General features: G+C 34.8%; 1 protein-coding gene and 2 long non-coding RNA genes across 5 annotated transcripts; 1 reads left to right on the forward strand and 2 right to left on the reverse strand.

Moving 5' to 3' along the window:
• Positions 1-2,305: 2,305 nt before the first annotated feature.
• On the forward strand, positions 2,306-15,590 carry CSN2 (casein beta). 3 transcript variants are annotated; one of them, XM_082390294.1, is made up of 8 exons: positions 2,306-7,073; positions 7,811-7,837; positions 7,945-7,971; positions 9,007-9,030; positions 9,124-9,168; positions 10,848-11,345; positions 11,935-11,976; positions 12,700-15,590. In XM_082390294.1, the coding sequence occupies exons 1-7, from the start codon at positions 7,023-7,025 to the stop codon at positions 11,938-11,940; spliced, it is 678 nt and encodes a 225-aa protein (XP_082246420.1). In that variant the 5' UTR covers positions 2,306-7,022; the 3' UTR covers positions 11,941-11,976; positions 12,700-15,590. The 3 variants fall into 3 exon arrangements, with proteins under 3 accessions (XP_082246420.1, XP_082246419.1, XP_082246418.1); XM_082390293.1 differs by lacking the exon at positions 11,935-11,976; XM_082390292.1 differs by having other exon boundaries at positions 10,848-15,590.
• Positions 15,591-15,742: 152 nt separating this feature from the next.
• LOC309627982 lies at positions 15,743-23,334 on the reverse strand. The gene is made up of 2 exons (XR_014244085.1): positions 22,693-23,334; positions 15,743-21,845 (listed from the first exon to the last, which is right to left on the reverse strand). It is a non-coding gene; the product is annotated as an uncharacterized lncRNA (long non-coding RNA).
• A 73-nt stretch (positions 23,335-23,407) lies between these two features.
• Positions 23,408-30,835, reverse strand: LOC309627959. Its single transcript, XR_014244061.1, has 3 exons — positions 26,612-30,835; positions 26,243-26,284; positions 23,408-25,335 (listed from the first exon to the last, which is right to left on the reverse strand). It is a non-coding gene; the product is annotated as an uncharacterized lncRNA (long non-coding RNA).
• Between the last annotated feature and the right edge of the window lie 41,254 nt (positions 30,836-72,089).

Genomic DNA, 72,089 nt, shown 5'->3' on the forward strand with positions numbered 1-72,089 from the left:
GTCTCATATATAACTTTTCCATTCCATAATTCCATGTCTTCACGTCTTTCCTATGTATAATACCTTCTGAAAGAGAATGCTCTCTCTTCACATTCTCTGACTAACAAACTCCTATGTATTTTCCAAGACAAAGTTGAAATTTGAACATTTCTGTGACAATATCCTCCAAACCTCAGGTAGGTCTAGTGCTTGCTTATTTGGTGTTTTCTTTAAGAGAGTGTTTACACTGATGCTGTATTTTAGTCAGTCACATCTTAATTAATTCATTTACTCAGTCAACAGTCATTTAAACTATGTAAATAAATGAATTTAATTTTATTACATAAACTACTTAAACTTATTTAAAAGTAACTAGATGTATTATTCTAGGCTCCTGGGATATAGCCCTCATGAAACTTACATTCTTTTAAGGGAAACAGATTTATAAGTGTACAGGGCTACAGAAACACAAACAATTGGAGACAAGTACCAAAAAAAAAAAAATCACGATAAAAAGTAAAATGTATAGTATTTACATTATATTATATGAAAAGAAGAAAAATAGGTAAAGGAAGTGGGGTAGGAAATGTCAGGAGGAGTACTGGGGAAGATGGCCAGGAAAAGCCTCACAGAACAATTAAGTAGAGACATAAGAGAAGAGTAGGGAGTGGTGCATGCATTTATCTGGGGAAAGAATTCTGGACTGAGGAAACGACCGATGGAAAGCTATCAGGTGGCAGCTCACCTACTGTGCTCAAGGAATAGCAAAGAGGCCAGCAGGACAGAGCAGGAACTAGACGGAGAATACACAGAACATGAGGTCAAAGAGGCAACAGGGGGCCTGATGATGTAAGGTATTTTAGGTCATTGTAATGACTTTTGGATTTTAATCTGGGAGTGACAGGAAACCAATGAAAGGCAGTATGTAGACGTGTTGTTGCTTTGAATGTTAAATAGTCTAAGAAAGTCAGGGAGAATATGTGACTGCTGCACTTCATTTTATAGTGAGAACAATTGTCATGGTTGAGTATTTTTTGTCAGCTACATTCACAGGGACAGAAGGTAGAATTCGGATTAACCTGGGATATGATTTAGGTAAGACAGTATAGTAAAATTGGAGACAAGTAGGGGTTTTGAATATCTGTATACAAGTGTGATAATAGCAATTTCCTTGAAATTCAAATTGGGAAAAGAGGGGCATATAGACATAAGGAATTCAAAGACACTGAAGCACTGACAGGATGGTTGAAAGGTCCTAGATTCTGATGAAACCAAATAATGTTTGGCTTCAGATATAAAAAGGGGTTTATTCAGTAGGTAGGAAATGGTATAGGAAAGTAGGCAGGATGAAATTATGGAGTGGTGAAATTACTTTCATGACAAAATGTAGTCATATGTCCTTCCACATTTATGATCTGATAATGAGCAGGAACCACACCATCTTTGTCTTTTTTCTTTGTGTGACTTTTCAAGTCACCCAGTACAGTGCTTCTAAATGTGAGATGATTTTTCACCGCCCTGCCCCAGGAGACATTTGGAAATTTCTTGAGACATTTTGGGTTCTAATAGCTGTGTGGTTGGTGCTACTGGTATCTTATGGGTAGAGGCCAGGGAAGCTGCTAAACATCCTACAACACACAGGATAACCCCCACAACAAAGAATTCTCCTGCCCAAAATATCAATAGCATGAAGGTTGAAAAATACTGGTCTGGCATGTAGTATGTGCTCAATAAATGTATCTTGAACTTGAGTGCAGTTTTATGATCATATGTAAAGGGAGAGTAATTAGGATTAAGAGTGTGTCCTCTGAATCAGGGTTCTGGGTTTTATGCTTTCATTGTGTCTGCTTGCTCACAGAACATATTTCTTATTCCCTGATTCTTGATTAACTTTATAAATTAATCTTAATAGCTATATTTCACATAAATAAGATGTTATTTTATTGTATTTGGATAATCTCATGGAAAGAATTAAAATACTCCATCTATATAAATAATGCTAGGCTAAACTATCTATCCCTACCTAATAATTTGTCAGAATTAATTAATTCTGTGTTCTGTTGTTCCTAAGTCTGAATTATTATATAAATCCTATTTATTTTCCTTCTCCCCACCTTCATGTTTTGGAAGTTATTAAACAGTACCTCAAATATTTTTTAAGAAACTGAAGTTTTTAGTTAACAGCTCTATCTCTAAATAGCTATAGTATCCTGAAAAAAATAATACAAATTCCCAGGTCCTCAGTTTCCTCTTCTCTAAAATATATTTAAGACATCATATGGATGATATCTCTTAACTTTTTTTTTTTTTTTTTTGGCTATGCCACACAGCTTGCGGGATCTTAGTTTCCTGACCAGGGATCGAACCTATGCCCGCCACAATGGGAGTGCAGAGTCCTAACCACTGGACCACTAGGGAATTCCCGATATCTCTTCTAGTTCTTATTTGCTGAACATTTTTTGGTCCCTTTATTGTACTCTTTATCCAGCTTTTCTATTGCTCTCTTTCTTGAGGGTATTACTTACATGATTTCAGCTAGAATATATCCAAAACGCATGACTGCATATTTCAGATCCATCATTCAATATGGGAAAAAGCTTTGGCTGAACAAATTCTGCTTATAGCAAATAGTACTAGAACATCTTGCTTAGATTATATCTTGCTCCTCACCCAGGATTATCTTATAAAATTTCCCTGTATGAAATTCTCATTTTGCTTATAAAAATGGCAACTCTTAAGTTATACATTGCAAAAGCTTGAGTTGCCCACATGGCGCTTTGCTTCTTATTGGTCCTGTGTTCTGAAGCTTACATGGCCAGTGGCACCTGATGTTATCTTAAATCTCAGGCTTTTTAATTTTCCCTTGGACAAGCTCCTTTCTCTAGTGTATTGTTAGTGCTTTCCTTGATCAAGGTTTTACCTACTCTTCTGGCCCAATTGAGTCCATAACTATATCAATTAATATAATTCAAACTTGGTGAGAGACAGTCATAAGGCAATGCTGTGTTTATTGCACAATATGTAAAATATCTTGCTGAGAAAATAAAAAGGAAGTGTTGAATGGGTAGGGCATGCTTGCTTTTGTATTCCTTTTCTCAGAAATCACACTTTTTTGGCTGTGGCCTTGGCAACCAAGAGCTAACACATAAAGGCACGTGGAACAGCCAAGGCCTTTTCTAGTTATACCTATGACACTGGAGTCATTTTATCATTTCTTTTCATGGCTTCCTCCTGGCTCCCTATGAACAGTCTTAGAATGAAGATTACCTGAATAATTCAAATACATAGCAGACATTGACTTGGGTTTTCTAAGCAATACAAAACTTGTATGACAGTCAGATATGTTCCTCTCCCACACACATCTAGCATGATATGAATGCAAAGTATATTGTGAAGAAAAAATATTAATTATGTTAAAGTGCTTACTTTAGAAGGGCATCTATCTGTCCTGAAGCCCTGAATATATCTATTACAGGCAATGAATAGAAGAAACAAACCTTCTAAAAATGAGTAGTGTCAAATACAACTACATTTATGAACATCAATTGCTAAAGAGGCAAAGAAACTTGAAGACTGCTTTTGTAAATGGGCACCTAAAAAGTACTTTTGAGGTCTGGCTCAGACTCTATTGTAGTACTTTGAGTAAGACCCCCCTCCTGTCTGGGTTTTCATTTTCTTTCTTCCTTCCCTCATTTGTCCTTCCATGTATACTAGCTGATAAACATTGACTCACTGTAAAAGATATGAGGCCAAACCTGAGCTGCCCCGTTTTAATGAATTTGTACCACTATCATTCATTTTGTAGAAGTATTCTTTAAATGTTACTTTCTGTCTTAAAACCCTTCAACAAATCCCCACTATCTAGAGAATAAAATTCACGTTCCTTAGGATCATTTCATGCTTTGCCCATCATTATCTGACCCCTTTCTCTTTCTCTCTTCTCATCTCAATCTGCTTGCAATCATCTCAATCCTTGCAATTCATGACCCAGATTCACTACTTGATTTAATTGTAGTGACTTCTTTCTCTTATTCAAGACCCTATTCTTCCTTTCCTTTTAGCCTATAACTCTCTTCCCTCTTCGGGTCTAAGCTACCATCATGGACTTGTTAGCTTGTCATTTTCTCCATTACAGCATAAAACACTAACAGCTATTCAGGTTAGCACGAAATTATGTCTTTTGTGTGGCTTGTGTCTCTCTGGTGTCTATTAGAATTTCCCCACAATTAAGATCTTGAAGACCCACCAAGTACTAAAGAGACTTTATTGTGGTTACAATAACTTGGGGACTGGGCCAGAACATCACTGTCCCCCAGCCAATGTCTGTAGTTACTGGACAGTGTCATTTCCTTTATCAGATTGTGAATTATTCCCTTGTTAAAATGCTCCCCAGAATTTCTGGGGAGAGATAATAGGAAGAATTCATTTTCTAATCATGCAGACTTCTTGGAATTCAAACTCACTATTGATTTTATTTCAACCACAAAATTAGCATGGCATTAAATACTGTATATAAAGGGCCACAAAAGCAGACCATTATCCACTCAGCTCCTCCTTCACTTCTTTTCCTCTACTTCAGAAAAAAGGTAAGAATTTCAGATGTAAATTCAATGTATCCTCTCCTCATCTTTATTTCAAACTAAGTTGAGATATAGAAAGAATATAATTGCTTAAAATATATCTTTAAACGTTAGAGTATTTAAGGTAGTGCTAACAATATGTTTAGCACTTAGGTTGAAAAAAAATAGAAGTACCTATAAAGATTTGATAAAAATTATAATGACAGCATATGTTTTCTGATTCTAACAAAATGTAGTAACAGTGATTGCTATTTTCTTTAGTACACGACTAGTTAACAGGCTATATTAAAAGATCTATTTCTTGAAGTAAATATTTTTCAGTTTGATTAAACATACCACAACCATAAAGGCAAACACATTTAATTTATAGTATGGGGATTTGAATAATTATTATTGAGAAAGCATTAGCCAACAAATAGTTTATAGAAGTAGCATACTGAGTCAAGAAATGGACAATATTTTTAGAAGAAGAGTGTATTTATCAAAATTGTTTAGAACATCCAAATTCCCAGTTTATCATTTAGTTTATACTATTTAAAAAGTATTAAAATAGATACATGAAACACAGAATTAAGTTAAAGAGAAACAAAGTGTTTTACTTTGTACAAAAATTCTAGATCTGACAGAGATGACCAGGAAACAAAAATTAAGGAAAAATATGATCTGAAAGAAAGAATAGCTCAAAGTATATTAGTCAATAATAAAATTCTTGCTTGAAAATCTGTATATAAAATGCTAATTATAAAATAAAGAAAATATAATAATATTCTCCCTACTTGTAATGAATTCTAATATAGTACCATACTCTTTTTTTGGGTCATGACAATAAAAAATTATTTAGAAATTTATAGAAGTATTAGGTAAAGTAAAATTAATATAGAATTATCACCCATGAGAAAAATCTAGAAAAAAATTTCTTAATTTAGTTTGAAAATCTGGGATTGATGATTGTGTGTCAAGGGATATTAGTGACACAAACATTATTTTTTACAAGAACTTATAGAAATTCAACAAGACCAACCATTTAGTACATTTTGGTCAAAAGTGATAACATATTTTATGTTATGCTCCAAGGAGAAGTAGCCTAGAGTGGGGACTGGACAAAAGAACCTGACACCTTGGTAAATCATCAAGGGATAAGTACACATTTTCACGGAGAGAAAATAAACGGAGTGTATGATCTCTAAAATTATGTGCGACAAAGGAGAAGAGATGGCATTAGGCGTGTGGGGATGAAGACTGAGAGGTGGATATACATGGAGAAGAGACAATCCAATCAGTCCTAGAAAATGCCTGGATAAGTGGAGCAAATAAAAGAAATGCTAAAATGAAAATGGTGGTCTTATTGGAAATAAAGAGATATGAATAAGCCAAATACCCATGGAAATCATTTAGTTCAGTAGAGAAAAGATAAAAATAAAATATGATCTTCTTCTTTGTATACATTTTCTTTGATCAGTTGACTCTCAATAGAACTGAGGCTCCAACAGGACTGAAACCTTAATATTTTGTTCACTGCTAAAATCCCAGCACCTAAACAATGTCTGACAATAAAAGGTGCTAAATAAATATATATTTTTTTAAATTTTATTTTTATTTATTTTTGGCTGCAACGGGTCTTCGTTGCTGTGAGCAGGCTTTCTCTAGTTGCAGTGAGCGGGGGCTACTCTTCATTGTAGTGCGCAGGCTTCTCGTTGTGGTGGCCTCTCTTGTTGTGGAGCATAGGCCCTAAGAGCACGGGCTTCAGTAGTTGTGGCACGTGGGCTCAGTAGTTGTGGCTCGCAGCTCTAGAGCGCAGGGTCAGTAGTTGTGGTGCACGGGCTTAGTTGCTCCTTGGCATGTGGGATCTTCCTGGACCAGGGCTCGAACCTGTCTCCCCTGCATTGGCAGGCGAATTCTTAACCCCTGCACCACCAGGGAAGCCCCTAAATAAATATTTTTGAATAAATGAATCAACTAATTAATCTTTCTGTAAATATTTGTAACTTTTTTTTCTGTCTTTCAAAAAAGCCCTCATAAGTACTGTGAATGAGATGAAAACGAGTAAAGTAGGATAGGGCTGTTAGCTGAAAATATCTGAATGGCTGGCAATGAAATATAAACTTGGTATGTAAGATTAAGGAGCCATAGTAGATTTTGACCTTGGTCATATGATAAAACTTCTATTAGTATTTTTTCTAAAATACAGTCATTTTCTTCTTCTTCTTTTTTTTTTTTTCTTTTTTTGGCCGCACCATGTGGCATGCGGCATCCTAATTCACCAACCAGGGATTGAACCGCCCCCCTGCAGTGGAAGCATGGAGTCTTAACCATGGGACCACCAGGGAAGTCCCCAGACATTTTTATTTTACATTATCTTTGGTTTCTTTTAAAGGAAAGTAATCCTACCTAAATAAGAAAATATATTAGATTGACAAGTAATATACCGTTTCCTCATTTCCCCATTCACAGGACTTGATAGCCATGAAGGTCCTCATCCTTGCCTGCTTGGTGGCTCTTGCCCTTGCAGGAGAGGTAAGTACAGAAAATATCTTGAAATAACTAAGAAATAGTACTATCTGCCTATTTGCAGAATGTAGTATTACCAACATTTTAAATGTATAAATAATGCAGAATCTCAGATTTTTTTTTGACTTCTAAGAAAAGCATTTACATTCACCCACTATCTCAACAGAATCCTATTGGACCACAAATCTGGGTCAAATGCTTCTACAGTATTGTGCCACCAGTCCCTAAAGGAAAAGCAAACAGACCAATAAGCAGCAGACAAACAAGAAGAAACACACATAAGAACAAAAAATTGAGTAATGTTGCACAAATACAATTGCATGCATGTGCAATCTTGATAAATATATCTTATTCCAGTGATGAAATATACATATCTCTTACTCTAGGGAACTGGGCTGATTCCTACCTGTACATATTCAGCAGAGGATGCTACTCCGGAAGATGAATAGTCATAAACATACTCATAATCATAATAAAAAGTGTTCAATACAAATTAAAATAACTCCTTTTCTGTTACCCATAAAAAAGACTCTTCATTAAGGTAAAATTAAAATATACCAATAAAAAGGTACTAAATTTGAAAGCTGTAAAAGCAATTACAAGTCTCTCAAAAGACATATAACATTTTTTATTCCTCAGATTTGTGAAATAGCTCTCCATAAGGAAGGTAAAAATTAGGTAGGAAAAATGTTTAATAATGGGTTAGCTATGGGAACTAAAATGGTGTATTTTTTTCTCTATAGAAAGAAGAACCCAAAGTATCCGGTGAGGTAAGATATTTTTATTCAGAGAAAAATTTCCAACCATAAAGTAATAACACTTCCTGATGATCTAGTAGAAGACTCAGCTGATTGTTGATTTCTTTTTTCCTTTACAGACTGTGCAAAGCCTTTCAAGCAGCGAGGTAAGACAACGATCATTCGGAGGCAATTTCCCAAATTTAGAACAAAAAACTACTGTACTTTCTTTTTGTGTTAAATTAGGGCAGTTAAGCCAATGTAGCTATGTTCTGACAGGTAACTAATGTAAATTTCCACTGTATAGGTTTAAAGACAGAATAAATGTCTAGAAGATTTAGTATTCTAGCAGTTTCTAAGTTTGCCTGCTACTTGAATTGTGTCACTGTGCCCTGCTTTTTTTTTTTTTTTTTGATGAACTATACAGTCCTCTTTTCTATCTTGAACTCTCTCTATGTTAACCTCTTTCACTGTTTTGACATTTATTGAGCACTTTCTGTATCAGACTTTGACTGGAAGCTGTGGTACAAACTGGAAAGAGGGATGCGCTTAGTAAAGAGTGGGCAGACATGCAAATGGACATATTTTGTTATTATAATAGCAATCTAGTAAATAAGAGGCAGTGAGAATTAGTGTAGTCCTAAATCTGCCTGGGGGAGTCATGTAGATATTAATGCTTGCACCACTCTTTTTGGGTCTGTTATCACCTGTTAGTTAAATGGTACATCAATATACTTTGTCTTTTTGCAAAGGTTATAAGATCCTTAGGGGAGGGTATGTATTTCTTACAATTCATTTGAAGCATAAACATAACAAGGGAACTAAGAATGATTAACAAATGCATCAATGGTTATTATCATATATTTTCAATGGCTATTCTTCTAGATCTAGATGAGGGCATTAGAGATCATTTGTTGTCATAAGAAGGGAACAGGGTGATAGAGAGAAATTAGCTTCTGTTAAATGCCTCTTTTGGTATTATGCTCACTAATTTTCTTTTGTTTCTTGACTGCGTCATCTGTTCTTTTATACAACAGATTTATTCAGAAGAGTGTAACATAAAGTTTCAGCAATTAAAATAATGATATTATCAAACAATATGTCTGCATTAGCCTATTAAATGTCTTCATTTTCTGATGTATGTTGACAACTAAGAATTGTTCATTAAAACTAAACCTGATTTTATTTTTTTTTCCCCGAAGGAATCTGTTACGCACATCAACAAGGTAAAACCGTTATATTTAAATGTACATATTTTCAAAATTTCCTGTTTGATTTTTACAAATAATAACATTTCTTTATGTGTAATTGTTTTTTAGCAGAAAGTTGAGAAGTTTAAACATGAGGAACAGCAGCAAACAGAGGTAATTTTTTCATGATTCATATATTTTGAAAATTATAATGAAACATAATACATGCAAACATACTTATAATAATTATGTTCAGTCTAAAGAATGGTAATAATATAAACATCAGTGTAAGAAATTAAACTTTGAGAAGGTGAAAATATTTTTAAAGACTTAAACATGTTTTTTTTTAATTTTTTATTTTATTTTTAATTTATGGCTGTGTTGGGTCTTCGTTTCTGTGCGAGGGCTTTCTCTAGTTGTGGCAAGCGGTGGCCACTCTTCATCGCGGTGCGCGGGCCTCTCAGTATCGTGGCCTCTCTTGTTGCGGAGCACAGGCTCCAGACGCGCAGGCTCAGTAGTTGTGGCTCATGGGCCTAGTCGCTCCGCGGCATGTGGGATCTTCCCAGACAAGGACTCGAACCCGTGTCCCCTGCATTGGCAGGCAGATTCTCAACCACTGCGCCACCAGGGAAGCCCGACTTAAGCACATTTTTAAACACATAATCAGCTTCCAGAATTTAGTATAAATACCTAAGAATAACTATTGATTTATTCATTTTACTAATAGTATACCTGTTTTCAATAAGTGCACATCGGTAGGAACATTTCTGGATAGGGGTCTGTGATCCCCTTATTCTCAAGATGGATATGGTGAGGAAAGAGAGGAGGGAAGCAGTGTGGCAAAAATCCTAATTTGATCATTTATCAGCTGTATAACCTTGGCTCCAAGTTTATCTGTACCTCAATTTCTTCACCTGTAAATTGAGAATATTCATAAAACCCCAGGATGGATGAGCTGGCACATAGTGAATATTCAATGATTTTACATTAGCATTCTGTAGCTTTTATGTTCCCATTTATGAATGCGTGGAGTTCCTAAAAGTATTTCCATTACGCAGATGAGAGAAGTGACATACAGAACAATTGAGTACACAGTTGTGTGGCAACATCACATAGTTATTAAATAGCACAGCTTGCTTAAAAATAAGGATTGGGAACAACATAAAATTCTGTAATTATATTACTTTTGTGGTAACATATTTATCTAATCGCTATATTTAAGCTTTCCTGTTTTACCAATGAAGTTAGATTGTCTGGAACTTACACCAAATATTTGCTAAATCGAAATGAATTTACAAATTGATGCCTCTTTAAAGACTCAAGATTACCACCTTCTACCAAGGGAAGTAGTGCTAGAAGTTTGCTGTTGTTAAGTAACTCCTTGAATTAAAAAAACAAATTAAGACTTACTTTTCATTAAAACAAACAAAAATAAACCTTGAAGTTATCCCTTTAAGTCTTTTAAAAATAGATCTTCATTCATTATATGAAAACAATTTTGACTATTATCAACATTGTTGATAAGTCTGTACCCTCTGAAGACCAAAGTATATAGCTACAGCTCTGCAGGCAACTCAGGAAAAGGTGAAACAAGTCTTGAAATCTCCAAACATTGATTTCTTTTGGCTCTGTGGATTCATCTATGAAGGAAGTGGGTTAATGAGAAATCCCTTAGTGAGCATTTTACTCATTAATCTTCACAGGACCCCAAATAATTTCTTAACCAAAGTAAGTGAAAGATTTTGTTTCTCTCTTTTCACTGAATTATTGTTCAAAAAAGAGGAGGCTAATTCATCATGAATGACAATTATAACTGAATTACGGACGCAAAGATTATTTTTCCTTCTTTCCAGGATGAACGCCAGGATAAAATCCACCACTTTTCCCAGCCACAGCCTCTAGTCTATTCCTACACTGGGCCAATCCCTTCCCCTATCCTTCCACAAAACGTCCTGACTCTTGCTCAGCCCCCTGTGGTGGTGCCTTTCCCTCAGCCTGAAATAATGGAAATCCCCAAAGCTAAGGAGACTATCCTTCCTAAGCATAAAGAAATGCCCTTCCCTATATCTCCAGTAGAGCCCTTTATTGAAAGCCAGAGCCTGCCTCTCACTGATCTTGAAAATCTGCACCTTCCTCTGTCTCTGCTCCAGTCTTTGATGCACCAGCCTCCCCAGCCTCTTCCTCCTACCCCCATGTTTCCTCCTCAGACCCTGCCATCCCTTTCTCAGCCCAAAGTCCTGCCTATTCCCCAGCAAGTGGTGCCCCACATCCAGAGACATATGCCCATCCAGGCCCTTCTGCTGTACCAGGAGCCTGTACATGGTCCTATCCGGGGGCTCTACCCTGTTATTGTAAGTCCAAATTTACTAATTGTGCTGTTTCACTTATGACGTTAGAGTAATTGAAAGCTCTAGAATAAAAGAAAAAATGAATAATGAATGGTTCCAAAATGCATATAGTTTAGATCAGTGGTTCTCAACACTAGCTACGAATAGAATAACCTGGAGAACTTCCCCCCCCCCCACCCCCCACCAAATCTCAATGTCTAGGCTTACCCATGGAGATTCTGATATAATTGTTCTTTCTATGTAGAAGAAACTGAATATTGGGAAGAAATAATTTCAGGGACTATGATTTAATTGGTCTGTTGATAATTTAGATAAAGAGGATTAAGGTGTACTAAAGCCAGAATTAAATTTGATAATCTCATTTGGTTGGGAATAACAAACCTAAGAAAGTTTGTTATTTTCTACAATTTTGAAGTTTTCCTTATGCACAATTATTTCCCCACATGCCTCATTTCACATCTTGTTTTTGATGTATGAGCATATGACGGCAAAATACTGAGGTTTTTATTTCAATACTCATGAAATTCTTAGGGAAAGTGTTCTTGCCAAAAGGTGAATTGTATATTTATTCATTTATTTTTTAATTTTTAAGGTCTAAGAGGATTTCAAAATTAATGCCCCCTCCTCACTTTTGGTAAGCTTTAGGAGTTTGGAGATAGAATGATCATTTTTATAGTTAATATCTTTTTACATTTCATTTTCCTGGATAAGCCCCAAATAGTGGCAACTTCCATCAATATACCAACTTAATTATTAATTATCAATTTATTCTCAATGACTGACTATTATTTATGCACCTGAAATTTTGTATCTTTTATATTTCAAATAATTCACAATTGTATGTATGTGCTGTTGACAGATTTGATTGTTTTTCTTTCAATTGCCTATATCCTTATGTTTGATTATCATCATTTTTAGGGAAAACTGAAAATAATTTCTTCTACTTTTATGTAAACATGTTAGAGCTTATTTTAAAGATCAACTGCATTCACATTTCCAACTTAGGCTTTATGAACTTCAATTAGTTATTAGTTAAAATTTATATATTGTCTTTTAATTCATGAGTAAAAATACAGTTTCTTAGTCCAGACATAAGGCTTAAAAAGGGAATAGAATATAGTTTTGAGATTCTTAAGATGCGAATCCTTTTGTGGTCATGACCCAGTAGACATAAAACAATTCCAAATGAGCTGATATTTGGTCCTAGAGGAACTTTTATATGCCTCCAAGATAGGGCACAACATGGTGCATTTGTAATAAAATTTCTCTTATGAATTAGTCCCACCAAAATTACAAATGGGGAGAGATGAAGAGTTATACCATATAACCAATTCTATATTTGTTCTCTATTCCACAGAATTGACTGCAACTGGAAATGTGGCAACTTTTCAATCCTTGCATCATGCTACCAAAATAATTTTTAAATGAGTTGACATGGAAAAAATGAAACTTTATTCCTTTATTTATTTTATGCTTTATATGACATTCATCTTAATTTGAATTTGACTCATAAACTCTATATTTTGAAAGGTTTAATTCAACAAAATTTCAACTTTAAGTGGGAAATACCATAAACATATCAAAAATATGTATAAAAATAGTTTCTGGAATTGTGTTTATTATTATTTCTTTAAGAATCTCTTTCCTAACCAGTCATTTCAATAAATTAATCCTTAGGCATATTTAAGCTTTCCTGTCTTTATTATAATTTTTCAGATGTAATTGGCCTCTTTATTTTTAACTTAAAGTTATCATTGGCATTAAAAATAGCCATGGAAAAATTGAAATTGAATAGAATGCTTTGAATTGAATACCAGAGGATATTAAAAGGTGGAGGAAAAGATAGGGTGATCATATGCTGCATATACTCTAGAAAGTCTTGGTTTATACCTATTATCTCAGTTGAACTATTACACTTGTGACTTTCACTCTCAGAAGTATCCAGCATTAGATAAATTTTATGGTCATAAATCAGGAATTTATGACCTAATTTATTTATGACCTAATAAATAGGAAAAAAAAGCTTCAAATGTGATATCTGAATCACAGCTCTATAACGTGGTAGCTAAGTGGTGCTGCATAAGTTAGCCTCTAAGAGGTTCCATTTCTACATCTATAAAATAGTCAATTTAAGGGGTTTTATTGAAGTTTTAATGTGAATAGTGCACTGCACGGTACATGATAGGTGTTCCTGGTTGCCCCATGTTCCTGACTTCACTTACACCAGAGCAGCAAGAGCCAGTATCACAATCAGAATGAGCTGAGTTATGTGATTTTAGCCATTAATGCAGAAGAGAGCAGACTTATGTGAAGCTCTGATATCCATTGTCTCTGTCTGTGGGGTAATTGTTTCATCATGATGAATTATCTGTCTACCAAATCCTACATTTTTATACACAATTCCATCCCCTTGAGTTTACACAGTGACTTGTCTAATTTCATCTTTCCTGCATCCTCAATGTTTTCCTCACCACAGGATCAAGTCCAAGCTGTACTTAAGCATAATATCTCCTATCTTTAAAGAAAAATTCCATCCTTGACAGTTCTTTAGGTTACTCTATGACAACTGTCATAAAAGAAGTATCCAAACTGCTGTGTCCATTTTTTCACTTGTTATTCTCTCATTAGCTTGCTCCAATCAAGATTTTATTCCTATGGAAACGACTTTCTTGAAGATTACCAATAACTTTTGTCTTACTAATCTGTGTTCATTTTACCCAACCTCTCAGTGCTATTTCGTAGAGTTGATCATTCCTTCTTTTTTGAAATATCACACTTCTTTTCGTTTGAAATCCTAAACCTGTTAAGCCCTTGGTTTCTCTCTTAACTCACTAGCCACTTGTTTGCAGTCTCCCTTTTGGCATTTTCTCCTTTTTCAAAACTTTAAGGGTTGGAGTACCCTAGAGGTTAGCCTTACTTTGGTTGATGTTGTTCAGTTCCAAGGCTTTAAGTTCATTCATGAGCTCAGAGCTTCCACACGTATGTCTCCAAACTTACTTCTTTTCTGAACCCCAAACTCACTTACTCAACTGCATTCTTTGCCTCCACATCTGAGTACCTAATTAATATCCCAAATGTGATATGGCCAAGCATAAATTTTTGTGTGAATCCAGTCCCCAACTTGCTCAAAATTTAATTGGGCATATTTCAATAACAAAGGCAACTGATGTAATAGTATGTAGGCAATAGACCTGAATAGGCACTTCACCAAAAGAGGTTATCTTAATGGTCAATAAATATATGAAAAAGTGCTCAACATCATTAGTCCTCGGAAAAAAATGCAAATTAAAGATACTGAATAATATAATGACACGACCACCAGAATGACTGAAATGAAAAGAATTGGTAATACCAAGTGTTTGCAAAAAAAGAGCAAACAAAAGGAATGAAAAGCAAAGCTAAAATAAATGTTAACTGGTACAAGCAACTTGGAAACCTGCATTAGTCTTTGTTGAAGATAAACATCTGCTTATCTTATGACTAGCAGTTTCACTCTTAGGTATATAACCAAAAGAAATATATATATATATATATATAAAATATATATTTATATATGTTTGCTCTAAAGACATTTATACATATATATATATACACACATATATGCTCTAAAACATTTAACCAATATTTTTAGCAATGTTATTATTAATATCCCAAACTAAAATCAGCATAAGTGTGAATTAACAGTATTTTGTATAAATAAATTGTGGTATACAATGCAAAGGGATATTATACTGTAATTAACATGAATGAGTTACTGTCACACAGAACAACGTGGATGAATTTTATATAAATAGCACTGAATGACAGTAACTAGACACAAAATATAGTGGAATGTACAACCCCATAAGTAGAATCTATTAGAATCTATGAGCAATTAATATCTGATGAGATAAACTAGACTATTGGTTATCTGAGGGAAGGTAGAACTTGATAGGGAATGTGAGAAAGTGCTCTCAGGTATTAGTGATATTCTTTCCCTTAGCCTGGAAGATGAGTACTCTGTGGTAATTCATTTAGATGTGGGCACTCAGTGCATACCCTACCTTCTTCCTTTTCCTTATGGTTGGGGCCTCACCAATGCAGAATCACTTCTTTGCTTTCGGACTTGAATGTAATTACATACTAGGGCATAAAACCCGGTTTCCTCAGAAGCTGTGGAATAGTTGGCTAATGCTACTGTGAAATGCATAGTTTTAGTCCCCACTGGGCTGAAATTTTTAAAATGAGAGGCAGGAGGTAAGAGAGAACTTGCAGATTAATTCTCCCTTCTTTATTCTCTGTATATTATTCAGAGGTGGTCATTACACAATAATCACCTTCCATTTTTTTTTTTTTTAAGGATTTTATGAGATAATCTATGTTTTGTGTTTTTTTTAATTTTTATTTATTTATTTATTTACTTATGGCTGTGTTGGGTCTTCGTTTCTGTGCGAGGGCTTTCTCTAGTTGCGGCAAGTGGGGGCCACTCTTCATCGCGGTGCGCGGGCCTCTCACTATCGCAGCCTCTCTTGTTGCGGAGCACAGGCTCCAGACGCGCAGGCTCAGCAATTGTGGCTCACGGGCCCAGTCGCTCCACGGCATGTGGGATCCTCCCAGACCAGGGCTCGAACCCGTGTCCCCTGCATTGGCAGGCAGATTCTCAACCACTGCGCCACCAGGGAAGCCCTCACCTTCCATTTTTGATAGCTAAAACAATTCAGAGGACCCAAACAGTTAATATTAACAGAACAGCTTTATTACAGGCGGAAGATAGAGTACAACAGGAGAAGGGTATGCACTGAAATCTAATGAGCAAACTTTATTTATCCTTCCACTGCTTGGTACCAAAAGATATGTTTCATATTCACATGTTAAACCATAATCGAGGGTGTGCAAAACACCTCAATACCAGGAAGCTCAAAAATATTTGTTGTGAGGATCTCTTACAATAAGCTAGTCATGCAGGCATATTCTAGCTACATGACTAGTCTTAACCATTGAAAGCCAAACCCCAATTTGCTCCTCCACTCCTAGATTCCACTGAAATCTGGTGCAAACCATATTCAACTATTACTAAACAATGTTGACAGGCTGATATATCCTGCTGGAAGCAACTCACAGACATATGGTTACAGAATATCATTTACTTTCAGTTATTAAATATCATAGTGTTGGTCAAGGGTCAGTAACTCTGGAGACAAGCATACAGTCAATCCAGACCACTTGAGATTAACCCATGGTATGCACAGCCTTTCTGGAAAAATCTTATGTGCTGATAAAGCACACCTGCTGATTATCCTTCAACTTGTAGTGAAGTTGTTCTTGCATTGCTTTCATCTTTCCTTACCTCCATTTACATAAGGTACAGGCATATACATAATTTATAATTGCTTCCAAACAAATTTCAGTAAAGAGTCAATCTAAATAGAAGCTGAAGTTGTAGACATTTATAAATATTTATTATATAAACACAAAATGAATAAACATAAAATATTGTAACAAAGTTGATATTGAATTTAAAGAAATACTTTAACATGACAGAATGTATTTTCTATTTAATAACTACCAGTTAGATTGAAGAAATGCCTGAGTCTTTGAGAGAACCAATATGAAAACTGATCTAACTATACTACAAAAATATTGAATTTTCTGTATCAGTGACTATAGTGCGTGGAACTTTTCCCCCTCAAGAGTTATGTTCAAGTCCTAAGCCCTGGTACCTGTGAATGTGACCTTATTTGGAAATAGGGTGTTTGTAGGTGTAATCAAGTTAAGATAAGGTCATACTGGATTAGAGTGGGAACTAAATCCAATGACTGTGGTTCTTATAAGAAAAGGGAAACTTGGACAGAGACATACACAGACATACACAGAGGAAAGTTAGCCATGTGAAGGCAGAAGCAGAAAATGGAGTGATATAATTATAAGATACAACCGCAAATTATGGATGCCAAGAATTCTTGGCAACCACCAGAAGCTCCGAAGAGACAAGGAAGGATCTCTAGAGCCTTCAGAGGAAAGATGGCCCTAACCAATACATTGATTTCAGTCTTCTAGCCTCCAGACTTTGAGAAAATAAATTTCTGTTGTTTTAAGCTACCCAGTTTATGTTTTTGAGTTATAGCAATCTTAGAAAACAAATACAATGAAATGTACAAAATTTGGTTACATTTTGTTCAAAAATCAGTTGAAAATCTTTGATCAAATTAGTTAACAAGTAGAGAAACAAAAAAGTTCTGCCTTACTAAAATTATTAAGAGCAAAGCTTGCAAATGGGAAGACATTGAAATTTATTCCCCATGGAAGAAATTTTTTAAAAATAATGAAAACTCAAATAACGTACAAAATTTAATTTTGAACTTCTACAATTGCAATTTGGTATATCTTAAAATGTAGCTAGAATATTTTAATTGCTTTTGGATGGAGAAGTGACTATATGTTCCAAGCCAAGAGTATCATGATACCACAATCCCTCGTCTCCAATGGGAGAGGTCCTTGAACCTAACAGAGGAAATGAACATTCCTCTACTGATGCATGGACACTCAGAGAAACTGCAGTATAATCACTTCCTCTAGGATTATAGGACCTGACTGATCATAAACCTCTGAGATGTGAGCTATCCACATCTACAAAATAAGTCAGTCCATGGAAGAATCATGGCGAAGTTTGAACAAAAGTGTTAATGACTACCTTCAAGTTCCTAAATCCCAGTGTACTCTACTCTTGCAATTTTTATTTGCATGAATTAATAAATTCCTTTCTTCTTTGCATTATTTTGAGATAAGATTTATTTATGTCACTTGGAACCATAGGATTCCTGACAGAAGAGAACCAAGTTTCTGTACCTCATGGTTCTATGTTAGTGGATCTTTCACCACTTATGACCATAAAGCTTATATTTTTGAAAAAAAAAATCCAAGATGGAGTTTTTGAATTATAAATTTAATGTTTTAGTTCAGGATTTCATAACAAAACACCACAGACTGAATGGCTTAAACAAAAAATATTTATTTTTCACAGTTCCAAATGTTGGAGTCCAAAATCAAGGTGCCAGCAGATCTTGTCTGATGAAGTTTCCCTTCCTGGCTTGCAGACGGCTGTATCCTCATACGAGAGAGTGAAAGATCGTCTCTCTCATATCTTTTCTTATAAGGGCACTAATCCCACTCATAGACATTCCACTTTCATGACCTAATTGCCTCCAAAGATGCCGCTTCCAAATGCCATCACATTGGGGATTAGGGCTTCAATATATGAATTTGGGGGAGCACAAACATTTAATCTATAGTGATTAAAATGACCTGAATTTTCAAACTGAGTAGGTCTTGTGAAATTTAGGACAGTAGGATCCCAACTACTGAAAGTGAAATATATTGGAAGATATGGAAAATTTAGAGAACCTCCAGATCCCAAATGCTCCTGAAAGTCTCACTGTGCCTCTTTTTCATGATGAAATCATGATTTCTTTGTTTACTGTAGCTAATCGTTACCTTAATTTCCCACTTCTCACTTTTGCTTCACTATAACAAGGATTCAACCTTGATATAAACTGGAAGTTCCCAATATTCGGTCACACTTGACCTGTGTACTCCTGCATGGCAACAATGTATTGGAAGGAGTAGCAGAAGAGGAATGCATACATTCTTCAGTTCACTGTCAGCACCATTTTTTCACAACCATTTCTTTTACTCGTGTTATTTGTCAAGCTCTAGAAGGCAGTTTGGTAACCATAATCAAAATGGAAACATTTAAACATCTGTAAATAGATATGCTTAGTTCAAATGGCCCATCACTTCCCTGTGTCTATAGACAAAGCATAAATGACTCTCCTTTAAATTTTCCATGAAGAATAAACTTTTATAAAAATATTTTCTGCCTAACGACAGTTGACTGAAAACTCGAGAGGGAGGTGCAAAGTAATTGAAATTGTATTTCCAACCTCAGGGGAAATGGAAGGAGACTAGTGTCACCAAATCAAGTGATAACTGGTAAACTCCGAAGCAAAGTGATAATTTAAAATTTCAGAGATATAGTGAATGGGGTAATGATTCCATGAGAAATGGTCAAACCAGAAGTGATCTCTGTGTGAGGCTCATTATTATATCCTTAGGAAAATTAATGGCTGTCTTATCACATTGGTTTTTGATATATAAATACAAAAATATTCTGGTGAACAGAATTTGTCTGCTGAACAGAACTCTGGCTCAAGCTACTATTAGAGAGAGTGATGACCACCTGCTATTTACAAATAAGAATCAGTTTACGGATCTATATCCCTGGAATGAAGGGAACGTCAAAATTCTACAGGAAAGATCATACTATAACATCATATTTCCAACCCTGGTACTTACCTTCAGACTATGAATTTTGGGCATTTACCTGGATAACAGGTACTATCTGATCTTCTTACGGACTCTGGGATCCATGCTCTGTCTTACCACTCATTACTTGGAATGGAGACTGTCCTGATAATCTTTGTTTCGTGTTGAGATTTCTTTGAGTCAAGCAATAATTTGTGTTGCCACTCAAGTTTTTCTCCTTTCAAGCCTAGTGATAGTCTAAACCATTTATGATAAGTCCTCAGTTCAGAGTGTGCAATTTGACTGGATATACTTAGCAACTGGTCTAATCCCCATATTACCTCCCTGATATATGGAGTAAGGAGGTCAAAAAATACCAATAGAAACCATTGTTTTGTCTCTTTCTATAAGAAAATAATAATTTTGCATCTCTGTGAGAATTACAACTGTTAATCACTAAAAGATGCAAAGACTAAAAGATAGTGAATTACATCATTATTCTACTTCCTCACTTGGCCTTTGAAATAGCTTCTTGGAGAATAACAACAGATTATTTCAAATTTAATGAGGTTATGACACCTAATACAGGTGGTATTTCAATGTGGTACACATCAGATAAATTCCTGATACTTATTTTACAGCTAGTAAATGCATTTTTCTCCATTCTGACTTAAAAACTAAAGAAAAAGAAGAAAATACAAGTAACAGTTTGCTTTCATCTTAAAAACAGAACTTTCTTTTGCATAGGACAGTTTTTAAGGACAAGTCTACTCTAGTCTTGCGTCACAGTTTAGACTACAGAAAACGTGACTGTTTTATTGCACTACAGTTCTTCGTGCATTCATTAAATAGATGGCTTTATTCCTGCAGGATTCACAACACATGAAGCTGTGTTTTGTTGATTCCTTGGGAACTGACATGATGATAGAAGCTGGGAGATACATTTTATGAAGACATAGGGATCTGTATGTTCCATTAATTTCCTGCAGGTCCAGTAGTCTGAGTATGTTGACAAACCTTCTCTAGATTGAATAACAAGTTGTTTCACCTTGTACTTCTTAACACAGAGAAGGCAAGAGACCCAATGTTAAATGGCTTTTTAAAAAATTTTCAAGGCAAGAAATACATGTTTGGATGTTGTGTCTATGTATATAATTAATTAGTAAGAAACAGAACCACTGAGAGCTATCTAGATTGTCTAAGCTGTGGTACAAGAGACCTTGTTACCTGTGTTTTGTGATCTGGGGGATACAAGGTTCTTAAAGAGTCATGACAGATGGGGTTGGTTGGGAAGCCTGGAATAAACGCTGGAAAGTAAATTTCACCTGGGTATTTGAAGATATCAGAGTAAGCAACCATTGTCATTTTGAGAAATAACTCCTCATTGGAGTTTTGGAGGACACTAAACAGCCCACCATGAATACTCTGTTACTGTGTGTCCTGTGCTAACTTTTTAAATCGTTGTTATCTAATCTACCTAGTTATAAACCCAAGTATAATCAAATGAATTGGGCCCAAACAAGTTCTGATGGCATAAGTAAACAGCATAACTAGGTTGTTCAAATTCCTAATGCACCCACAACTGCCACACTGCTGTTCTTCTCTGTAGCCACACCTGTGTTCTCATAGAAAATATTCTATAAACAGCTGAGTTCAAATGAAAGATCTTAGACCCAGTTTATAATCTACCAGCGTCAGCTAGAAGTGAACACTTAAATTTTTTTCATTAAAATGTGATTGAAAGTGTCATAAAAATGTAGTGGAAACAAAATGTTATATACATAAAGACACAGGATTGTGTAAATTCTGATGAATGGATTAATGACAAAAAATAGGAATGGTGCCTTAAAATGTAATTTATTGAAAAGAAGAAAGAAAAAATCTCAGTCACTGCACACAATTATTTGAAATGATGGCACTTACAGGAGAAGTGATTCAAAGGCTTTTTAAACAAATTTTCCATACAGAAATTTAGTAAAGACTTTAATTCCCTCTGACTCAGTGGCTTTCATACTGGCATGATACCGCTGGAATTTAGACAATAAACTGTTAGGACAATTTCACTTAAGGATGATATGCTATCTAATATACAGTAGAGAACTCAAGAAGAGAATGCCTTCAATTTGGGACTGTCCTATTCTAAAATAGCAGTCAAAGCCTTTGGATAGAATGGTTTTACATGATAGATGAAAGAAATTTAGAGCATGGAATTTTCAGTCCCATCTGTAAATAGAAAAAGAAATATGTGGTTAGTTATGTTACATGTTTTGAAGGGAAGAGGCACTGTTATGATATGATACATTTTAATAGTTGTTTTTTCTTCATCTTAAGGTGAAGCTCACAAAGTTATCTGTGCTTTCCTGTTACTGACGTACATACCCATTGCTCCTGATTTTTAAGTTTTACAGACAATTTATTACTAGGTAGCATTTTCCTTTGCAGTAACAGAAAATATGGCAAGGTAATTCAAAGAAAAAGCTTCCACATATGTCAGACTTTTATCATTTTCCTTATTTTGATCTGTTGTAAGGGAAGTTTCCACCACTGGAAAGGGAAAACACACACACACACACACGCACATGCACACACACACATACACACAATTAGAAACTCCAATATACTGGATTAAAGTAATTAAAACAAATTTGGAGACATTTAAGTCTGTTTTCTTTGACAGACAAACACTTGGTTTTACTATGGGACTTGCTAAGGATTTCTACTGCAGTGATCATAAAGAATAAGATTCCACTGTTGGGTTCACCAGAGTCTCAAAGTCACATCTTGATGGAAAATTAGTAACATCAACACTCCTATACTTGTATAGGAGTTTCAATGTAATAAATTATATTAATTAACTTAGCTAATTTTTATTGTTATTTAAATTTATTATTCTTATGAAACAAAAATTTGCAAATGTCCAAGACAATTTAATTATTTTCTAAGTGCTAATGTGTCTGCATGCAGCTAGACTACAGGAAAAAAAACAACTTTGCAGAATACAGTCATATCTTTGTACTGAGTTCTCATATGAAAAGAGGATTAATGGTTAGACAAGTAATTTCCAACTTACCAAAGACCATAATTGTGGAGCTCCTGAGAATTCACTTGATTCTTCTGAAGGAACAAAAATTGTTAAAATCATGTGATGCAGGTAGTTGGCAATAAAATTTTTCTAAATCAAAAAATGACCACTACTTATTTTCCCAGCAGTATGCTTAACAGATTATTATATTTAATCACCTTCAGAGTTATAAAAACAAGCATCATTATATTATTTCAAGTAACCAGAAAAGATTACAATTTGAATTTAGGACTTCTGGATGCCAAAATCTGTGCTTTATTCCCCACACTGCTTTCTAATGTATATCATGGGTATAATCAAAAGAAAGGCATTTAAAGATTAGTAAAAGTGCAAGGAGGATAAAGTTGAATTATTGTATTTTTATTTTGGAGAGAAGTTTTTTCCCATCTTCATCAGAATGAATTTCACTTATAGAATAGATAGCACTGTTCCACATATTCCTGAGTAATGGATTAACATTAGCCATATACCTAAAAGTATCGCCAATTTTCCATTTCAGAAATTTCTAGTATGGGGCACTAAGCATGATGTGTCATGTTTATTCTAAATCTGTTTTTATGGTATGCTCTGTAAGCAATTTTCTTTTATTTCCTTTGATAGAACATCAGCATGCAGTAATTTAAATGAACTTACCACTACTGTGGCATAATTGTTCTTCCACCGTTCTCAGAGACAATGGGTTTAGGGATGTCGGAGGATGATGGAGAAGCAATATATTGTGTGACTTGTGGAGGATAATAATACCAGGCAGCATAGGGATGGGCATCAAGCTGATAGAATTGTTGGAAAGGCTAGAGAGAAAGACCATAGAAAAAGCAACAGTGTATGAGAAATTGCTGTTTTGAATCTCTGAAAATGAATCATTGTATTCATCTCAGACATGGCTATTAGCATCACAGGAGATGTTTACACTGTGAGAAAAGAGGAGAAATCACACTGCTCCCTATGGGGGACCATGGTAAAAGAACTTTTGGAAAGGGCTTTTTTAGGGTACCTGAGGGGCAATGAATAAATCACTTCTTCAAGGTCAATATTCAGTGTTGAACTCTAAGAACCTGCATTACTAACACAGGTCCATTTACCAGAGTCCAGAGGAAAGTAGTAGTACGAATTTAATTATTATATAATTTATAAACTTATGGGCATTTGGACTGGAAAGGATAATTTTTACCATTTAATTCTATAGTTTAATTTTCCATGAAGGACTGAGCTCAAAGAAAGGGAAGAGCCTCCCACCCAGGGTCAATACAGGTCTTTCAGAAATGCCAGGAATAAAGAGGAAAGAATTCTCCAATTCCTAGCTCAGTGCTCCTTCATAACCATAAGGTTTTGGTGCCAAAACATTATTTTCCTTTCTGAAATTTTGGAATAGGTGCGTCTGTTAATCTATCATGAGATTTTACTTTCTTCTATGTATTAATGTAATTCTCTATAGATTCAGGTGGAAAATATGTGTTTTTCAATGGAATTAGAAAAACCAAAGAAAGCATTTCAAATTTTGCTGTGGTTACCTATGTAAAGATTATAATAAATAATAATATCTGATACTTTCTATTTATTAAATCATTTATATATAAAAAAATATATATTTACCTCAAGGTAGAAGTAGGCCGGTTCCTTAACAGAGAGAGAGGTAAAAATAATTTTGTGATTTAAATCCAGTTAAATACCATAATGGACTAAAATATTACTACCAAATACTTTCATAAAGATTATAATTATCACCCTCTTTTTTTTTTTTTAATTACATGGAAAGGTGAAGATAGTGTACTCCTTAGAGCTCAAATGAAGTGAGTAGTTGCCTTTTCTTTCCTCTTACTTTGGCCCATGAGTGATGAGAGAATTTCGGAAGAAATTTGAGAGTAAAATCTGACACACAGTGGGGAATCATTATCATAAAATTGATTGATGACTACTATGTTTTGAATCTTGAGGAAAGTTTTTAATCCATAATCACATTCATACGGAGAAAACTCCGTGGTTTTCTTTGCATGCTTTATTTTTTCACTTAGCATGCCATATATATGTTGAACCATCAATGGACCAAAGCAACTGAACTGAATGCACAGTTACTACCTGTAAAAGTGAAGACACAAAAGAACACTGCAAAAATCAGGATATGGGAGTTTGGGGAGGAAATAAATTGATAGATCCATACTAATTTCACAAATAAAAAAGCAATGCTCCAAGAGAATAGCACAATTTACTCAAGGTCATATGATTAGAAGGTATCAGATCTAAGATTGAAAACTCAAGTTATTTTCACTACACAGTACTATAGATTAATAAAAAGTCAAATTTTAACAACACGAAGAGTTGGTTGAGGTTGTTCTGACTTAAAAGTTGACCTGAAGCTATCTTCACTCAGGGATGGCCATAGAATCATTTTTTCATTTTCCATTGGCAACTTAGATCCGGTCTTCCATAGCAATGTTAGAACCAGCACTGGAGTGTCCAACACTCATCAACAACTAAGCAATACTAGCATAGCACTAGTTCATGATGCAACTAGTACAATAATTTCCAAAAAACAGACTGTCAATAGACAGTTTGGGGCAGTATTATAAAACACAGACACGCACACACACACACACACACACTTACCTGATTCACTACTCTCATAGGCTCTCTCTGGAAAGAAAAAGAGAATCAGGGTTAACTTTTAAGGCTGAATAAAACCAAAGATGTAAGAAGCAAACTTTTTGAAATGCTTTTCGTATTAGAGATCTGGGAACTCACCCTAATAATTTTGCCAATTGCATTACCTAGATACAATTTTTTCTAAGACATATAAAACATCCTCAACAATCCTCTTAAGATTCATTGAATGACAAGTAGTGATTGAAGGGCTCCATGATTGGAATTGGCATAGCTGTTGATAGGAATCAGAATTGTAATAACAGCGCATATTTCACAGAAACTGGCTGTGGCCTTAAAAACAAAATCAGAAGCCCCAGGAGCACTATGGAATCAATGGAATGTAGGGCAGGGGAAGAAATGGTTTCTGTTATGTTTTATGGATAAACTCATGCCACAGATGAGAGAGAAAACAGAGGACTGGAAAGTTTTTTTGACGGAGACATTTAATATCTCTCCAGATGGTTTCTTCAAAAGGTGTCAACTAGTAAATCTCCAATATGGCTTGCTTAAAAGAGCATAATTGTAAGTGAGTGTGAGTTTCCTAAATGTAAATTGAATTCGGGAATCAAAGCGTGGACATAAAGATATAAAATTAAGGACTATCTTGAGAGAAATTAATGTAACCATGGAAATTAACACTTCATAGTGTTTAGAATTATAAATGTGCTGCCCATATCAGGTGAGACAGACAGAACAGACAGCTCCCATTCCAAAGAAGAGTGACAAGTAGTTCTTCTCTCTCAGATTGATTAATATAAATTATTTCAGAAAGTTGGGAGTGAGAAATAACTGCCTGAGAAGAAAAAATTATCTTCAAAAGTGTGAGGCTATTTAAAAACAAACATATTTAAGCTTCACAATATATTATCATTGTGTAATTTATTAAGCAAAATATTACCAGTTGGGCATGGTCTTCCTCATTTGCTCTGTGAAGTTGTTCCTATGTAGAAGGAAATATGTTCCAAATTACTTAGACATCTTCTGGTACAACACATTCATTTTACAATATACAATGAAATTTAGGGTAAGCTGTATTCTATGTCAAAACTATGAAAAATAGCAATACACTTTTTATTTTCTAACTTTAGAAAAATTATTCAACTAAAGGCCAGACTTACTATAGTTTGGAAGAATAAAGAATCTATAAGGTTCATACCCGGGGGGAAAATAATAACTCACCAATTCCCTAGGACTACATATTTTCTGTTCATGACTATTAATCACTTGTTTAAATTTTACCTTTGGTAAATTATAAATAAAATATTACCAGATATGGGTGGTAGAAAATTTTCTCTCTTAGAATATATTTCTGTTAAAAAAAAGAAAGAGGATCACATATTATAAAAGCATAACATGTGAAGAAAATACTAAAATATTCTAGATTTAATAAATAATCTTACATGATCATGAATAGCTTCCTAAGAGAGAGAGAACATTTTGTTTTAGTATATTGATTTTATTCATGTATGAATAGCAGACATATACTAGGTACCTTCATTCACTTAGGGTCTATGCTAAATACTGGGGGCCAACTATGAAATGCGATGAACACTATGAGCAAGACCCATGTAGTTCTAATACTTGTGGAGGTTACAGCTTAGTCATATCATAACTAAGGTACTAAAATATATTATTCAGGTAATTTCTTAGATCAGTAATGATGCATTCCAGTGGGGTATTGATATATTTAAATTTATTTGGACTATAAACACAAGCAACTTGGAAACTGAAACAAGAGTAACAATTGAGGTCCAAATTAAATTCATTACTGACTTCCTTCTCCTTACATTTGTAACAGAAGAAAATGTGAAAATGTAATTTTGCTACATTAAGATAAGCCCTTTTCCCTAAAGTCCTAATTAAGTCAAGTTTATTTGCTATATAAGTAAAAGAAAAAATGTTGGCCTCCCAAGTGAAAGACTATGATACTCAAAAAGATCGAAACTAAATAGTGAGGGAGGGTTGTGCTAATTGATATGCTTTTTGATCTATCCATATTAACAGCAGATAGTTTATGACGTCATAGTTCAAATGCACATCCTGATGAAAGACCTTCGTAATGTTGTCAGAAGTCTCATGAGCACAGCAAATTTTATAGAAACTGGGGAGTGGGCGCAGGAGAAGGGGAAATGAACATTTTATTGCACTTGCTACAAGCTAGACTCAGGGATAGCTGAGTAGTAGATTGCTCATTCAATATTCAAAATAACACCAGGAAGTGAGAATAACTGCATTTCCATTTCACACATAAGGAACCAGGTCCAGAGACAATTAGATCAATCAACTCGCCAGCTCTTCCTTAGAGAATTTTGACAAAAGCAATTTGAATGTTTAGGATTCCTGATTCCTTCTCCAGAGACTACACTGTTTCCTTAAATGGAAAGTTTATTTGGCATATCTGTGCTTTCACAAGGAGGCATATCTATGGAATGACCATCCAGAGCTGAATTTGGGAAAATAAACAGAATAAATTCCTGAATATAATGCATCATCTGGGAGGCTCTAAGAGGATTTGATGTAGAATTTAGTCAAAGTAAATTTCTCCCTGGTTAACAATTATGGATATGATATACAACATTAGTTTTGGCATAAATAGAAAGAAATAGCTGTGACAGTAAATACATAGGCAATCATATGGATCATTTGTCAATTATTATTAATGTCAAGGCTAGAATAAATAATTTCTTGAAAAAAACTATATATTTAGAAGTGGACCCAATTTAAAATTTAATTATTTTAATTCTGCAGAATATTATTTTGTATTATTATAATAAAATATCACTAGCTGATGTAGGTTGTTTTTGTTCAGTCTGAGAAGCTGTTCCTATTCAAAAAGAAAAAATATTGTCGATTTTGTGGATACCATTCAGTCCACTTCCATCATTTTCAAGTAATAAAGGTAGAATCCTAAAGTGCCCTTTCCCAGGAGTGAAGAATGAGGAACTAGTAATCCTACTTTAGTGTTATTTCTACCACAGAGAATTTGGACTAATCCAATTATTCTTTCTTTAAACCATTAGAAAAATTATTTTCTTAACTTATTTTTAACTTAAAATAAATTATAATGCAGTCAGATATAAATGAGTATTTAGGCAATTTCACTTACAGTGTGTCATGTCAGAATTGCTAAAAAAATTGAAAGTGGCTTTTGCTTTCTGGTTTTTGCAAAGTAAGTCAGAATATTAGATGAAGTGGGAAAAAATGATGATGTTTCTGATACGAGCCACATTTACTGAGTGCTTACTTTGTGCTATGTCTTGCTTGTATTAATTGCTTTACATGATTAAATATTTATTATTGTGTTGTCATTTTAGAATTTAGATTATAGACTTATAGCAGACAAACTGTCTAACATCACATGCTGGTAAAAGGTAGAGCTTAGAGTCAAACTCAAGTCTGGCCAAATCTATACAGTGCCATTCCAATACTATGCTATTCAGATCCGAAAGTAGACTATAACACACAAATATTCAAATGAAAGCATGAATTAAACACCTAGGGTAAAAAAGTTGTTACTTTTATTTTCAGAAGGGATCAGTAAACATCTAGAGTCTGTTAGACTACTTACTGTGTATTAAAGTTTAGCAGATATTAAAAAGGAGGAATAATTTATCAATATAAGATTCTTACTCATTCCTTGGTACATTTGCCTTTGATAAACTTTTAATAAAATTTTACCAGATCACGTTCGGAGGGCACATCTTCCCCTTGAACGTGCTTCTGCTAAAAAAAAAAAAAAAAAAGTTTAAGTAAATTTTAACATATCCCAGAAAATGTTAATATATTTTAAATTTAATAAATATATCTCACCTCATTGCTACTGGGAACAACTTCCTTAAAAAATAAACACATGCATTGTTAGTTTTATGACTAATTTACATTCAAGGTAAGAATACCAATTAATCAGACACTCCATTGCTTAACTGTGGTAAACTGATTTTAGCCACAAATTCCTGGGTAACTTAGACAAGATAAATAATTCAAGGTACATGTTGTCTTCAAGGTTCTCTTTTCTCTTCTCACCGCTTTCACCAGGGAAGTTATTCAGAATGTTGGAGGTGGACGTGAAATATTCACTTTTATCGAACTCACAGAAACTCCACATAATGGGGTTGGGTTTATTTTGTAACTTGGACTAAGGTCTTCTTACAAAGTGAAAGGAAGGACCTCATCACCCTGTATGCCTGCTCTTTTTCTCCTCTAGGTTAACAAAGAGCAAAGGACTCCAGTGTCTGATTAACCTAGAATTGATTGATTTCTACAAAGGATATATCATGTTTATATCATTGATTTAGAAGCATAGCTATTATTGTAATTTTTAACAAGATTTAGGTCTACCAAAATCTGCAAAGGTCAAAACATATTAGAAAAAAAAAAGTTTGGGCACCAAAGATACGCAGATAGTATTGTTTGCTCAGAAAGAATTCTGTAATTTTGTCTCTGAAAAATATTTGCTTTCTTACATTTGTTGGGTTGATAGCCTTGCATGTTAAAATTAAGATAGAGCTGTATACATAGTATACGTTGCACAAGTGTACTCTCTTGTACAATGAGACCTTAGGGGACAGGTAACCTTCATGGTACAACAAGCTTTCATAAACATTTTCTAATTGGGATACTGAATTAACATCAAAATGATTTACCTCACTTGATGAACTGCTGCCAGATTCCCTTTGCTAAAAGAAAGAAAATCATGACTGTGACTTTTAGAATTGGAAGGAAACTAGTTCCACACTTTCATGCTGGGTTGCTAACTCCTTGTTTAGAATTACAACAATTGGTATGAAAAGATTTAAGGCCAATATAATGTACATTCTTGGATTGTCAATTTTATTTAAAATATGTTGGACAGGGGAGTATAATAACTTACCTGATAACTTAAAAACAATTTTTTATTAAAACAAACTCAGATACATGCTTGAGTAGAATGCAAATGCATATATTTCTGTGATAAAAATGAAACCTGGAAGGAAGAGCCCTGCTGAGTTGGACTACCTGAAACCCTGGGTTCAGTTTTTATTCTCTTATACTCTTGGGGCAGTTTTGATGTGAATAAATTGGAAATATTAAAATAGAACAACCCATTTCAGTATGGAATAAAATTACACTAGCTTTTAAACCATCTACTCTTTGAAATATTTAGTTTTTTTCCTAAGTCATGGATGTTTATCTTTACATATGGATACAATTTTTGTTCCCAAATACATACTAAAATATTAATTTTAATATGCAACAGACTATTTGTCTTTTGGGAGAGTTTTTTTCCATATTTTTAGATTAGGTAGCATAGCCCATTGATCCTAGGTAACTGCTGAAATAGATTCTTTCTGCCGAGGACCGCCCTCAACATACGAGAGAGTGAGCTCATACCCTGGGATGGCAGAAGCAGGGTTTTATTTTTTTGAGTCTCATGTTTAATTTTGAACACTCATGCACATTTTGCTTTTTACTCTTTTTTTTTTTTAATGTAGGGTTCGTTATTTATTTATTTATTTAAATTTATTTATTTATTTATTTATTTTTGTCTGTGTTGGGTCTTCGTTTCTGTGCGAGGGCTTTCTCTAGCTGCGGCAAGCGGGGACCACTCTTCATCGCGGCGCACGGGCCTCTCACTGTCGTGGCCCCTCCCGCTGCGGAGCACAGGCTCCAGACGCGCAGGCTCAGTAGTTGTGGCTCACGGGCCCAGCCGCTCCGCGGCATGTGGGATCTTCCCAGACCAGGGCTCGAACCTGTGTCTCCTGCATTGGCAGGCAGATTCTCAACCACTGCGCCACCAGGGAAGCCCCTACTCTTTTTTTTAATAAATAAGCAACGTTCTTCCTGATTATCATTTAAATGACAAATTTCCTCTTCTAATTTTAACTTTATCTAGCTCAACATTGTACATTCTTGGGTATAAAAGCCCGTTTGAGAAGTTCAGTCTTGCTCAATTTGAGAAGATAGCTTTCTTAAAGCATAGAGTGTATACTATCTATGATGTATAAGTGTAGAGTTTATTAAAATAAAGGTCTTACCTCAGCGTCTTCCATGCCATGATCCTTAGAAAAGAAAAGAGAATTAACTTTATTTTTCATGACAAACATTCAAATGTAAAATGATAATTACCAAATAAAATAGACGCCAAAGGAAATAGAAATGTGTGGCAATAGTGAAGTGATAAGGAAAACAAAAAAGCCTACCTAACAGACTAACCAAAGAATTTACCCCTTTAATCTGCATTTCAGAGTTTAATAAAAACTATTGTAGGTTCTTATATGTAGTGGTAAATCTGTGTAAATAATCCTACATTTTCCTTTAACTAGCCTAATCTTTTTTTCTTTAACTTGACTTTTGGATGACAAAACAGAGCATTGGATTAAAGATCATGTGATAAATAAAAGTGCACAAAGCATTGGTTCAATGATGTATAAATATTTAAGCAAAATGGATTTTCTCCATCTAGTATGTTGTGTTCAGTTTTCATGACCATAGCAATATAGAGAGTAGTGACATGAACCATAGAATTCAAGCTCAAAATATTAGTATTGGTTTAGTTATCCACCTAATTCTGGCCAACATATATGTTGTATCTTTTTTTTTCTTTGAATTAGAGATATCTGTTTTAGTTTTGACCTAAGAGAATTATTCATTCATTTTGGTTAGGGTATTTAAAGGAAGTGTTTTTACTTCCTTCTTTTCCTTATATTATATTTAACAGTTTTAAAATAAAGAATCTTACTTCAGTTGATTCATTCCTGGTATCCTGCCAAGAAAAGATGATCATTCAGGTATGAAGGATAATTAAAAGGATATATATTTTATCTCATAAATTTTGAGTACCTGTGTGGTCTCTTAATACCAAACCTATTAAAAACCTGATAGACAACCCAGATCAAAAAATCATGTTTAAAGAAAGTGAATAATCAATTGTGACTATGTAAAACATTCTTGGAGCAGATTTATTGCTTTATATAATACTCTTAGTAAAGCATTCTTTCAGTTTTGGTGATAAGTGCAAACAGTTGGTCAGTCCATAATTGCACTCATTCATTCATTCATTCATCCATCCATCCATCCATTCATTCATTCATACTAATGCCTTGTCTCCTCCTAGCTACAAAGTTAAAGCAATAATATCAATATAGAATCTCAGTAGAATTCATTAGTCATTTTGAAAGTTCAAGGAAAGTATAAATGCCACAGGAAAACTTTTTTCTAAATTAAAACATTTTTCCTACTGCAGAATACATTTTTTGACACATTGTCTTAAGAAAATTTTTGTTACCTTGTGTTCATCACTGTGCTCTTCTCTCAGAAGTTCTCTCTGTTGAAACCAATAAAGTGTAGGTTATAAAATGTATTTTTGAAAGAACTAACTTTTAAAATAATTTAAATATCATTGATGTTCCTTACCCTGCTCAGTTCATTGATTTTTTCCTTAAGGATAGAAAAAAAGAGAGAAACGTTAGTAAAGAGGGCCATAAATGAATGGATATCTATGAGAAAATGTACCTTCATTGTGCTGCTGCAAATTAAAAAATAAATATGCTTTTTTGTGAATGCATTAATATTTCTTGCTATATCATTCCTTGCCTTGTGTCTCATTGCTAAGCTTTTTTTATTTAAGCTGTCAATATGTAAATGTGCACTTAAAAATATTTTAAAATTTTGTTCCACTAAATTTTACTGTTACTATCTTTTACCTTGTTTAAGTCAGAGCTCTGAGTTCTCTTGGTCTCTTCTGTCTGGTTCAATAATCTAGTGTTTTTTTCCATAAAAAAGCAATAAAGAATTGGCACACCACCACAACACTCACTGGACAGAACAAAACTTGCTTCCCTTTGCTAACTTATAGCATATCCTGTGGAGAATTTCTTACCTCTCTAAGCTCTTCTGATGAAGACTACAAAAAAAAAGGAACGTTGTGTTACACATCATTCAGACAAAGTTGGGTTGCCTATCAAATCTTTTAAATAGTGGTCCTGAAGTAAAATTTCTATTTGTGGTTTATTTGACAATTCAGTCTCAAAATTACAGAAAATAATATTCAAAACACACACAGGGTATCGTTTAGAGATATGGAACATTCCATCATAATGAGCATGGAAATTGTAAAACTCTACATAGGTTATGCAAAAGGAAACATAAGTGTTTTGCAAAGAGTCAAAAGTACAGGTACAAATTATTATTTAAAGCAGCTTTTTAATATTTGCATATCTAATTTCAGTATTCTTTGTGGGTGCTTGGATGAGTGAAAGAAGAAAAGGTTTGATCAAGTCAAGTGAAAAATATATTTATAAACAAAAATTAAGTTTCTTTTTCGAGAAAAATATGTTTGTCATTTCAGAAGAATAAGTGGATAATGCTTACCGCCACAGCAAACCTGAGAAACTTTCTTTCTTTGAGGACTTCCTGTAGAAATTAAATTGTGAATTATAAAAATGAAAAACACACCCCAAAAAGGAGCATGTTTTTCCATTTGAACACAAGTCCCTCATTTGCTTAGGTAAACCAAAATATCTCTTAGGTAAAATAAGAGATAATTATTTTTAGTTTTATGATCTAATTTTAAAATCTAAAGGAGACACCATATTTGGTTCAGTTTTTACCAGGCCTAAAGGTTTAGTAAGTTCATCCTTATCAAATGTCAAAGGAGGAATTGAATAGGAATGTAATCAAAACAGAGAATTGAGAGAGTAATCCAAGTACCTGAATACCTGGATACAATTGTAGGTAAATAAAAATTGAAATGACGAAGACATTCAACATTCATCATAGCTAACTGAAAGAGAGATTAGTTGGGGAAAAGAAAGAACCTTACCTCTTTGCTATCTGGTTCATTCTGCAAAGAATAAAAAATAAATTAAAAGGCATTAATTCAATCAGTGGATAGAGTGGAGGATTAATGGCTCTTGTAGAAAGGTGTGGTAGAGGTATCTAATTTAATATTCAGTGTGTAAAATGAGACCAAATTGCAAATCATATGTTTGAGTGCAAGTAGAAGATGCAGAAAGAAGCAATAATACATTAAAATAAACCACGGTAACATATTCTGTTTAATTAACTACTGCTCTTGAGTAATATTATGAATCATAAATATGTAAGTCCATGTACCCTCCTCTCTAAAAAGGTTTGTGAGAGCAGATCTATATTCAGTTCCATACTTGAAGATATTACAGCTCAGTGAATATGAAACTGGCTGCTTTCCAGAGAAGGGAGGAATGGGACTAGAGTCTATGTATTACCAATCCATCATCACTTGAGTTCCACAATTAGAGTGAGTTCTTGGAACATAGAATAGAGCACTCACTTGAAAGAGTTCTTGGTGCCTGAGAGGATGTTTCTATGAAAAACAATGCAAGAATTGTAAAATGAAAAGCAATCAAAATACAATAATAATAATATCATAATATAAATATAATACTATACACTTAACATTGCTATTTAATAAAAGTCTGTATTTTAATATCTAAATTTTTCTGACACCAAGTTTCCCTGGAAGGAATAAAACAATGATTTTACTGACAAAAATCAAAGAAAAGTAAATTATCTTCTCTCTTTAGAGCATGGTGGAGAATTGAGAAAACTATGTAAAAAGATGAAAAAAAACCCAAACCTGAATTAGTTTGAATTAATCCAGAATGATAAAGATATTATTTCATTCTCTGAACTATTTATATTACATGGTAGTTTTAAAGGTGACTTTAAATCATGATAAATATTTGAAGAAAAATGTATGCTTTTACTAATTAAATATTGTTTGTCTGGATTTTATTTTTATCATCAATTAAATTATATAAAAATTTAACTCAATCTGCAATTTAACTGTGAGAACAAGATTTATGTTTGTTAAATTGTAGCATTAAAAATGATGTTTTCTTTGGAATAAGATTATAGAATCTGTTTGCTGGGGAACCTATACCCATTTCATTTGTAAAAGGACAAGATATAGACTACTCCAATGACACATTTCTGAAGAACTTGGATCTGGTTTTTTTTGTAACTTGCTGTCAGATATTTCTTTCTATTGGTGCTTAGGGTGCAGCACAGACAGAATATTGATTAAGAAGCTGGGTATTAGTGATCCTGCATTTATCCTATCAAAAACTTAGAAAATAAGAGTCTCATCAATCGAATATCTCAGCATTTCAGAAACTTTTGCATCTATATTTGATAGTTTCAATGTCCAAATATCCAAGACTATTACCTTATTTAAACTGTTTTCGTATCAGGTGATTCCTGTTCATTTGTTTCACCCTCACTAGCTACACATCACAAGGGAACAGAATAACTTTTTGTTTCACATAAATAACTGAATCTTTTCTTTTTATTTTTGAGAAGAAAGGTTATTTTACTTTACATTGTCTAGTTTTACTGTCTGCAGGGACCAAGCAATTTGATCTCTGAATCAGCAGAATGAGCCCAGTTTTCTATATCTTGGGAAATATTGGTTGGCATGAGCCATCTCACATGAGGGTTTGACTTAGGCTCCGAAAGTAGGATACACTGGAATATGTGGCTTAACGGTATATTCGGTAAGAAAATATTGGACACATATGTTTACAAATATGCTAATTCTGTAATGGACCCAGGCAAAGAGCCTAGTAACATTCTCTGATGCTCTTTAGTATGTTGTTCAAGCCCTTATTTCTTCTTCTTTTTACTTTTCATTTTTAATTTTTTTATTGTGAGGTGTTTTTATTTTAAGTCAGAGATTCTATTTGGAGTTAAGGCTTTGAATGAACTACATAATAATGATCAAAATGTGAAGGATTACCATAATTTTACGATCAAGACTTCAATAGCTAATTAGAGACCATCCAATTCTTTAAGATTATTATCCTCAATGTCATGTGTTTGATGAGATACCAGGTGATTTCAAGCAAGAATCTAGAACCTTCTACATTTTCTACTGTACTCACAGGCCTGGCAAGAGCAGCAGTCACAAGGCAGGTCAGGATGAGAAGTTTCATGGTTGTCAAGACCTATGGAAGAAAACAGAATAAAAAGCATCAGGTCTTTTTTTTTTTTTTTAAGTATTTTTTTTTTCTTCAAGTTCATTCATGTTTTATTTATTTATTTATTTATTTATTTATTTATTTTTGGCTGTGTTGGGTCTTCGTTTCTGTGCGAGGGCTTTCTCTAGTTGCGGCAAGCGGGGGCCACTCTTCATCGCGCTGCGCGGGCCTCTCACTATCGCGGCCTCTCTTGTTGCGGAGCACAGGCTCCAGATGCGCAGGCTCAGTAATTGTGGCTCACGGGCCCAGCTGCTCTGCGGCATGTGGGATCTTCCCAGACCAGGGCTCGAACCCGTGTCCCCTGCATCAGCAGGCAGATTCTCAACCACTGCGCCACCAGGGAAGCCCCCATCAGGTCTCATAATAAAATTTGATTCATGAAAAAAAAAATCCTTGATTTTCCAACAGAGGAGTATATTATGATAAAAGTAGTTTCATTTGAGAAGTAGTATTTTTATTCATTTAGTGTTTAATTTTGCTATTCAATATAAATATTTATCATTCAAATTATCTTGCTTAGTGCTTATATGAGATAAGAAATAACAATATCTTACTATACTTTAAAACAAAGCATTTGATCCTGGAAGTGGTAATAGGGTTTTGTCAGAGGAACAGAGAAGCATCAATATTTAAATACTACTGACTTTTAAAATACTACAATTAAAAATTTTTTTTTAAATCTTCTTAGATCATCAGACTTGCTAAAATTGATAATAAACTAAAATCCACTAGGAAATGGCATTTAATTTTATCTGAAATTTTTTGAAAATGTCTTTCTCCTTTAAGTCTTTTTAAAATCATCCTGCTCTTTGAGTCTCCATGAAAAACACTGTAGGTGCATTATGTAGAAACCATTAACCTCCATCAATTTTTTAAAAAAGAATCTAGTTATTACTTTATGTTTTGCTACACTGATATATCTATGGCATGACTGTATGAAGATGATTGAATTGAACAGAATCATAAGACTCAGATATCTTATCATGTTTGACTTCTAGAGTTCCATCAGATTACAAGAACCCAGAAATACTTACATTTATATGTGCTGTAAAAATGGGTTCCAGATAAATTAGGAAAATTATCAGATTATACATGAAATTTGTTTATACCTTAGTCAACAAACTAATACCAGCTTATTTTATATACACTGCTTCAGTTTACAAACGGTGGAATCTACCTGCATTAGTAAAGAAGACATATTTATAAGCCCAAAATAAATTTTCTGTTTTCATCCATTTGTATCCTTCCTAATATCTTAATTTAACCATCTTTACAAAAGCAGTCGTTTATATCTGATTGTCGATCATTGATGTATCCTTTATAAAATTAATTTTATTAACCTAATGACATAGAATAAAAGTGGCTTTGAAATATTCTACCAGAAATGATCTTCACTATAATTAAAAATATTATAAATTATTCTGCATAACTTTTCACAGAATATGGCAAAAGTAATTCAAATTACTTCACCACAAGTCTATACTGAAATTATGTATCTACTTTTTCAATATATGAAAATTTATTCAAATAATAATCAAAAAATTATTTGGTCTTTTTAAAGCTATTTGATTTTTCACCTAAAGCTCTGAGATGGATGGTATCAACATTCACAAATGCATTTTTAAGCAGTATATCATAGGAAGGTATCAGTACCTGCAATCACATAGAAGAGCTACAAATGCATATTAGGGAAGAATGAAAGAAAGATTAGATAGAGTAAATCATAGTAATTTTGCTATATGTAAACATAATACCTTGAACCCAAGACTGGGAAGAAGCAGCAAGCTGGGTTGATGATCAAGGTGATGGCAGACCTCTTTGCTTCACAGATATTTAAACCTAATGATTAGTAAAATGCTAATTTTGTGGTTTCAGTTCAACCAATAGGTCCATTTAAATTCTAAGAATTCTCTCAAATAGGAAATTAATTTTCTGTCCAATTCCTCTCCCAAGAAATTCTAAGGAGAGTTTTCAACAAAAGAGTGATTCATGCTATGATACCAAATTACACAGGAAATGGAATGGCATTATTCAAAATTAAAATATAAAAAAATCTACATTTATGATTATGAGAACATGCTTTTATGTTAAATGAATAATTGGAAAGACCAATTTATCAATAAAATTCCCTTTATATCTTTTGAGAAATTCAATACCTATAAAAGAAATTCTTGGGACAAAAGAGGGTCTTCAAAAGTTTTCAATTTTTAACAACATACTAGACCATGAGAAGAATTCATTATTTATTTCACTTTTTAAACCTCAATTTATTCCCTATTATTTATTTTAAGAATTTACTTTGTGAAGTAACTTACATTATATGTTGTCTAATCATTTTTTTCCCAAAAAGAAAATACAATTGTCCTATAAACTTTGGTGGTATTTTAACTACACCAAGTAATTTTTTGTTTGCTTTGTTTTGGGTGTACTAGTTGTGATAGCATTAATTAATTTCATTATAGATTGCTTAATTAAAAGTAATAATTATTCAAGAATTACAGTTCTTAAATACTGCAAAGATCAACCATAACTCTGATTTTCCATCTTTTAAAGTCAATAAATAAAAGGAAAAAGTAAAAATCTGTCCCTCCAATTCCCAACTGTACTCCTAGAATTAGCTGACATTGTACATTACAGAAAAATATTATATGCTGAATAAAATATCTATACATAGGGTTTTTAAAAATTGTTGTTGATTGTGACTCCTTGTTTACAAGAAAGGAATCATAGTATATATTTTAAATTACAAAAATCTATAATGATATTTAGAGCCTATTCACAGTCATATGACAGGAACATTTTGGATTAAAAGAAATTTCAAAGTGGTTCAGGCTCTCCACACTGGGGATAGAAAAGACTATAATTTTTCATACTGAAGTCCTCTTTAGATAGTATCTTCCTTGCTGCCTGTATCACACCAATTTCAACAAGGTACTAGTGTTTTCTATTTACGCTGATTTATTCAAGGAGCTGAGAACAAGCAACTGCCACTGTATTATAATGCCCTGCTTTTGTCTTTTCCCAGGAGTGTATCCAGGGGAACTGACTTATTTTACTCCCAACTCAGAATCATACAGTAATTTGTGAAAAGCTATTGTATCTTCATTGTTTACTCATTCTTTTATTTACTTATTTATTCACAGAAGTGAAGAAACTAGACAAGGTAAGGGGGAAGTAAAAGTAGAGCAAGACAAATCCCTGGTCTCATACTATGATGGGTAATTAATATATAAGAAGCTAATAATTTTAATACTTTTGATAATCCAAAAATAAGAGATTTGAACAGGGCTTCCAGAGTACCTATGAACAGCTGAGATGGGGCCACATCAGACAAGACTTCTTAGATAGATTTGATAATAAGGCTTGCCATCAAAGGGGAACAATCAGACTTTTTAAAGTGTCTAATCTGTGTCGTAAGACAAGCCACCTCTTCCCTAAGTATATATCTACTTGTAAATCTACTGTGGGAATTCTCATGAACTCAAAATCCAGATTTTTCTATCCCCTATGGATAAGGATCAATTTCCACTTTGTCTTAACTAGGTATTGAATATAGTTTATTAGGTTTTTATTTTTTAAATAAATCATTCTTATCATTGTAAAACATCACCGCTCATTGTAATTTGAGAAAACAGGTTCATTGTAGATTTATACAATGCCAAGCCCTGCAAAATTTTAGCTTACATTTATTTGCTTTATATTGATATTTTTCACTTGCTTTATCACTTAAAGTTGTTCAGTTCCAACCACTAAAACAAGATTCAAAATTGAGACACATATTTAGACCATTTGTAGTTAAATGGGCCTTTGCCCTGTGAGTAAAGAAAAATATTAATTTTCTGATGTAATAGAGTCATATGTAGGGTAACATAAAATTGTTCATCCAACATTGAACATTTATGATAATAAAAGGGTCTACTCAATAATTATAACAACAATAGACATAAACCAGGACTATTTTAGGTGCACTAAGGCATAGCTACTCTAGTGATATCACAACTGGTTTTGAAAATCCAACAGAATTCCTAAACAAATGAAAGTGGAAATAGGTCAGATAAGGGACAACTAAGTAGAAAGCTTTCTTTTCTTTCAAGTTTCAATATTGAAACTTTTTTTCTTGGATTCATACTTATTAGAAAAACTAGCACAAAAATGAAAAGAAACATTATTAGCAATAGACATAGATTTTTGAAAAAAAAGAATAAAACAAAACTATGAGTCAAGAGGTACACTTTACTCTGCAAGGTTCTGTACACTGTTGTTACATATTCTGGTCCAGATTCAAACCTCTTTGGAGGACTCTTTTTGTATGAGACAGTAAATAATTCAGAACATGAATTATTCAAAGAATAATAAGTTTCAAAGCTAGTTTGTCAAAATTCTCCCTGGAACATTTGGGTTTATGACTGATGAGTCTTGTAGGAAAATGTCCTTTAATTATGTAACAAACAGTTAACCTTCCAGAAGGAAATTTACTGAGAAATGTGAAAGATATTTTTGTTTTTCTCTAGAAACCCAGATGCCATTTGGAATCTAAGAGAGGATTCACAATAGATTATTAATAATTGCTCTTAAGTATTGTACAAATAGAACCTTGGCACCCAGAACTAAAATAGAGTTCTTTTCAGGAAGTTGTTGTATATTATGAATATATGAAAGCACTGGAAATATGGAACCTATGCTTGATTTTATGTCTGTATTTAGAACAATGTCCTTTTTAACTTGGTGCTCTGTCAATAGGTCTCTGGAGATCTTAAATGAAGCACATAGTCTAAGTAAAGAGTTATAATGTAGTGGTTGCAAGACACAGCTTCAGAGTCAAATTGTAAGTTTAATTTCTGGCTCTCAAAGACGAGCAGTGTAATCTTGCAAAGTCACTGTGTCTCAATGTTCCCATCTGTTCAAAAACATCCACTTCTTATGTGATTGAGAGGAATAAATTAGATCACTCACTTAAAAGAGTGCCTGAAACAAAGTAAGTACTCATTTAAAATTATCCACTATTAGAACATGATTTTTGAAGAATCCCAACTAATTATTTTGTGTCCAAATTATCTTCCTCCTTCATGGATTTGTTAACTTTTGAGAATATATGAATCATATTTTTACATTTATATATGCATAGAAAATGTATAGAAGGGTAAAGACAAAATTTCTAATAGTGACCAAAATTAAAGAAAGCTTGGAATGGACTATGAGAGGGGAATAGAAAGAACTTTCTACTTTTATTAATGAGAATTTTTATCAATGAAATCCTGTACTATTTGATATTCTCACAGGACAGTGAACTAAGACAGTGCTTCTCAAATTTTAACGTGCTTGTGAATCACTAGGGTATCTTGTTAAAATTCAGATTCAGATTTAGTAGGTCAGAGGTGCGTCCTGAGTTCCTGCATTTTTAGCAAGTTCTCAGGTGATGTCACTGCTGGTGATCTATGTGACACACTTTGAGTAGCTAGGAACTGGGAGATTTGAAAATGTAAGGTATAGCCCTCTCTTTTAAACTTACCGAATAATGAAAGTTTGTATACAAAATGCCATTGAGAGATACTTAAAAACATGAACATTGTAAAAATATGTAACATATACAGGAAAACCATGAAAATTGTAAAAACAATGTAACATATATAGGAAAAACAAAGACATTAAAAATGCTGAATTGTGTTTCCATGTAAGTGTTTACCTTTATAACAATGTCTAAAACAAAGCATTTCCTTATCCAACCCTAGATGCTTTTTGTAGGTAGGATATCCCTTTAGTAACAGTTTATCTGTCTATGTTGTACTCATACCACTACTCTCCTTTTACCTCCAACCAAAAAGTCATTCATCTTGCACTAACGAGGCTTTCATCTACTTAAGACACCTGGGGAAAACGGGCTAAAATTTAATTATGTTAACTAAATCCTACATAGTGAGTTCTTTCTGAAAGACTGTGTAATTTGGCAGGTAAAGAGATTTTTTCCTATCAGAAATATCTCTTCCTCTGACTTGACAAAATGTGGTTTTCATGATTGATAAGCTTTCCTGGCTCTAGTCACTGGTTGTCCAAGTTTAACAGTGTTATTATGAAGATATAATGTATTTAACATGCATTACTAGCTATCAGAACCATAGTGTACCAGATAGGATAATAAGCCATCCAACTGTAGAGTGGAATATATGCATTAATTAATCAATTTATATCGTTCTTTACAATGTCTAAAGTCTTCTTACCATTATTAATCCATTTACTCCTTACAAGAATCATGTAGAGAAAGCAGGCATTATTCTTTCTTTTGTAGATAAGGAAAACAAACCTTCTATAAGTTAAGTAAATTAATTTCCATACAAGGTCATGCATCAGGTAACAAGTAAATGATGACTCTGATCTTCTAACACCAGAGCCTGTGCTCTTTCTAATATACCATGCTGCTAACTCCTTTATTCAAAAAACTTAATGGATGCAAGAAGTTGTATCTTTGGATAGATAATGGAGGAAGGAACACCCTTGCAAGTGGAGAATGCCTAACATGCATAAAAGATGAACTGACTTAAGCCATCAAGGGTAGTGTTAGAGTGAAAGGACCTAGCAGAGTGAGAAAAGGTCTCAGCATTGCTAAAGACAAACTTCACAATGCTTCTGCACAAGTCTGCAGCCTTTCAGATAGGAAAGTTCCCTGAATCCAACATTATCCAACAACAGCCTTCTAACCCTTTTTCCTTTCGCTAACTACAGCAAAATCAATAATAACAATATTTCTTCATTGATTAACTAATTCTTAACAGTTGGTAAGAATGTTTGCCACTCTTCCGGAAGTACTGACGTGTCTAAGTGTAAATGCTAGAGCAGAGAGGGAAATTTTAGGATTAAAAAACTTTAAAGTTTTTGTTAATGACAATAGGGGCTAAACTAGTGAAGTGAGGTGAAGGTTGCTGAAGTAAAAGACATCAGGAATTTGATTGGGCCATTTGTGTGGGCACTGATACAGTCCAGGATCATGGCAAGTTTAAAGATGGAACGGAGAACAAACCACTGGCTCAGGATGACATTAGGGACCCTGAAGGACAGTAAATGGCAGCAGCGAGATGAGAAAAAGGCCAGACTTTAGAATAACAGAGACTTTAAGGTAAGGAGGCCACTTGAATAAAGCTAGTAGAAAAAGTAAACAGGAAGTGGAGGTAGAAGCAGAATGACAATTCCCTCCCCTCCTTCTGACCTCCAGATACAGGTGACAACACAGAAGGGATACCTTCCCCCTTTTGAGAAGGTAATAAAATGAGATCGTTTTATCTGGGAGATTCAAGTTCAAATGTCTGTCTTTCTTGGAAATAAAGGAGATGAAAAGAGCTACTAGCAATATAATTAAATTTTTATAGACACAGTGAAAAAGACTGTTGAGGGGCTGTGGAGCTGGTATGTTCCAGGCTGGAGTTTTTTTGAACATGGTTGATGATTAAAATCTACAGTGATGAAGAATGTAGTAGAGTAGAAAAGATTTCACAGAGGCACATGAATAGTCATTTAAAATCTAACAAGTAGAAGTAATTTCAGGATTTAATTTCTAAATGGCTCATATAATAAGTAAAGTACAATAGAATTCCAGAAGACAGACAGCATATGATGGAATGAAGTGGCCTGAAATTTGAAGTGGTTATTGATATTTGGGTAAGATTTGGAAAGTTGAGAAGTGAAAGACAGGTTTACAGATGAGGAAAGTGCTAATGGCAAGTGTGTAGCAGCATGCAATTAAAACTCAAAAATAATTCCGTTGGGGAGACAAATCTATACATTAATAAATTTTATATATTGAAAGGTACTATAATTGTTGAGGAACACAAGAATGTTGAAGGCACAGAAAAGCAAGTGTTAGTCTCAACATGAAAAGATTAGGAAAGGAGTCCTGAAAGATGAGTAAAAGTGTATAAAGTCAGGTGAGGAAACAGGGGAGGGGGGTTACGTGTGGAGGTGGGAAGGTGTGTTAATGGTCTTGGTTTGAAGTGTACCATAATCACCAGGGAAGTGATGAGTGATACAGTTGAAATGGAAGGCAGCAAGCAGAACATAGAAGACCATGCAGTACAAGGAAGAATTTGAACTTGATTTTGAGAACTGTAAATTCTCCTTTTGAGGAAGGCAGAAGCCTGAAAGGCTGCCTCCCTCTCCTTGAGTGTTGAGGTGAAGCTCTTCACATCTGCCCCACTCCTCACCCCAGCTCTTTCTGGGTGTCGTAACTTCCTTTTGTTGTTTTAAATCAAGATGGTCATGGATTGTTTCAGCCCAAGTACCTCCAGGACCTTCCTCTTCCTCTGCCTGGAAACTCTCTGAGAAGGATAAAGGAACTAGATCCCTCTCTGCTCCAACAATTCACAGGTTATGTTCCTGGCCTCCAGCTTCCCTTGTTTCTAAGCACTCACCTGAGGAGACAAGGAAGGGCATTCTCCTCAATGTACTGATTATTGTGCTGCCAACTCTCAAATGCAATCATATTCTTCCAACAGCAGTGTGAGCTGGCATTTATTGAGCTCTTTTAACAAGCCAGACACTCAGACACTGTATTAGTACTTTTAAAGGCTTTTCTCATTGCTAAGATTTTTCTCATGGCAACACAAAAAAGTAAATATTATTGTTATTTCAATTTTAGAGATGAAGAAACTAAGGCTTACAATAGTTGAACAAATTTTCCAGGTTAATACATAGATGGTTAGCTGGAATTTGAACCAGGCCATTTTATTCCAGAGATCCCACTCTTCAGCACTGTGCTTTATTTTTAAAATGTACCCCCAAAGGCTTTCTGTGTCCTAGATAAGAGTCCAACAAATGGCTTTATCATATTTCTCCGTTTTATTATTTAAATTTATAATCAAGTAGATTACTGAAACATTAAAGTCAGTTTTAGAGTTTCTGACATTTAACTTGTAAAATGAGGTATAAGGTTTGAGTCACAAGCTTTTACTTAATGTAGAACAGTTGTAGATTTGAGTTTAGTGACTATTTAAATAAATATTTACACAATTTTTAAAAATCAGTAAGAGAAAAAAAGAAAAGACAATTCATTAACCCTCAACCCAAAGATAAGAAGTCACTGGTAAAAATGTGGCATGTTTTTTAGCTATATATACGAGTGTTTGTGTAGAGTACATAACCTTGATTTCATAAACTACTTTTTTTTTTTTTTTTAATAATTTCTAGTTTGCCTTTATTCCTGGAGGATATTATTATCAGGGGTCCCAAGTGAACAACACTTTAAGTCTTTTTTTTTTTTTAATTTTTATTTATTTATTTATGGCTGTGTTGGGTCTTCGTTTCTGTGCGAGGGCTTTCTCTAGTTGCGGCAAGCGGGGGCCACTCTTCATCGCGGTGCGCGGGCCTCTCACTATCGCGGCCTCTCTTGTTGCGGAGCACAGGCTCCAGACGCGCAGGCTCAGCAATTGTGGCTCACGGGCCCAGTCGCTCCGCGGCATGTGGGATCTTCCCAGACCAGGGCTCGAACCCGTGTCCCCTGCATTGGCAGGCAGATTCTCAACCACTGCGCCACCAGGGAAGCCCTCATAAACTACTTTTTTTTCCCACATTTTGTTATGTCATTATTACTTTTTCCTAGTGTCATTTTTATAATTAATAATATGCAACAAATTTTAAGCAATTGATCCTGTTCTTTAAAGCTCAAAATGTAAAAGAGGTAAATGTGTATTTCTTTGGTTGGAATATTTCCAATCCTGATGGAATATAATCTTTTTCATTCCCTGGGGCTCTTTTCAGGTTCTGTGAGCCACAATTTTCTGTATTTTAGATACATTACAATTTATTTAGTCACCATTTAAAGGGCATTTTTTTTTTTTATTTTCAGAGTTTGGTTTTGTTTTCTGCCTTTATGCATATGGCTGTAACGTATACACATGTACATGAATTTTACTGCATACCCTCTAGCAATGTCTTTTGCATATATTTCTAGAAGAGGAATTGGAATTCATGATCAAAGAGTATAAACATTTCTGACCTTTGATTCATATTTCCAAATACCCTTCAGAAAGGGTATTTTCAATTTATAAAGGCAGAATTAATGTTTGAAAGTACTTGTTTGGCCATGAGTTTTACACCAAATATTATTTATCTGACATGGAGGTTTTATGTCTTTGTTAATTTCATAAAATGATGAACAAAAAATTGTATCATTTTAATATTGAGTTGCATCTTACTTATAAGCAGGGTGGGCCACTTTCCACATGTGTGTTGGCTGTGTCTACCCTTTAGAATGATTTCGTATCTTTTGTCTTTCTCTTGGGAAATGCTTTTATATTTTTGTAAATTTTTACTCAATCATAAAAATATTTACCTTTGTGAGTCATTAATTTTGTGGACATATTTTCACAAAATATTAATGTTATGATGGGTTTGATGTTGAGAAGTATTCAAACACTAGATAATCAAACAAATCAAATTTTCATTGTATGGTGTTTCTTTTTTTCTGTATTTATTGTCTCCGAAATTAAAATATATATATTTATCATAATTTTACATTGTTTTCTCTAATGGGTTAAACAACTCATATTTCTGCAGTAAAATTATTTTTTCCAAAATCGAAGGGGAAAATCCTAAGCATCCAAACCTTCAGAGGGAGTATCTTTAGCCTTACACCCAGTTCTGATCCTGGCTTTCCTATTTTTAAACTTCAGATTACTATATATATTTATTTTCTCTGGTTTCAGTCTTTACATTTATTTCTGAGTTACTAATTTTTAAGTCAAAACTGGAAGTCAAAATATTCAGCTCTATCTTTGTTTAAGGTGACATTAAAGACAGAGGTCAAGGACATTTCATTGGCCCTAAAGCTACTGCATCATCCTGGATAATGTAAGATAGGTCACTCAAGATAAGGAAGCATCCATCATCTAGAAAACAATGGCTCTTCTGTGGTATATCAAATATGGTCCTTAAAAATGCCCTTGTCTCAATCATGTAGGTTGTACAGTTTAGCGGAGTTCTTCAAAACAATGAAATATTTAAAGGCTGAACAGTATCTGCTTTATGACATCTAATTAGAATATTTTTTTAACTCAGAAAGGGGACAACCAATACATTTCTATATTACAGTATTTAAATTCAATAAAAACATCATATAACTTTGGGCAATTTTTAATCTAAATTATCATTCATTTGTAATTTATGTTATACATGAATCTTTATCTTAAATTGTACTGTATATATGATTTAAACTTACTAAACATCAATTTCTTTTAAACATAATAGTTGCTTCATAAAATCTTATTTTAATGTCACGTTCACATTTTGGGGAGAGGGTAATGTAGGATGTAATCTTTACCTTATATCTTATACAGATATACAATGATTTTTCCATGCTTCCATTTCTCTTCTCTTCAAACAAACAAAAAAACAAACAAGAAGCATAACTGTTCCTTTATATTATCTTTTATTTCTTTTACCCATTTATATTGGAGAAGAAGGGTTGGGAGCCTGTGCTATATGCCTAACAAACAACTATTCCTATAAATCTCTTACCAATCAATATTAAAATCCAGAATTCATTTTGGCAGAGACTACATAAAGTTAAAAAGAAGGATTAGTTTAAAAATGAGGGAAAATTAGAAATGTTTGGGGTAGAATCTATCTTCACAGAAGCATTTGGATACCCACTCTGGGTCTTCACTAATGATTGAGAGACAGTGCCCCATGGATGTCTTGCTTTTCCTCATGTCCTGCAAGTAGAGGCACTGGCTGCCTTTGTTTTTGACCATCTTTCCAAGGATTTTTTTTTTTTTAAGTAAACATCCTAGAAAGACAGAGATAGTGTCTCTGTTCAGAATAAAGGGCAGGCTGTTGTCTGTCCAGTTATAATAAAGATCATGTTTCATTGCAGGGTAAAAGTCTGGTAAACTTACTGCTCATTATAAAAATTTGAGTTCCCTACATTTAGAGTTCTTCCCCGTAATACAGTGCCTCTTCATACAGCACTGTAAAAATTGGGGAAACTGGGGCTTCCCTGGTGGCGCAGTGGTTGAGAGTCTGCCTGCCAGTGCGGGGGACACGGGTTCGAGTCCTGGTCTGGGAGGATCCCACATGCAGCGGAGCGGCTGGGCCCGTGGGCCACAGCTGCTGAGCCTGCGCGTCTGGAGCCTGTGCTCCGCAACTGGGGAGGCTGCGATGGTGAGGGGCCAGCGCACCGCGATGAAGAGTGGCCCCCCGCTCGCCGCTACTAGAGAAGGCCCTCGCACAGAAACGAAGACCCAACGCACCCAATAAATAAATAAAGAAATAAATTTATTAAAAAAAAAGTCTTTATAAAAAAAAAAAAATTGGGGAAATAAGTGCAAATGCTGATACTCTCCTGTGGTTGCCTGCGTCCAATTAAGCTTTAGCCTTCTGTTCAGGAGTTGCAGTCTTCTGCTGGTATCCTTGGAACTGTGGCAGGCCATCTTGTTACCTTACAAGTAGGATAAAATCATGGACTCTTCAAAGTTTCTGAAATTGAGGTCCTGAGACATTTTACAGTATTTCAGAGTCCATTCAATGGAAATATTTTAATCAAGCCAAGTTTGCAGATTTTGTTTGGGGCAGTTGATTTGGGGAAAGAAGGTAATAAGGAAGGAGATGAATACCAAGGAAACCATCAGAAATGAGGTCAAGCTTTTCTCTGATGAATGATTCTGAAAAAAATAAAAATAAAGAGGAAAGCAATAAGCAAGAAAGCAAAACACAAGAATGAAGGCACCACCTGAATAGAATGTCAAAGCTCTTTTTCATTGACTTAAGTATATTTACATTGGAGAATGAGAATTGTCATAGGAATAATTTCCTTAAGTGTTTTGGAATATTATTGATATTACGGCACAAAATCAATAACTTGTGTAAAGGGGTTGCAAAATAAATGTAAATCAAGAAATTGTCAATCTTTTGGCATCTTGAAACCAATATGGTAAATATGACAATTTAATACGATTTTTAAATATGAAAGCACTTTATATCAGTCAAAAAAGTTATCAAAACTTTTCAAAAAGTAGTGAATCAAGACTTTCAGTTTTATTGATAATTATTCATATTTTAGTCAGAGGTTAAGGTTTTTGAGACCACATGCCCATTAGGTTTGATTATTTTGTACACCAGTATTAACAGAAATAAGGAAGGAAAATTTCTAAAATGAAGGAGAGAAAGAAGCAGTGAAAGAAAAGAGGGGGAGAAATACATAAAGGGGAATAAAAAGAAATAAAATGAACTATGAACTTACATTTGTGAAAAGGCATTCCTCTAATTTTTTTTTTTTAAACATCTTTATTGAAGTATAATTGCCTTACAATGGTGTGTTAGCTTCTGTTTTATAACAAAGTGAATCAGTTATACATATACAATACGTTCCCATATCTCTTCCCTCTTGCATCTCCCTCCCTCCCACCCTCCCCATCCCACCCCGCTAGGTGGTCACAAAGCACTGAGCTGATCTCCCTGTGCTATGCGGCTGCTTCCCACTAGCTATCTATTTTACATTTGGTAGTGTATATATGTCCATGACACTCTCTCACCCTGTCACATCTCACCCCACCCCCTCCCCATATCCTCAAGTCCATTCTCTAGTAGGTCTGTGTCTTTATTCCCATCTTGCCACTAGGTTCTTCATGGCCTTTTTTTTTTTTTTTTCCCCTTAGATTCCGTATATATGTGTTAGCATACTGTATTTGTTTTTCTCTTTCTGACTTACTTCACTATGTATGACAGACTCTAACTCCATCCACCTCATTACAAATACCTCCATTTCATTTCTTTTTATGGATGAGTAATATTCCATTGTATATATGTGCCACATCTTCTTTATCCATTCATCTGTCGATGGACATTTAGGTTGCTTCCATGTCCTGGCTATTGTAAATAGAGCTGCAATGAACATTTTGGTACATGACTCTTTTTGACCTATGGTTTTCTCAGGGTATATGCCCAGTAGTGGGATTGCTGGGTCGTATGGTAGTTCTATTTGTAGTTTTTTAAGGAACCTCCATACTGTTCTCCATAGTGGCTGTATCAATTTACATTCCCACCAACAGTGCAAGAGGGTTCCCTTTCCTCCACACCCTCTCCAGCATTTATTGTTTGTAGATTTTTTGATGATGGCCATTCTGACCGGTGTGAGATGATATCTCATTGTAGTTTTGATTTGCATTTCTCTAATGATTAATGATGTTGAGCATTCTTTCATGTGTCTGTTGGCAATCTGTATATCTTCTTTGGAGAAATGTCTATTTAGGTCTTCTGCCCATTTTTGGATTGGGTTGTTCGTTTTTTCGTTATTGAGCTGCATGAGCTGCTTGTAAATCTTGGAGATTAATCCTTTGTCAGTTGCTTCATTTGCAAATATTTTCTCCCATTCTGATGGTTGTCTTTTGGTCTTGTTTATGGTTTCCTTTGCTGTGCCCTCTAATTTTTTATCTTCCTTAGTTGTAGCTTTTTTTTTTTATTCCACCATAAGATTTGATTAACTTTTAGTCCTTGTTTTTTTCATCACTTTCAGTTACTTTGCTTAATTTTGTGACATTATTCTCTTTCATCTAATATTCTAAATGAAGGGGCCTATCAATATAGACATTTTTGGACTATTATTGAAGATATGTAAGACTGCAAAATTTATGAAACAAGCATAGCACAGGGAGATCAGCTCGGTGCTTTGTGACCACCTAGAGGGGTGGGATAGGGAGGGTGGGAGGGAGACGCAAGAGGGAGGGGATATGTGGATATATGTATATGTATAGCTGATTCACTTTGTTATACAGCAGAGACTAACAGAACATTGTAAAGCAATTATACTCCAATAAAGATGTTAAAAAAAAGACATATAATAGAGAAGTCCTATGTAGCTGTGTTTGGGTGATATAATAATGGGGTTTTACCAAAAATCATAACTTTACCTGTTTTAAATCCTAAGTTTTGGTAAAGGTAGTATTTCACCTAATTACTCCTTATCAAGATATAACTTGATTTTCCATACTCAATAAAATTTTTTTTTGTTTTTCAGACTCAGTAACTTAGAAGATTTTAGAATTATGCCAGTGAGAGACATAGGACACCTAGAAATTGGTGGATGTAGCAGAGGAAAGTGACTGGATTGTGTGGATTTGTGGGGGGTGTAATGCTATGGGAGGGCCTGGGTAACATAACATTACTCAGTTCTTGGTGGTATTGGTGAAATAACACCTATGTGGTCAGAGAAAGACTAGATAAGTGCCTAATTTGAAATTTCACCATTTCCAGGCTCATGGTTATCATTTCTCTCTTTGCATCTAAATTTCTCTATTTTTGTTCTAAAACTAAGGAATCAGGGGCTTTTCAAACACCTGATGTTTTTGGTCCTTGGTTACAAACCCTTGAAACCAGCTCTGGCTATCTTAAGCAAAATGTTATTGGAGAGGAGGATTCAGAACTAAAGGAGACTTTAAAAGGTAGCTCTGAACGTTAGAAGATAGAACAGCAAGGGCAGCTAGCTGGAATAGTCTGAACCCTACACAGTGGCTGGACCATAATATCTGAACTTCTCTTCACTTTGGGGTTACTCAGTAAAGATTTACGATTCCAGGAGAGAAGGTCTGATTGTCAAGCTTGGGTCATGTTGGCTATAACAAAGCATGAAGAACTAGGATCTGGTTCTTTGAGCTTCCTTAGTGGGGAACCAGGTATGTGTACATGCCCTCACACTAAGACTACATGCAATAGAGGAGATCAATATCTCCAAAAGGAATTCAGAGAGCTACTTAAAAGTAGAAATTTGAAGATTTAGACAATATAAACCCTACTCAAATGTGGATAGAAATTATCTCAATTAACTGTCCTAATAAACCAAATAATCAGTAGCTTGATAATCTGTAAATCATTAATATTTGATGCATAGTAGCAAATCAGAATGCATAGGCTATGGCTAGGGTTGCATTTATTGGTAAAGGGGGTACCTAGCACCTAAGAGAGTTTTAATGTAGATAATATACATCTACATGTTATTTATAATCTGGTAATAATAGCACATTTTAATTTATTTGTTTATTTCCTGGTTTTTCCACTAGAACGTGAGCAAGAATCTTTTTTGTCTTAATCTTAATGCCTAGCACCATGCTTGGAGGTATGAGTGCCAGATAGAGAAGTCAGTGTATCTCCCTAGATAGATAGGAAATGAATAATAAGTTCTGTAAATTTTATTTTCTGAGTTGTTTTCATATTATACAATAATAATGCTCATATAATTAATTAATTTGAAAATTGAAGTGCCCTGCAATCATACCTATTTTTATGACTTTCTGGCTTTTGATCATGTAAGAAACATTGCTCAGGAAGTGCTTTATTTGAAAAAATATGGCTTCTCAAATCTATGAAAAGAACTCACTAAAAGAGTATTTACATATTGCATTCACCATGGAAGGTATTCTTATCCTTAAGTCTGAAAGTAATTGGTGTAAGATGGGGTTTTCTTCAAATTCCAAGAAGGTGAATTAGAAACTATAACCCTTGGAGACTTACAAGTTTTGACACAAGAAGGGCCTTCTTTCTTGGCAGTGAAGGTTATTCTACTTCAAGAATCCTGAATAAAATAAATTTTAAAAATTGTGTGACAATCAGTGGTTTTCCAACAGTCTTGAGATTGTTACTTATATTTTTACCTGCAGTACTCAACTGATAAATCTGAATCTGCATTTTTGCAAACTAAATAGCACTTTGTAAAATGTTACCAGGTAAAGGGAAAAAAGAAAACTATGATCAAATACATTTGATAAGTGTTGGTTAAAGACTATCAAAGGCTTTTTTTTTAAACTATAGGAGTTTTCAGAACCTTTAAGTCACTAAGGTGTTTATAAATTTCCTAGAGAAAGGTTATAGAATGCAGTATTTCAAAAACATATTTGATAAAGGAACTCTTTCTTTTTTGACTTATCAATTACATCTCTTTGAAATTTCTGGGAAATACTAGAACAAATAATTTGAAAGAGGCCTTGTTGATGCAACTCAGATTTTTAAAAAAAATATTATTATCACATATTCTCATCTTCTGTTGTTACAAGTTCCACACAATCTTCATTTTTTATAGTGACTTCCTCGCCCTTTAGTGGTGTACGTTGTCCATATCTAGGTCAACAAATGATTTTCCACTGGCTGTTCTGAAATAAAATGATGACTCCCCAGTGGGGAAAAGAAGTTTTTGTTAATAAGCTGAGAGTAACCAAGACAGAATATTCTTTGGTCATGTTATAATACAAATGTGATATAAACCACAGAGCAAGGGTTTTTATAATTTGTAAGACATGATATAGAACTTTACCTTTCCAGGATCTAGTGTAGTGTATAGGCTATATTATCTCTTAGCTGAGAAAATTATAATTCAGATGGTAATAAAAAATAAATTAGTAATTGGTCAATAGATGTCAAGTACTATGCAGACAGATTCAACTAATATGTTATTTTTGAATGAATGAACAAACACATGAAAGAAGACCAGTTAAAATACTGAGATCATAGTCTCTAAGAACAGAGGTCAAAAAATTTTTTGATAAAATTGACTGCTTATAGAGACAATGTTCCAGTACTTATGTGTCCCTTAAGTTTTCAGAAGAATATTCTGGCTGTAATAGTATAATAGCAACAGAATTTTATATAATATTCTTATAGTAATAGAATTATTCATGTAATATAACAATAAAATCATGTTGCACAGGCAAACAGAGCAGATTAAAAGTTATTAATGCACTTAGAATATTCTTTAACTCTTAAAACACATCTGACAAATATCTGGCAAACATTGCAGAGATTAAGCTGATCCTTTTTATAGAAGTATATCCATAAACTCACACAATACAAAACATTGTACATTGATCATACTTTTCTTAGAAAAAACTCTGTGGCCTACCAGCTGCACCTGGATTGCCAAGACAAGTTTAGGAAATTCAGACTCTCCACAAACTGTGAGTTTGCTAACTTAAAAATATGTGGAATTTAGTTAATAATTGTCCAATGTCTTGAAATTGGGAAATCTTACAAAAACCAAGAGATCAAGAGCACACGTGTCTTGGTTGACTATACTATTACAGGCCCCTATTACTACCTTCTTCACATAGGAAACAAAGGAAAAAAACATATATATCCTCTTTTAGAAAGGTAATTTAACAATACCTGAATAGGTCTTTCTAATCTAATCGAGATGTTTTCATTCTGTTGGAAGCTTTTTATCAAAGCAGCCATTGCAGAGGCTTCATGAATGCTTTGGATGGTGAGAAGATGAAAGCCATATTGTTAACACATACCCTGGGAAGGAAAATGTAGAAAAGGTAATCCTGATTTTTTTGTATGATTGTGCACATTATGCTGAATTAAAATCAAAAAATTCCATCTCCAATTTTTGCTGTTGTAAGTAAGAGGTCTGAAAGAACCAGAGAATGAGGAGGAGGACTTAAAATTATAAGCAAAATCATGGATACATACTTCTGTCTGAGCCCAGTTCATTCTATGGTTAAAATAGGTAAAGCAACTGGACAAGTAATGAATCAATAGGGCACACAGAACCACTCTGAGGAAAACTAGAAGTCCTCCTGAGAAGATATAATAGAAAAAACAAAGATAATTTCATCTTTGATGCCTTCCTGAAAACCTATGGGAAAAAGTAGAGCATGTGGTTAGAGATAAAAAAATTAAGTAAACATTTAAGCACACTAATTTAACGAAACTTTTCTAAAGATAAGGCATACTGTTTTGGTTGTTATTCAGTTTTCTATCCAAAGCAGTTAGGGTAGCTAGTCAGGGGCAATATCGGGAAGTAAAGGACAGTCTGAATCCCCCAGTCTACTAGGGCAAAGAGAGAACCGTTACTAAATCCCAAAAGAGAATATTGCACTAGTGTCTAGACAATATATAGAATAGTATATTCAAAAGTTGGAATCAAGGCAATGGGATGGGTGGGCAGTTACGTGGGAAGCTGTGGATGAATAAGTAACTGTTCCAGGTTAGTTATATGGACACAGTTGATGCAACTCCATTTTTTACATTAGGCTGTGGAACTTTTACTTCTTGCTTCTTTTATCTTCCCAAGTTTCCACTTCGTTGGCTACATGGTGCCTGGTGAATTGTGTCCAAACATCTTACTATTAGTTATTCATATTTGGAGTGAAACTGAATTATCTTTCCAATCAATTCTTATAATACCCTCCTTAACATAACCTGTGCTTCATTCAACTAGCTGATTGCTTTTTCTCAAACTTATCTTCAATTTCCTCCCTTCTCTGCCTTCATGACTCTCTTTCCAAAACTACTGAAATGTACTTAACTTTATGTGAAAGAAACATAGTAAAAAATGAGATATGGAATAAAATAGACCCTAGTTCAGCATCAAGCTCTGTATACTGGCATATTCAGGCAAGATATAAAAGTTGTCTCGGATACAAAATACAATTCAGACATTTCTTCATTCCATTGTCACACCTAAAAACCTGTTTTGCCTTGTTTATTTTTACAAAATCTTGACTGGTAAAGTTTAGGTTAAAGAGCTGTTGAGCTGTTCAGCAAAATGATGTAAAAGAATATCCTTTAAGTGTGAGAAACACGTTTACCTGCTAGCTGATTTTTGACTTCCATTGGGCACCTCGAGACAAGGTTTTGGGGGCCTTGAATCTAGCTAGATATGACAGAATATGGGTAACTGATTTCAAAAGTGGCAAGCTACAGCATAGGAGAGCATGTTGGGATCAAGAAGAGTCATATCTTGTGAAGACTCTCTTGGATTTTAGCTAATAGTCTTTAGGGATACTTATAATAATATTCAGTTTTGGTGTTTTTATTTTTTCTTACACCTACACCAAAGTCCTCTTCTGAAATCATTAAGTGGTGATGAAATTCTGACAAATTCAACAGCTTTGTGTAAATGATATCTTAGGGAGTAAAGGAAGCATGCGTTCACGCTTGGAAGAAAACAATACATTAAGAAGAATTCAACATGAAGAAGTTTAGATGCAATTGCCAGAGTTGGTGCCAGGAGCAATTGTTCAGAATGAAGATTAAAAATGTTTAGAAAAGCCATCAGCAATATTCTAGAGGGGTCTCAATTTTCTATGGTCACACAGGATGTGATTTTATGGTGTCTCATTAAGATATTCTCATAAAATAATAGTCTCTGAAGAAGAGAAAACTCACTGTGTGATTTTGAAGAGTTCGATTTTTATGAATTTTATTTACTTTACCTGAAAGGTGGAGATGAAGATGATGATGACTCCTGGGGTTGTTATAAAGATAAAGCGAAACAAAATTTGTAAAAGGAAAAGACCTAGAAATATATCTGGAATGTAGAGGTGCTCAATAACTTTAAATTAATCATTCCTCACTCCTTCCCTCCCCTTGAAGAATGCTATGTCCTCATCCACAAACCCTCCCTGCTTGCTTCAGCTGAAAGTACTTTATACTCACTTTAAACTTTTATAGTATATTGGACCTCTGTTAAGGTATTTAAGGTATTATAGGGTTGTAATGTCTATAACAATGACTGTTGTGTAGCCTGTCTCCCTTTACACTTCCTCCTCCTTCCCTCCCTCCCCTCCTTCCTTCCACCCCTCCTTCCTCCTTTCTCTCTTTCTTTCTTTGACAGGTTAAACATTATTATTCATTCTTGTAACCCTCAAGGTGTGTTGCAGCTAATAGGGATGCGATATTTTTAAATAGATATGCAAGTAAATATATTTAAAACATGGAAATATTCTCTTGGATTGAGATATACCATCCTTTTGTACGTCAGAGACAGCAACTTCCAATCTGTAATTAAGGATCAGCTTATAGGTCTGAAACAAATGTTCCAACACTGTGCAAATAACAGCTATTAGTATATATTTGTCCTTCCAGTGCATATTATTCCTATCAACAAGAATCCTGCAGTTATTCTATCATTCAGTGATGAACAACCTGAGGCTTGGCATGTGTGCTAGCCAATAAAGGAAAGTAGGAAAATAAAATAAGAAGACATGCAAAGAAAAACAGGAAAAGACAAGAAATAATCCATAGTATACTATAATCTATAGTAACCTTATGAAGTTTTAGACAGCTTTCTATGAAAACCAGTTAACTATTTTGTTGTAAGTAGTTGAACTGCATAGATAAACCTAGCTGATGATATCATAATTAAAATGTGACTTGAGCCCTTGGCCAAAAATTGTCACTCAAAATTAGGTTTAAACTACATTAAGATGGTATGTAAACAGGAATAGCCCTTTAGCATTTGTCTAAAACTAAACAAATGTTATTCCAAATGCATGTACTTAATCTTGGAACTTGGAAATAACAAAATAAAAGTGGTAATCTTTGAAGTATGTCCAAGTGATCAAATCTATTCTTTCAGAAAACATTATTTACACTGGTGTTAGACCTAATTTTACAGAAGTACTTTGTTTCTTGACAGCTTGAATAAATTGGTAGCAAAAAGGATGGCATGTGCCATTTAGCAAATGCCTTCTATATGGCGTGCACATTCTCACAATGAGTTCTCCTCAGCTTTATTCTCCCCTGGCCATCGCAACATACTGACCCCCTTTAGCCTTCACTCCTCTCCTCTCCTCTCCTCTCCCTTCCCCTCCCCTCTCCTCCCCTCCTCTACTCTCCTCTCCTTTCCTCCCCCTTCCCTTCCCTTCCCTTCTTTTTCTTTCTTTTTCTTTTTCTTTTTGATAGCCTGTACCATCTTCCATCCTAATGTATAATTTTAAATAAGTCTATTAAAAGTTTACTTTCTGCCCACATTCCTCTAGAATGTAAGTACCAAAAAACAAACATTTGTCAGTGTTGTTCATTTAATGCACCCTAAATACCTAAAAGCTTGACTTTTAAGCCAATAAATAAAATTTTGATGGTTAAAAGAAATAAAATATGATTACCCAATAGTAATTTAGATATTCTTAAATAATAAAAAGGTCATTATGCATTACACCAATATGCTGAACATTTTAGGGCTATTCTTATTTTAAGAAGTCAAATTTATTTTTCTTTTTTTGATTTCTGCTACCTCTACTGATTTAAAGTTAGCATTTTGATGTGTAAAATTTCAAAGTACACTAATTGCTTTATGATCTCTAAACATGTCAAGCTTATGGATATTTCTTTATGAAATGATGTTAGTTTTATTTAAAAGGGTTAAAATATAGATAAATGGTGGTGAAAATACTTTGCTTTTGGCATAAAATTATAAATTTGAAATAATAAGGGGGGTTAAAATGACACATTAGGTAATTAAGATGTCACAGATAAAATGTTTGGAAAATAAACACAATGCATTTCCTAGAAATGTTCTGAACTCACTGGCAATTATTTAAAGGCAGACTTAGAAGAAGGAAATTATTTGTTAGGTGTATTTCAGTGGCATGAGGTCTCCAATATCAATATCTTTATTCAGCCAAAATTAAATGGATAATTATAAAAAAGAACAAACTACTCTTTGAATCTATAACATAGATTAACTATATTTTAATCTAAAGGGGAACTGTAATTATTTCACATGTGCCATTTAAGTTTGGAATATTATAATAATGAAGAGAAAAGAGCTAGAAAATTACCTAATCAAATTAATAACCTAAAAAAATTACATAGCCTAATAAAATTCAATTCTACTGCTGAGCTTCTAGTATTGATACACTAGTTCACACAGTTAAAATATAATTTGGCAAACTTTATTGATACTTGGACATTCATCCCTCCCCCCAACATTTCCCTTTTCACTTCACTTCTGCAACATATTCGTAAGGTTTACGTCAGCTTTAAGACAATAAATGTTGATTAATTATCTAGAATTCCTCCACTTCTAAAAGGCTAAATTTGAATATGTTAGTTTTTTTTTTTATCTTAACCTCCTCAGCTTCTATGGCTCTTTTGTTTAGCTCTTTCTACAACTGCAGTTGTACATTAAGGGACATCTTCTGTAACACCAGTATTTCTCCTTTCCATTAACTACTTCCTAAGTCACCTAGAATCCATTATCCATTCAGCCATTCTATTGCCAATGTTCTGAACTTCCTAGTTCCACTGTCCTTTCAAGCTAAATTGCAAAATCCCAGTTCCCAATCTGCACTGTGTAATAAAGTAGCCCCTAGCTACATGTGTTTATTTAAAACTTAAATTTTAAGTAATAAAAATGAAGATATTAAAAATGTAGTTTCTCTGTCACTCTAGCCACATTTCAAGTGCTAAATGCCACGTGTGGCTGGTGGCCGCTGTATTGGACAGCACAGAATAGAACATTTTCATCACTGCAGAAAGTTCTTTTAGACAACCCTGGCCTGAATTTTCTATCCCAACAACTAGACCACTGAACCCTACAGAAGAAAATCATAAAATCATGCAGTTGATGCCATTGTATATTTCTGTGCTCCAAACTTATCTGGACTGTGAATGTCGCCCACGGAAATGAATATATTTCCTACCTTCCACTCCTCTATTTCAAATGCTCTCTACCCTCTGCTTAACAAAAACCTGACTGCACCAAATCCACTCTCACTGTTCTTGCCAGCAAACCTGCAAATTCATTCACCCGTATTTTCCTTTGCTCCTTCCCTGCCTTTTCAGTAGAGCGAGTAACCGTCTTCCTCCTTAAAGTTGGGTCTTCAGCCTCTGCTGAGCCTCACAACGGGGACTTTGCTCCATTAACGTACTCATCTGAACGTTTTCAACCTTTCCGTCTCCAATGGGTCCATCTAACATGTTGAAGTCTCTCCCTTTGGAAGAAACGAGAGCCTTTAATAGCAGAGCCTTTTTTTTTTTTTTTTAATGTAGAAGGAATGTGCCTTAGGTTCCTCATCTGCTAAATGGGGATAATTATACCGAATCACAGGACTGTTAATGTAGAGTGAGTTAGCATGTGTAAATGAGTTAGTATGCGTAAAACACTGTACTAGCTATTTTTTTTTTTTGTTTTTTATAGCTACTTTATTTATTTATTTATTTTTGGCTGTGTTGGGTCTTCGTTTCTGTACGAGGGCTTTCTCCAGTTGTGGCAAGCGGGGGCCACTCTTCATCGCGGTGCGCGGGCCTCTCACTATCGCGGCCTCTCTTGTTGCGGAGCACAGGCTCCAGACGTGCAGGCTCAGTAGTTGTGGCTCACGGGCTTAGTTGCTCCGCGGCATGTGGGATCTTCCCAGACCAGGGCTCGAACCTGTGTGCCCTGCATTAGCAGGCAGATTCTCAACCACTGCGCCACCAGGGAAGACCCAAAGCCTTTTAAATCCCATAATATACTGCTAGTTCTTCTTCCAGAGTTTCTTGAAATAACGTCCTAGACTTACTCTCTCTGTATTCTTACCTCCCACTCACTCCCTAATATACTATAATTTGCCTTCTACCTCACCATCCCCAGAAACTGGCACCTCCATGGTGACTAATGACCTCCTTCTGGCCAGTCCCCGATGGATACTCCTCAGTCTGTGCCCTATGAAACTTCTCTGCAGCATTTGATATACTGATTCTCCTATTCCAGAACACTCTTTTCAGATATCATCTCTAATAACACATCATCTTGGTTTTCCTCATATCTCTCTGGTTTCCTTAGATCGTTCTGCTTCCTTAACCTTCTCTTATATATTGATATTTTCAGGAATTCCTTCTGAGCCATTGTAGCATGTATTTGTTATATGTGGGAGGTACTTATCTTCTTTGGAATGATATCTCTATCTTTTTATAACTTCTTATATTATGACTCATCTTCTCAAGGCAAAAGCCTAAACATTTACTTTTTGAGTTCCCTTTGCTACTGCAGTGAGGCATGTGACCTAGGTTCTGCCTACCGGATTGACTCTCAAGGTACTACAATTGGAAATTCAGTGAAGATGAAGAAGCAGGTATCTGGGGCATTAACCGCCTGCTGAGGGCTCTAGCTCTTTGCTGACTGGAGTAGCAGAATTTCTAGTGTTTATTCTCCAGTATCGTCTATATGAACTGCAAGTCATCAGGGAACTGGCAGAAACTGTGTGAGCTTCACTATTTCCCTAGAAATGCCCCATCATAGGCTTTAGTACTGTTCCCATCTAGTTCCAGGCATGGATCTCTGAATCAGATTCTGTAAACCACTGGAAATTCCTAAAACAAATTTCTTTCCTGCTTTAACACAGATTACACTTTTATGTCAACAACTGAGAACAGTAATCAACACATCCTTGATTTTTTTCTTCCTTCCTTCCCTTCCTTTCTTTTTCATTCTGTGTGCATTTCTTGAGTGATCTGATTCACTCCCATGACTGCAATTATTATTTTTATTCTAAAGACGCCTGAATCATATGACCCAACCTGGCTTGTCTCTTAAGCTTCGTATTTATATATAAAGTGTGCACTGTACTTCTCTGCTTACATTATTCATTCAAGAAGTAAGAAGTATCTACGCTCACCATTTGCCAACATCAGACTAAGTTCTGGAAACCCAAAGATGACTTAAAATCAGACCCAGTCTTCAGGCTAGAAACCTGAAGCTTGGTGGATCAGGAGATACTATCATAATTGCATACACATATGCAAAAGTGCAACTTTGACAAATGCAGCAAAGGACAGGTGCATAGTGCTATGGGGACCTGTGAAAGAGGTGTTTGGTCTAAACAGGTCAGTAAAAGCTTTTCTCCTAAGGAAATGCTTTGTAAAGCTGCAGTCAATAGAATAAGAAAGCGTTGAAATGTCTATTGAATAGAATTTCTGGTGAAAACAGCATGATATTCAGAGCCCGTTGAAGGAGACTCAAGATGCCATTGCAAGATTAAAAAGACCCAGTGTTTGTTGGAGTGGTGGAGAATGGGGGAATGGGTAGGCGAAAGGTGATATATGATACTAGAAAGGCAGAAGCCAGGCCATTCAGTGATTTGTAGGCTGATTTAGGGATTTGGTCTTAATCTTGAGAACAGCGGGAAGCTAGTGAAAGGTTTTAAGTCGTAGGAATATGATGGGAGGTGACAAGATCAGATTTATGTACTAAAAAGCTCACTCTGGCTTCAGAGTAGAGAAGAGATTGCAGTAGGGGAAAAGTGAAAGCAGGTTCAGAGCCGTTTGAAGTTATCCAAATAAGAGATGATAATGTTTAAATAAGAGGGCTGGTGGGGAAAAGAACTGGACAGATTAAAGAGACTTTAGAAAGGAATTTATATATTGAGCTTTGTAATCATTTGGATATGGAGAGTAAGGCAAATAACACATGTGTGCGTGTTAGTGCCTTTCTCTGAGGTGAAGAACTCTGAGGAGAAGGTCAGGAAAGCCTTAGAGGCATATCCGATTTAGTGCGTCTAAAAGGAGCATATTACCTTCTGCATGAGCCTTGCTCTTATTTATGTAGATCATCTCTCGATCGCTTAGTCCAGATATCTGCATACCACACTATCTCTTTCCCCAACAGCCAATATAGCATTAAATGTTTCTGAGTCTACCTACCATATGTCCCCTTTCTAGGTAAGCCACCACCATCTTACTGGAACTGTCTCGTCTCTTCACTGCTCTCAGTGCCTCTGATATTGTTCCTATCCAATCTGTGTTCCACACTTTAGCCCAAGCAATCGCTCAGAAATTCAAAGCTCATCATAATATCTGTCTTATTGAAATCCTTTTTTCCACTGGCTCCTCGTTGCTTATACACTAATAGTCAATCACCTAGTCTCACCTATAAATTGCTGCATGATATGAGCATTGCTGACTCCTTTGGCCTCATCTCTCACCACCTCCCACACCCATCCTTTTCCCAAGGATACAAATTTCTTTTGGTTTCAAGAATGCATGAGACTCTTATTCCCGCATGAGACTCTTATTCCTGCATCCCTACACGTTATTTCCTTCACCTGGGATATTCTTATTTTATATTACTCCAGTCCATCCCTGCTCTTGCTGGCCTTTCCCTGCTTTGGCACCACTTCTCCTCCACTGTTTGTTAGATCACCCTTCTCTGACATCTTCTGGACAGTGTTTCATTTTCATGAGATCAGTGCTGTATTTTCTCAGCACGTATTTTAATTGCCTATTTGCATTTTTGTCTTCCCTCTCAATTGCGAATTCTTTGAGGGCAAGGATAGACATCACTGTATGATCAGCATCTTGCAGTACTTGAAATATACTTGGCCATAAATTGATAATTTTTAATTGATTGAAATTGAATTAGCTATTCATCCCTAACCTCATAGCCTTGATATATACTTAAAGAAATGAATAGGGACATGCATGTAGATAACAAATTTATTTGTGCATTTTTATGTCTAGTACCTAATGATTTTAAATGTCCAGGACCTGATCCACTGATGATACAAATGTCTAGACAAATTAAATTAGTAACGCTATTTTTCAGCAAAGATAAAGTAATTCATATGGTAAAGTCATATACTTAATTGTAGAATTTAACTGAAGCATTTTGCTATGATCTTTAATGATTAACAAGTTATCATTCAGGAAATTTTAAAAAACTATTTGATATTATTTCAATCCAGATACTGAGTCCTTACCTGCCTAACTAAAGAAAGATAATTTATTGCATGACTTTTTAAAGTTTTTTACTTTGCATTTAGTCATCTGAGCACATTACCTAGCTCTTTGATGCCACCTAATGGTCAAAGGTGATATTTTTTCCTGAAAAGAAAAGGATTGAAATTAAAATAGATCTATTGTCCCTTCTCAAACCTATGTGGTGGTGGTGGGATGAACTGGGAGATTGGGATTGACATGTATACACTAATATGTATAAAATAGATAACTAATAAGAACCTGCTGTACAAAAAATAAATAAATTAAATTAAATTAAAAAAAGAAAACAACCTATGCGATAGAGAGGGGATTAAGTCTGCCCTGGTTGTGTGTGTGTGTTTGTGTGTGTGTGCGCGCGCGCGCGCGCGCGCGCGCGCGTGTGCCGGGGGGGGGGGGGGTGCGGGGGGGCAGGGGGGGAGGGGAAGAAGAGGAGAAGGAAAGAGGAGGTACAGTGGTACTTTGTAGTTGCCCTCAGTCCATTCATTAACATTGCTCGGCTACCACGACTTTTCCCCAGACACAAAATTGAAATATTTTTCCTTTAGAATGGTCAGAAAACATCTAACCTAGAAAGCAAAACTTTGAATTTCCTTAAGGCTTGGAGTATGTCTCACAAAGGTGTTTGGAGTTATAATAAATCTTGAAGTCTAGTTTACCTTTTAGCTTTCAATGTTTCTTCTCTGCTGCTTCCTTCAGAAATCCTTAGGTTTTATCTCCTCCTACTGGAAACAAAGAGAATATCACTTTCAACACCATTAGAAATTTAAAACATCAACAAATATTTTTCCTTTGAATATTTAATAGACCTCCCCTGTAAAATCATTGAATCTGATATTTGTTTTTTGTAAAGTCTTAAATGGGTTATTAAATTCCTTTACAGGCTGTAGCATTACTTAATTGCTTATTAAATTATTAAATTTCTTAATGTTGCAGTAGTATAGTATTCAATTATCATTAAAGAAATGTAATTAAAACATAATGTTTTGGTTTTTTCTTTGTACTTATGGATTAAAATTATATTTTGTCAAGACTATCTCAATTTCATCTATTTTTTAATTTATTGGCAAAAAAGGTGTTCAGAGATGTCTCATCACTTTCATTTTGTAGATCACTTGTTCTCATTTCCAATATTGTTTATATGTGTGATATCTTTATCTTAGCTCTATTTTGCTTGATTTCCTCAATTTTAATCTTTATTTCAAACAAAAAAATTATATGACTTTATTTTTCTTCTCTAAGTATTCTTTCATTTTCTACTTTTGTTTGTAATATTGAGTTCTGCATACTATGAGTTTATTCTGATACATTTATTATTCTTTTTTCTAACGTTTAACTTGAATTCTTATCTCATTGTTTATTTCAGTAGTCTTTTAATTTTAGAACAGTTTTATAGTTACAGAAGAATTGTGAAGAGAGTTTCCGTATACCCCACACCCAATTTTCTCTGATATTACATCTTATATCACTAGAGTGCATTTGTTACAATGAAAGAACTAGTGTTGACATGTTAATATTAACTAACGTGCATACTTGATTCCGATTTCCTTCGTTTTTTTACTGAATATCCTCTTTCTGTTCCAGTTAGTTCTCATGTCTCCTAGGTTCCTCTCGGCTGTGACAGTTTTTCTTATTTTTGATGATCTTGATAATTTTGAGGAATAATTGTCAGATATTTTATAGAATGCCCCTCAATTGGGATTTGGCTGATATTTTTTCTCATTATTAGACTGAAGTCATGGGTTTTGGACTGAGTTGTTTTTATGGAATTGATTATGCCTGAAATTGCAAATGGTTTTACTTAAGCTTGTTCTTTATAGAGCTGTGTAGTGTCATATAACTGGATTTTATATATAATACATATATTCACAGATATCTCTAATTGTGACATTGCTGAAAAATATATTATTATAATACCTTGAATGGATTGATATTAGGTCTCAGTTCTTCTATGTAATATATCTGTTGATATGATCTTTAGAATGAGTTATACCAGTGATTCTCAAATTTAATGTGCTTCAGAATTTTATAGAGGGCTAATTAAAACATAGATTGTGGACCCCACTTTCAGAGATTATGATTCAGGGGATTTGGGGTGAGTTCTGAGAATCTGCATTTTTAAAATCTCTAGATGATATAGATGCTACCGTTCCAGGGGTACCACATTTTGAGAACCATAATATGGTTAAAACTACGTGGGAAGATTCTATTGGAAATCTACGATGTCCTAAAATCCATTACCAATTAATGCACGTCCTTTAAAGTATGGAGTCTTCGAATAAGAAACCATATCTGAGAGTCATAAAGACTCATCTTCCTATTCATCTACTCCCATATCCCTCCAGGAGAAAAACTGCAAGGTAACCATCTTGACGTCATGTGACTATATGTACATGGGTATATGCGTCTCAAAGTAAAAAGCTAACCACCTCTATTTTTTCACACCGTCTTCTAGCTTTGCCCAGGGACTTCTCTCACCATTGCTCCCATGAAAGCCCTCTATTAAAGGCTGCCAGTGACCTCATCTCCCTTCTCCCTGAACCCATAATCATATTACAAATCAGTAAGGGTCGGACCTTTCTGCCTCCTCCCTCAAATTTCTCTTTTCTACCCTGAAATTGATGCCAGAGCCATTTCAAACAGCAATCTGAACATTCAACTTTTTGTTTAAAAACACGGAACTGTCCCGAATCTCCCTACTACCTGCAAGTTATTCACACACCACTTAGTTTTTGGTCTTTTTCCACAAGAGTCTCCAGTCTGGTCTTTCACTATAGCAAGTCAAGTTATGTGACGTCCTCCTTATGCCCTGGTCTGTTTTTGTCACTACTCCTTTGTTCACATTGCTTTACTGCCTGGAATGCTGCTTCTCCTCATTCTACATTTTTTTTTTTAACATCTTTATTGGAGTATAATTGCTTTACAATGGTGTGTTAGTTTCTGCTTTATAACAAAGTGAATCAGTTATACATATACATATGTTACCATATCTCTTCGTTCTTGCGTCTCTCTCCCTCCCACCATCCCTATCCCACCCCTCTAGGTGGTCACAGAGCACTGAGCTGATCTCCCTGTGCTATGCGGCTGCTTCCCACTAGCTATCTATTTTACGTTTGGTAGTGTATATATGTCCATGCCACTCTCTCACTTTGTCACAGCTTACCCTTCCCCCTCCCCATATCCTCAAGTCCATTCTCTAGTAGGTCTGTGTCTTTATTCCTGTCTTACCACTAGGTTCTTCATGACCTTTTTTTTTTTTTTTCCTTAGATTCCATATATATGTGTTAGCATACTGTATTTGTTTTTCTCTTTCTGACTTACTTCACTCTGTATGACAGACTCTAACTCCATCCACCTCACTACAAATAACTCCATTTCTTTTCTTTTTATGGCTGAGTAATATTCCATTGTATAAATGTGCCACATCTTCTTTATCCATTCATCCAATGATGGACACTTAGGTTGCTTCCATGTCCTGGCTATCTTAACCTCATTCTACATTTAATTGGTAAGAGCCTTGGACTCTGCTACTTGGCTCAGAGCTCATCTCCTGCATGATTCCCAATTTACCAGGTAGAAGTCACCCGACCTTGTGTAGAGTTTGACCTTACATGACTTACCTGCTTACATGTTTGGGATATCTCTTCTGAAAGGAATGTGGACACCAAGTCACATTTGCAAAGTGGACTTCTTTCAGAAAATATTCATGTTTGTCCACATGTATAATCCTGTGACCCTTTGAGTATGTTGAATGGTTTCTTCTTTCAGAAATGCCAAAATTGAAGCTGAGCTGGGAGAATCTCTTTCCTTGAACTTCCAGCCTGAATCCTGCAGCAGATTGAATTCTAGAATCAGTTACATGTCCTGGGCTGAGTCACTGTGACTCTCTAGTCAATCTGCCTGAGGTAGAATTCCAACATAACTTTCACCAAGATTTTAGTTAAGTTCTTTTCCCAGAACCAAGTCTGTTGGTGACAATGTTGTGCAATGGGCTGCACCCTTTACTCTGATGCCCACAAGTCTGTCTGCTCTGCATTTCCTCCTTGATTACTTATCTTCCATGTCCTAGGCATGTAGGCACCTGTGTCCCTGCTTATACCAGGATTTATATGATTCTTCTACATGCATTTTTATTCTTGTTTATTTCACTGTGGAAGAAACATTTCTGTGAGATGCTAAATGTCCTCATGTAGAGAGTAATTAATTTTCTACCTCGCTAACATTACAGGTAGTTTAACAGACCTCTGCCTTTGACTGTCACAGAGTTCACACCATGAATTATAATTTCCTCTTCTGATTCTTTTATATCTATGTCTTATATGGAAAGAAAGGTTAAACTTACAGAAAATGCTTAGTTATCAGCAAGGAGAAAGATGAAAGTCCTCGTGGATAACTTATTTTTTTTCTAAATATGTTCATATCTTGCTTAGCAAGATGTGGGTAAGTTTTGTTTTGTTTTTCATTTTTACTGCTTGTCACTACAATGGCTCTTTCAAAAGGTAAATATTATGTGTTTGTTTATATTATTATTTCTTAAGCATTGCATTCTTTCATGTCTATCTTTGTGGGATACTTATGAAATGAGTCTTCAAATACCTAGATATATACTCAGTTTATCTTAACTTTTCCTTACATTTTATGTTTTCTTGACCTTTGCACTGGTTTCTCTCAAAAATCTCTCTACTTTATCTTCTAGGTAGTTGATTTGATATTTTATTTTAATCTGTAGAGAATGTTTTATTTCAATGATCATGTAATCAATATCTTAAAATAATCATTGTTTCTTGTAAAAAACAGTCTATTTTAGAATACCTGTAACATCCTAGTGAACAATCATGGGCATATTAATTATTCATCTTTTAAAGTTTTCTTGAGTTTTCTGCATAAACCAATTTCTTCAGGTGTTAATGCTTCTTTTTGTAATTTTGGTGCCTCTCTATCATGCTTTTGGTTGTCTGTTTATATTAGACCATGATACACTCTAGTGCATACTATTAGGCTGTAAAGTATATTTAATAGTATTCTTGAGGTATATTGCACAATTACCAGCTGGAGAGTAGGACAAGCATCCAATGTGCTTTTCTATAGGGTGTGTGGCTAGCTTCTGTTTGACAAAGTCAGTCCATTTTCCCTAGTGGTTCTAAGTTACCTGGGTTGCACTTCTCCATCTATACTATTTGTTCTAGAAATTTCTGTTGTCAAAACTCCCATTTTAGATAGCTACTACCCTAGTTTTTGCTTAGGAGAAATCTCCAATGTCAGGAGTGAAAAGTTAGAACAGCTATTCTGCCGCCCATTAATTAAATGCACAGCTGCTCCCACAGGCACTTCCTTCTGTCAGCTTCTGCCGGCTCTGATCTTGAGGCAATTCTGTTCTGCTGAGATAACTCAGTATCTTTGAAGACTCTCTCTTTCTTGGGTTCTGGACCAAGATGCTGGAGTAGGAAGATCCTGAGGTCACCTCCTCCCATAGACACACCAAAACTACAATTAAATGTAGAACAACTATCTCTAAAAATGACCTGAAGACTAGCAAAACAGATTTTCTACAACTAAGGATACAAAGAAAAGGCCATATCAAGATGGGTAGGAGGGGCAGAGAAGTGTTCTCGTCAGAACCCACCCTGCCCATAATGCTGGTTGTATCCCAACCCATGAAAGGAGGGATATCACAGCTGTAGGGGTACGCCTTGAGGAGCAAGGGGTCTAAGCCCCACATCCTGGTCCCCAGCCCAGGGAACTTGCACCAGGAAGATGAACCCCCATGTTTGTCTTTGAAAACCAGCAGGACTTACAACCACATCCAGGAAAGCCAAAGGGTTGTAAGAAACCGAGAGTTTGCTCTTGAAGGGCTTGCACACAAACTCACTCACTCAGCCCAGATGCAGAGGCACCAGCTTAAGAAGTGCTTGAGTCATAGAAGAAGGAGATTCATTGACTAATTTTAGGGCAAGTGCCAGAGGGGTGGAAATTTCTCTGGGATAGAAGCACTGGTGGGCATCATTTTTAAAAATGTTACTTCCATCTAGCTGGTCTGGCATTTTTGAGAGTCATTTCTGTGACTCTCTATCAACTTAGCTAACACCATGCACCATACCGCTGAGGACCCACACCATTAACCCACCCACCCTGGTCATGCCCTCCAAAGTGGCTTCTGCCCCATCCCACCTCGTGGGCAGCCCTGGCTGGTACAAGTGTCCCTCCAAAAAAGTTCCTGCTTCAGGGATCCAGGCCCACTCCACCTGGTGGGCAGCCTAAGCTAGCACCAGCACCCCTCCAAAGTGGCTGGGCGCCAGACCCACAACCCAGTGCACCTGCAATACTCATGTACCCACAGCAGTGATGGCTTGGCCTTGTAGCCAGTCACACTGGGGCCAGCCCCACCCACCAGTGTGCCTGCAGCAGTCACAACAGGAGGTCACACACAGTCCACATAGGGGATACCCCTGGCGTACATGGCTCTGGTGACCAGGGAGGATTGCACCACTATACTCCACAGGACACCTTGTACATGCTACTTTTTCAAGACCAGAAGGCATATTATGTATTAGCTGATATAATTAATACATAGAAAAAAACACAGAGAGTTAGGCAACAAAAGGAGACAGAGGAATACCTCCCAAAATGAAAGAACAAGGCAAAACCTCAGAAAAAGAACTAAATGAAACAGAGATAAGCAATTACCAGATTAAAAAGTTCAAAATCATAAAGATGTTCACTGAACTTGGAAGAAGAATGGATGAATTCAGTGAGAACTTTAACAAAGACACAGATAATATAAAAAAGAACCCATCAGAACTGAAGAATACAATAACTGAAATGAAAAATACCCTAGGGCGAATCAACAGTAGATTAGAGAATGCAGAAGAACAGATCAGTGAACTAGATCAGTGAACAGGGTAATGTGGAAATCACATTGGATAAAATAAATAAAAAAATAAATTAAAAAATGAAAATAGTTTAAGGGACCTTTGGAACAACAGCAAGCATACTAACATTCACATTATAGGGGTCCCAGAGGAGACCAGAGAGAAAGGAACAGAAAACGTATTCAAAAAAAAAAAAAAAAATTGATGGCTGAAAACCTCCCTAACCTGGTGAAGGAAACCGATACCCAAGTGCAGGAAACACAGAGAGTCCCAAACAGGATGAATCAATTACAAAGAAATAAAACTGGAAAAAACACAAAACACAAACACATGGAAGCTAAACAACATGTATCTAAACAACCAATGGTTCAATAAAGAAGAAATCAAAGAGACAAATGAAAATGGAATCACAAACTTTCTAAAATCTATGGGATGCAGCAAAAGCAGTTCTAAGAGGGAAGTTTATAGCAGTACAGGCCTACCTCAGGAAACAAGAATACTCTCAAATAAACAATCTAACCTTACACTAAAGGAATTAGAAAAAGAAGAAACAATGAACAAAGTTAGTAGAAGGAAGGAAAAAAATAAAGATCAGAACAGAAATAAATAAAACAGAGACTAACATAAATAGAAAAGATCACTAAAACTAAGAGTTAGTTCTTTGAAAAGAGAAACTAAATTGATAAACATTTAGCCAGACTCATCAAGAAATAAAGAGAAGGGCCCCAAATAAATAAAATCAGAAATGAAAGGCAAGAAGTTACAACTGACACCACAGAAATGCAAAAGATTATAAGAGATTATTATGAATAATTATATGCCAACAAATTGGGTAACCTAGAAAAACATGGATAAATTCCTAGAAATGTACAATCTTCCAAATCACTAGTAATGAAAGTGAATCAAAACCAAAAATCCCAACAAAGAAAATTTAGTACAAAATAGCTTTAAAGCATTTAAAGAAGACCTAATATCTATCCTTCTGAAACTATTGCAAAAAATTGAAAAGGAAAGATCACTTCCAAACTCATTCTATAAAGTTACCATTACTCTGATACCAAAATCAGAAAAAGAAACTACAAAAAAAAAAAAAAAGAAAATTACAGGCCAATAACCCTGATGAACACAGATGCAAAAATCCTTAACAAAATATTAACAAACAAAATTCAACAAATATTAAAAGGGCCATACACCATGATTAAATGGGATTTACCCCAGAGATGCAAAGATGATTCAATAGCTGCAAATCAATCAACATGATATACCACATTAACAAGACAAAGGATAAAAATCATGTGATCCTAGATGCTGAAGAAGCTTTTGACAAAATTCAAAACCCTCAACAAAGTTGGTATAGAAAGAACATACCTCAACATAATAAAGACCATGTATGATAAACCCACAGCTAACAATAGTCAATGTTGAAAAGCTG

This window comes from Balaenoptera borealis (assembly GCF_965194805.1).
Source record: "Balaenoptera borealis genome assembly, chromosome: 4".
NCBI classification, from domain to species: Eukaryota; Metazoa; Chordata; class Mammalia; order Artiodactyla; family Balaenopteridae; genus Balaenoptera; species Balaenoptera borealis.

Excerpts from the sequence above, each read along its gene's own strand:
- CSN2 (XM_082390292.1), top strand. The coding sequence starts at position 7,023 with ATGAAGGTCCTCATCCTTGCCTGCTTGGTGGCTCTTGCCCTTGCAGGA. Across the intron at positions 7,972-9,006 it reads AAAGCCTTTCAAGCAGCGAG|GAATCTGTTACGCACATCAA; the intron begins GTAAGACAACGA and ends TTTTCCCCGAAG. Across the intron at positions 9,169-10,847 it reads AGGAACAGCAGCAAACAGAG|GATGAACGCCAGGATAAAAT; the intron begins GTAATTTTTTCA and ends CCTTCTTTCCAG.